The sequence below is a fragment of the Vulpes vulpes genome, chromosome 8 (genome assembly GCF_048418805.1).
Source record: "Vulpes vulpes isolate BD-2025 chromosome 8, VulVul3, whole genome shotgun sequence".
NCBI lineage: Eukaryota > Metazoa > Chordata > Mammalia > Carnivora > Canidae > Vulpes > Vulpes vulpes.
This window is the reverse complement of record NC_132787.1, coordinates 81,783,502-81,855,590: the sequence shown is the minus strand read 5'-3', so window position 1 is coordinate 81,855,590 and position 72,089 is coordinate 81,783,502. Positions and strand designations below refer to the sequence as shown.

Below are 72,089 nucleotides of genomic sequence, written 5' to 3'. Positions count from 1 at the left end.
ACTTAAGAAATTCCAAGGGGTTTAGGAGCTGGGAGCCAGGAACCACAGACAAAGATCAAATATATAAGAAATACATATTTCATTTTATTATTTGAGAATAATGGACATACAGTGTTACATTAGTTTCAGGTGTACGACATAGTGATTCAGCAAGTTTATACATTATACTGTGCTCATCATCTGTCACCATATAACATTACTACAGTATCATTGACTATATTCCCTATGCTGTATCTCTTATTCCTGTGACTTATTCATTCAATAGCTGGAAGCCTATATCTCCCTCCCCTTCACCCGTTTTGCTCAAAACATACCCCCTCCCATCTGGCAATTATCAGTTTGTTCTCTGTATTTGTATGTCTGACTGTGCTTTCTGTTTGTTTATTCATTTGTTGTTGTTGTTTTAGATTCCACTTGTGAGTGAAATCATATGGTATTTGTCTTTCTCTAACTTATTTTACCTAGCATGATAGCCTCTAGGTCTATTCATCTTGTCTCAATGCATGATCTCATTCCTTTTGATGGCTGCATAATATTCCATTGTATGTATGTGCCATATCTTCCTTATCCATTTGTCTATCAATGGAAACTTAGTTTGCTTCCATATCCTGTCTACTGTAAATAATGCTGTTATGAACATAGGAGTGCCTATATATTTTTGAATTCGGATTTTTGTCTTTGAGTAAATATCCAATAATGGAATAACTGGATCATATGGTATTTCTATTTTTAATTTCCTAAGAAACTTCCATACTATTTTCTACAGTGGCTATACCAATTTATATTCCCAATGGTGCACAGGAGTTCCTTTCTCTCCACATCCTCACCAACACTTGTAATGTCTTGTCTTTTTGAGTTTAGCCATTCTAATAGGCATAATGTGATGTTTCATTGTGGTTTGATACGCATTTCTCTGATGATTATTGGCTGAGCATCTTTTCATATGTCTGTTGGCCAACTGTAAGTAGGTCTTTGAAAAAATGTCTACTTGAATCCTCTGCCAATTTTTAAATAGGATTCTTTCTTTATTTTTTTTTTGGTGTTCAATTATAGAAGTTCTTTATATATTTTGGGTATTAATTAATCCCTTATCAGATATATCATTTGCATACATCTCCCATTCAGTAAGTTGTCTTTTCATTTTGTTGATGCATTCCATGTGTTTGTAAATTGTAGGTTTCAAGGAAAAATTTGATTTGTAGTATCTAAAATTCCCAGTTTTATGTTACTGAAGAAAAATGGATGAAAAAAATTTATTTTAAATACATAATAAATCCACACTTAAGAGATATCAGCTCATTTTTATAATTATTGCAGCATAGTTAGGATACAATGTTATATTGGTTTCAAGTGTGTGCAACATAGTGATTAGATAACTATATACATTAGTCAGTGCTCACATGATAAGTATATTCACCATCTGTCACCATACAATGTTATTACAATATTATTGACTATATTCCCTGTGCTGTACTTTTCATCTCTGTGACTTATTTATTTTGTAACTGGAAATTTGCACCTCTTTAATCTCTTTCACCTATATTACCCAACACACCCCTCCCAATCTCTCCTTGGGCAACCACCAGTTTTTTCTCTGTATTTAAGAGTCTGGTTTTTTGTTTATTTGTTTTTTTGGATTCCATATATAAGTGAAATCATATGGTACCAGCTCATTTTGACTCACACATTTCAAAGACAATGTCAGTTTTCAGATGGCAAATAACTCTAGAAAGTTTTTAAAAATAATAGTAATGAAGAGGAATTAAAAAAATTAATTATATACTCACCTATTATTTTCCCCAAGTATATACAATAAAACTGTAAAATAATGAGACAAAAAAAAGTGGCAGGCATACTAAAACCTTACACTAACAAGTTTAGAATGTAGTCATTCTGTTGGTACAATAATAACAGTTAATATTTATTGAATGTGTTTTAAGTGTGGGCAACTTATAAAACTTTTATTGGCATTATCTGAATTAATACTCAGAGCAAGTAGTTGGCAAAGTAAGCCCTATGTGGGCCAAAGCCAGACTACCGTCTGTGTTTGTACAGTCTTATTGAGACCCAGTAATGTCCATTCACTAATGCATTGTCTACGACTACTTTCACACTAGAAAACAAATAATTTCAACAGAGACTGTATGAACTGCCTAAGGAATTATAATCTGTTCCTTTATAGAACAAGTCAGCTGATCCTTGGAAAACAATCCTGTGAAGTAAATACTATTATCCCCATTTTTTTTTTATGATAGTCACACAGAGAGAGAGAGAGAGAGAGGCAGAGACACAGGCAGAGGGAGAAGTAGGCTCCATGCACTGGGAGCCCGACGTGGGATTCGATCCCGGGTCTCCAGGATCGCGCCCTGGGCCAAAGGCAGGTGCCAAACCGCTGCACCACCCAGGGATCCCCTATTATCCCCATTTGACTCCAAGGTCACATACTGGTATTGTCAGGGTGGTGAGTCAAACCCAAATCTGTCTGAATATTACGTTATAATCTTTTTAGATATTTCTACAGCAGAGAACACAGGCCCTAGAGCCAGACTATTTGGATTCAAATGAGACTCCACCACTTAGAAGCTACAAATTGGTCATTTTGTTTAACTGCCCTGTGTTTTAGATTTCTCCACAACTCTTCAGGTTGTTAATAGATGTTGCCGGTCATCATTGACATCAGCACAGCCCTTGGACCCCAGCATGTGTGTTCCAGGCCCTGTACTTCAGGGCCTCCCATGCTTTGGAGTACCTTTCTCAACATTTTCAAAGTTTTCCTCAGGTATCTGGGAAAAACTGGGATGGCTATATTATCTGGTCAGGATCCTAGGATCAATATCCTTATGGATTCTTGTCCCCATTTCTCCCTCTTGGGGGCTTCTTTGATCTTTACTCCCTATACACCATGTGGAATCAACCAGATGCCCCAAAGAGCTCCAGGACTCTTATCTATGGGATCATTCTGGGGCCCTTGCCCTGACCCTAATTCCAGGAGGGTGGCCTGACAAGCAATTGCTACCAGCATAGCCCAGTCTGTCTTTGTTGAGACTTCATGAGATTGAACCACCATACAAGGGCAGACACACTGATTTTGATAACTTTCAAGTAGGAGACACCAGTCCAGGGCTCCAGAGTACCCATGGCATACTGCCAACTCTTGGGCTGCCACATGTTGCGTGTATGTGTCAGCTCTCACTCCTCCATGTTCCAATATATAGCAGCTTCTGGTCTGTAATAATAGTAAACATGGCAGCATACATCCTTAATTTTGCTCACCTCTCATCATAGGCACCAGAATGGTCAAATCCCCTCCCTGAGTGGTCCTCCAGAGGTGGCTATGTCATTCTCTTCTCACAGCTTTTAAGCCATTGCTCTGTAATGGCAGCAGACTCTTCTGATGGATGCCCTCTCTAGGTGCCAATCAATGTGTTGACAATGAAATCTTGTTTTAGCCGTTTTGGTGAGAGACAGATATTCCTTGCACAAATGGGACCACTCTTCTTTGTCTACTCACAACTCCTTCTCCCCCCCTCCCCTCCCACTGGTGGTGGAAAGCAGAGGTGGTGTCCGCATTAAAAGAAATCACATTCTAGGAATTCAGTGATTACCCAAAGGAGTTCAGGAGAAGATGAGATTAGAAAAATGTGCCGTTCTATGTCTATTGTATACAGTTTTAAATAGTGAATTTCACATGATGAGAAAGAAAATTAACATTTGATATTTCCCTTCATACTCCAGGTGAGACTGCCAGAGTATAGTCATTATTCTCAAAGCCAGTTGAGAGTCACTGGGAACTGAGATTCATGTGTGGCAAGATAGATGGGGCATCATGAGTGATGATAGATCAGCATTAAATAAAGGGTCCTAGGGAAATGCAAAGACGAGAAGATCTATGTTGTTTCAATACAAACATATTCTGAAGAACCGTGGTGTGAGTGATAACGATGCTGTTACCCTTTCCTCCCAGTGGGAGAAGTGAAATTAGCACATCTAATGATAAAGAACAGAAATAGATGGTTCTGGCATCTGCACAGGAAACACTGGTACTTAGGCACTATAAATAATCCTCACACACGCTGACTGGACAAGAAACAAATAAGAATAATAATCTGTTATTCTAAATCTCCATTGATAAACCTTATGTGTCACATAGGTCCACCATTTTGTATACATTTTAAAAATCAAATTGTTTGTATACACAGGAGCCCCACAAAAATATATTTATCCAGGGACCCATAGTCTAGGGACAGTCCTGCCTACGATCACCTTATTTTCTTTCCAATTAAGTCACTCTTGATTCCATTTGTAGTTTCTCTTACATCTTTTCAGGTTTGTGCTTTCCTGTATATATTCTGCTCATTTAAGCTGCTCTTTCTTGTCTCCCTTGGAAAAATCAACTTAGGCTTTGTAGTATTGTGTACTCCTTGCTTTCTTTTCAAGCAGACAATTTGCCACCCTGTCCCTCTGTCTCTTTGATCATCTGCCTTTGCCTGTCAGCCGTTCTCTGTCTCTCTCTGTCACACACACTCGCACGCACGCTCTACCCGTACACACCACATCATGCAGGCATGCACACAACTAATGAACATAATGCTTTGATGTGTAGGCAGTGCCATGAACTTACAGTGGTTAGTACTCTGCATTGTGATGTGCAGGCAGCATATTTTTATGGGATTTGTTCTTGCTTTAGGAACTGTGAAACTCATGAAATAAAGGGCTTCTATTTGATACAGGAGAATCCAGGGTTACTTACCCTCATCCTCAGCTCTAGCATTGGGACAATGAGGTCATCCATAGCATGCTAAGAATGCCAAGATGTCAGGATGGCACAAATGGGAATTCTTTTAGATGCCCTGTTGTGTGCTTCAGTCTGTGGTTAGAAGTTGGCTCTGTAAATCTTTACTGGCCTGTGGATCAAGTGTCCTGTGACTTGTGACAGCTGCAGTGTTGGGGGAGATAAGGGATGCTATGTGTAATTCATGGCTGTGTCTACATTTTCACTATAGAAAGCTAGTGAACTAAAATCACATTTTGTGGCATTTAAAGATATTTGGATAGCCCAAGATCCAATTTTTGCTTCTTACTAGAAGACAATACAATCAATTTTACACATTGTTTCTCTTTGTTATTATGGATAATTTATATGTCTTTATTCCTAGCACTCTCTGGCTGTCCTAGAAACAGCCAATGCCACCAATTAGGACATAAAATCAGTTGCTGCTGACTCCCTGTCCTATTATGTGTTCATGCATCAGCAGGGAAGGGCACTTGAAATGCATTTGCTTCAGCACATTTAGATAATGTATGGTAAAGGTGACAGCTTTTTTTTTTTCTTTTTTGCCAACTTGCACATTAGTGTCTCTTAAGTGGCAGATTAAAATTTTCATAAAGCACTAACGCTGATTAAAAATGTTTGTTTAGGCTTGTTCTGGACTGTAAGTGCCCACAGGCTCCAAATCACATTCTTGTCCTTCTTTAAACCAACAACATTTTAAAGCCTTGCTATAATGGTTCTGTCTTATTGTAGCAAACAATAATACATTTTTATAGGGCTATATCCCTTTATACGATAGATAACAAAAATGTGTAAATATGGAAAAACAATCCATTTTTCCACTTGCGGAAACGTTTGCAAGTATATATATTCTTTTAAAAGTCTTAGTTCTGCTAATCTACAGCTCATTTTAATACAATAGAGACATGCATCATACCTTGTTTTCTTTTTCTCAGAAACTCTTTTTCAGAATTTATGGCATGGTTCTCATCTAGTTAAGGTTCCTGATAAGTCTTAACTATCTGTGGAATAATAATAAAAAAATTCTTTGTCAAGCATTGATTTTAGTTGTTTACTTCTTATCCATTTATCCATTTATTCATTCTTTCATCTTTTCCTTCATTGAACAATAGCTCCTGCACCTGGCCAGGGGTCAAGTGTGAGGATGGTATCATCTCTTCATAAAGATGGACTCAGCTAGAATATTGTGGAAGTCCTGCAGAGAGACGCCTGTCCAAAGTGCGATGGGCCAAGAAGGAGAGAGTGGCTGACCGGCAGGGTTTCTCACGAAGGCATCACAGAAAAGGTGCCAATGGGTTTGGAATAGAGGAGGAGCTCCTGCCAAGGCACAGAGGCTGAGAGGTTTGGTATTTGGGGAGGTCTGTGGTAGTTGATATGACAGAAGCCAGGAGTATAAGTGAGGTTGGTTCATCACATCTTCAAAGAGAAGATAGGTGGGTGCCTAAGACCTCAAATCCTGTGCTAGACCCTGTTATCAGTCCCCAGGAAAGGGATATGCTGTTACCTACCATCCAGGGCTTTAGCCCTCACACCAATCTGGCCCCCCATACCTGTGGGATGAGCCTTGTGGGACATGTAAGGACCCCCTGCCTCCTCTAATCTCAAGGCCAGTAGCCGGTGAGAGATGTCCCTGGCTTCTTTCTACTGGACTCGACCTGGTTCCTGATTGACTCTCTCGGACAGGGAAGAAAGATGATGCTTCTCTACAATCATGAGACCCCAGACACGTTTATCCCACCAGCATCTAGGAAGGAAAGAGAAGTGATCTAAATTTTAAGAAAGTTGAACTTCACATTATTTATTTATTTATTTATTTATTTATTTATTTATTTATTTATTTATTTGAAAGAGAAAGAGTACATGAGCAGGGGGGAGGGGCAAAGGGAGGAGACGGAAGAAATTGCAAGCAGATTCTGCGCTGAGTGCAGAGCCCACGAAGGAGCTCGATCTCATTACTCCAAGATCTGGACCTGAGCTAAAACCAAAAGTTGGAGGCTTAACTTACTGAACCACCCAGGTGCTGTAAGGAAGTTGAGCTTTAAAGAAAGAACTTCTGAATGAAGAACTACCCCTCACCCTCAGAAGCCAGGATGTTTGTCTTCTAAACTTAACCCTTAGCAGCATAGATCCAATTTTTACCTCCTTGAATATGGCTTAGGGTGTTGTGGAGGGGGGTAAGCATTAGACTTTGATTTGTGAAATTTGGGTTTTTATGTACAGGTTCGGCTACTCACACAGTGAGTTCACGGAGAGCCTTACATGCCTGCTTAGGAGTTTGGACTTTATATGGTAAGAGGGAGTCTCTGAAGGTTGTTAACTTGCAACTTTACGGGTTTAGATTTTCATTTGAAGAAGTCTAAAAGATTTTTTTAATATTAAAAAAACACTTTGAAAATTCGCCACCAGCAAAATAACATGAAACCATTGACAAGGGTCAATATGAAAACAGGGAAATCGTTAGGAGCTGTTGCTATAACAGAAGCAAGGGAAGATGAGGAACCGAACAAAGTTAGTGGCTATAAGAATGGAGAAAAGGGGTTGGATGTGAGAATTATTAAAAGGGTGGAAGGAGAGGATTGTAGGAAGGAGTCAACTCCCATATTTTTGTCTTGAGCAGCTAGACGCCTGGTGGTATCATTCACTAGGGTGGGAGAAGGGGAGGAAAGCATATTGTTGGTGATGGTGAGCTCCGTGTGTTTGCAGGACAAACAAGTGGAGGTGTGCAGTGCTCAGGTGGGTATTCAGGTATGAAGCCCAACTGGACAGGAGATATAAACCTGGGAGTCATCAATAAGTAGCTGGTAGTTGAAGCTATTCCATAAACAGAGGGACAAAGAGAAGGACAGGATGACCCCAGGGGAACAGTAGCGACAGTGTGACTGATCGATCTAGCACAGCCACTAACTCAGGAAAGGAATGGTGAGCCCTGGCCCTGCTGGGGCGACCTGCTCCTCCTAGGGAATCCCAAGGAGGCTGGACAAATTGAAAGCATAGCTCCTGGCTGGACTCACTAATGCTACTGCCAAACAAACTCAGATAAACTCACTGCAAGAGAAGCCAATAACTCAAGAGGTGAGGGTTTGGAAAGGAGAAAGGGAGAAATTTATTTCAGGTGTCAGCAGCCCTGGGAGGTGGCAGGAGTAAGTTTTAACCACAAATCTCTGCCTGCAAGATGGACACTTCTCTAGAGTTTTATAGGAGAGGTTCAGGGGGGTAATTGCAAAAGAATAGGCAGAGAGTGCTCTAGAGGGCAGTAGGTGTTCAACTCATGATCTTGAGCAGAGAAGCAGACATGTGGTGTGTGGGCTTCTAGGCATTGTGTTGCTTTCAGAACTTTACTGGTCTGGTGGTCAGAATGTTCTGGTCATTGCAAAACATTAATTGTCTCAAGAAAACTCAATGAGAAATAAGCACAGTGACTTTTAGGGCACAAGTGAAGCGGTCTTGTCTATTTCTGGTTTTGGCTGTTGAGCTCTATAGTGCTCACTGAAGACTCACTGAAGAAGGCTCACTGAAGACAGGGCAGGTCACGGAAGAGGGACCAGAAAGGACCCAGAGTGGAATGGAGGGAGTAGGGAAGAGAACAATCAGGGGTCCAGTTGAGTCAAACGCTGCAGAAAAGGAAGGGAGGTGGGAACAGGAAACACCTGTGACTTTAGGAACAGAGTTCATTGGTGACTGGGTTGAAGCTGCTTGGGTGGAGTGTGGTGGTGGAAGCCACAGGAGAGGGCTTCAGTGACCATGAAGTGAGGAATGGAGACAAGAGTGCAAACTACCCTCTTGAGGCTGTGAGAATGCATCACAGGTTTGAGGTGGGGCTGACTGGTTTTCAGAGTGAGAATTTAGCATACTCTCCAACCCACTTTCTCCAGTGGTCAATAACATCGATGAGCTGTTTCGGCCATGGGCAGTCACAGGCAGACTCTGTTCTGCTTCTCCTGTCATCAGATGGAAGGCTTTTTGCTCTTTTGATCTTTTCTTCAACTCACTGTGCTCAACTCCTGGGCTCCCTTTCCTGATATGGCTCCCTGAACCCTGTTATAGGTGAAGGGTTTGTGTGTCCCTACTGCCCCTACCACCACATAGCAGCCAGGCCTCCCTTGATGTGGCATTCAGTTATCTCTCTAGAGCTACCTTTCTCTTTCATCTGCTTGTGCCATACATGGGTCTCAGGTCTTAGAGTCCTATGAAGAGCTCAGGGTGGTCGCATAGTCAGAGGGGCCAGTGGGATGACAAATTCTCTGGGCTGGGACTACCCATAGTGCCACTCTTGGGTGTTCACAGGTTACCAGGGTGTGAGGCATTGAACCCATGGCACCTGTGGTAGGTGGGGCCTGCTCAGCTGTATAGTCCTTTCATTTCCCCAGGATGTCCTTCAAATGCCTCCATCTCCTTTGTGTGCCATGATGTGGGGAGCACTGCGTCAAAGGGCTCCACTTCCAGCACACTGGCTGTCTCTTTGCCAGTGGAGGGTAGTTACCATTCCCTCACGTCACCCCTCGGTTTCAGTGAGCTCTCTGGCCTCTTCCTAGATTTGCTCTCTGCAGACTGGGAAGGTCTATTTAAGTTTGCCTGCATCTGGGTGGGGAGGAAGGAGGAACAAGGAACACGTCTTTGGCAAAGAGCTACTGAAGAGTATGTCCCTATCAACAACTGAGTGCCCCTCTGAGGTCTTCTCTGCTTTCCTTTTGTTGTTGTCTGGATGACAGGGATAATCTGGCCCCTGCCCACATCAAATACTGCCTAGGCTGGAAACAAGCCTCAAAACATGTTTTAAATCCTTCATTTCTCTCCATCTCTCCCAAATCTGCCCACCAAGCATACACTTGACTTACATTACATAGCAACAGTCAATTGTGAGTGACAGTGACCCTCCTGAAGGTAGCAGACTTGGCCCCCATGGGCCCAGGAATCACACCTGTGTCTGATTAGACACTGTGTTACCCATCTAAACATGTGGCACATGAAAGCAGCTTTCTCTCATGCACTTGTAGGGGGATGCTTCCTGGAAATGGTAATGCAGGACCAGACTTTGTTCCTACTGATCTGCCTGGAATGTTCTCTCCTCACCCTTGCTCACTGCCAGCCAGAGCACCACTAAATCAGTATAAAATCCTAGTCTTATGGTGGAGACTGAGGTCCAGGGAGGTGGGGTTATCTTGGCCTTATCCCCTTAAAGAAGCAGTCTTAAATGGTGTCTTCTTTGTTAACTCTCTATTGGTCTGCTTGGACCACCATAACAAAATGCCATATACTGGGTGGCTTAAACAACAGGAAATAATGTTCTCACTGTTCTGGAGACTTAAAAGTCCAGATCAGGGTGCTGGTGGGGTTGTTTTCTCTGGAGGCCTCTCTCCTTGCCTTGCAGATGGTATCTTCTTGTTGTGTCTTCACATGGCCTTTGCCCTGTGTATGTGGGGGGAGAGAGGTGGTGGGGGAACAGATCTTTCTTTCATCCTCTTCTTGTAAATCTTCCAGCCCCAGCAGGCTAGTATCCATCATTATGGCCTCATTTAACCTTAATTATCTAGCCAAGACCCTATTTTTCAAATAGTCACATGGGGGTTAAGACTTCAACATATGAATTTAAGGGGAAACACAACTCAGTCCATAGCATTCTCTGTCTTTAACATACTCCATTTTTCTGTCTTCTGTCCAGTGCTTGGGTATTACATTCATTTCCTACGCTGCTTTAACAAATTACTACCAACTTGGTGGCCTAAACAATGGAAATGTTTTCTCTCACAGTTCTAGAGGCTAGGAATGAAAGTATCCCTGGGCTGAAATCAAACAGTCAGCAGAATCACACTCCTTCTGGATGCTCTAAGGTCTAAGGGAGACTCTGTTCCATGCCTCTTCCAGCTTTTGCTGCCAACTAGCATTCCTTGACTTGTGGCCATACCACCCCAATCTCTGTCTCTGTAGTCACATTGTTTCTTCTTCTTCTGTATGTCAAATTTTCATCTCTTTCTTATAAGGACAATTCTGATTGCATTGAGGGACCACCTGGATAATCCAGGCTAACTCCCCATCTCAAGACCCTTAACTTAATCATATCTGTAAAGATCCCTTTTCCAAATAAGGTAACATTTTCAGGGATTAGGGTTCCAGGGATTAGGACTGGATATCTTTGTGGGAATTATTCAGCCTACCTCAGATATAGTAACATTTGGTGTTTTCGTAGGGGAGTGCATCTAGAGATGAGCCCTTGTTGGAAGGGCAAGAGACCCAATCATGTCTTTCTCGAGCATGTCCAGGAGAGGTCACACCCTACAAAGCATCCTCCAGACAGCTGGCTCTGTCTCCCACGGCATTCTCATAGGATCGAAGGGAGGGCTGGGAACTGGGATCCGGGGGCTGGGGAGTCTCCCTGGAGAGGAAACACTCAGATGATCAGGTGTAGGAAGGAGGGTGTCTTCTCTGCAACCTCATTTCACAACTGCTTAGAAGGGTGGGCTATTTCACTTGTTGCACTTTGTTTACCTCTGGTTCAAGTAATCTCTGAGAGTGAGGTCTCCATCAGGAAGACCCTGCTTCCTCTCCTCTTACACAATAGAGTCTGCCTCCCGCCTCAGTTCTCCTTTCAGGACACAATTTCCCATCTCAATTACCTAAAACACCTGATCAGTTTTCAATGTGCTTATGAAGTCCAGAGAGCCAACTGTGTTGAAAATTAGCAATTTTAATAACAGTGAAGCCACCACTTTATTATTATTTTAAAGAAGGGGATTACTGCAGAGTGAATCTTCACAAACAGTGCTTTATTTGGTCACAGGACCAAATGGTCCGCTATGAAGGTGGGAGAACTTTATTGGTTGCTAATCTAATATCTCAGCTTGTGTTTGTCTGCTTTTCCTTCTGGCCATTTATGGTAAAAAAAAAAAGCTGAGACCAGAACACTATAAATGTTTTCCTTCTTGTTTCTAGTCCCATCCCAATTTCATTTTCATGCAATGAGAGTAGGGGTTAGAAGATAATTAGCAATTTTCTTATCCTGCTTTTAACAACGCCTCTGCTTACTTTACAAAGAGATGTTTGAACATTACTGCTTACTCTGAAAAATTCAATATGTAATTTTAATGTTTCAGGCTTTTCAAAATTTCATGTGTTTCTGGAGCATTGCTAATGGTTTACCTCAGAATGCAGAAAAACTATTATGAAGGAGAGTTTACGAGAAAATCATAATCTCCTTAAGGAAGCCATGCTAAGATGCCAGTGTTTAGGGCAAGAGGGGAAAGGCAGAGGGAAGATCAGACAGTGATTCAGAAATATCAACTCTTGGCATCAAGACATTAATGTCTTGTAGCCTGTAGGGTGAATGGAACCATGTAACTCACTGAGAGCTTTACTTTAATCTCTTCCTGTACTATCTAATTTGTGTTGATTCAAAATTAGATTTAATTGCAGTGATTGCATTTACTCCTCTGGCACCTGGGAGACCAGCCAACTATAACCTTTATTATCTCTTCTGGTGAAGGCCACATTTGGTGAAAGGTTAGTATCTTGGAAAAGCTTATCTCCCCAACCCCCTTTTATTAGATTTCAGGCAAAATTCTGCATTAAGCGAACTCATTCTTCATGCTTTACCAGGTTTCTCTTAACTCTTTGTCTCCCTTGCCCCAGCCCATTTGCTAGAGGCTTGTGTTCCTGGAGTAGATGTCTGATAAGCAAGTTCACATCCCATTGTTAAAGGGTTTAAGATGCTGATTCTCCAGGGAGTATTCTAAGGGGACCCCATGCCTAGCATAATGTCTTATCCAAAAGAACCCATCTCCAATGGTGGATTTTCTGGTGTGGGGTAGCTACATAAAGGAGAAATTGTTTTGATCAGGATTATCTTTCTGGAGCCACTCAAGTTCTTCCTACTTGACTTACAAACAACTCTGGTCATGGGTACAGAGACAACACATCCTTTGGGGATTTGAATTCACATTTCTTGTGACTCAAATTAAAGACAGAATTTTCCATGGAAACACTACCTCAAGGGTGTCTTTGTTCAAGACCCAAATGTAATGCAAAGATCTTCCCACTTCCCACTGGTGGTTATTTGTGGTGTAAATGTTGGGCACTTGATGCTGTGCTTAGATGACCCTTTTCTTGATGTGCCTTGTAGGATAAGGGCTAATCCAATGAGTGGATGCCATCTTTCCTGAGGGGGGAGTGGCCCAGAAGTCACCACTGGGAAGAGACACGTACTCAGGCAGGAAAGCGGAGTCTGGAAGTCCAGGACTCCTGCCCTTCCTGAGCCTCAGTTTGTGAATGTGGACTTCAAGGAATTTGTGAGAACGTCAAGGGCTATTTGCTTCTGCTCCATTGAGCTTGTTTTCCTCTCAGCTGAGACTCTTCAATAGCATTTAGACTTTTCTTTCTATTTTCCAAGGACCTTTATCCCTTAATCTTGGGGATGTTCAATCAGAAATTGCAACCCAGCTGGGAAAAGATGGTTGAGGGGGGGGCTTGAAGAAGCAACCCGGAGGTTCTGCTGGTGGGAGAGCTGCCTAAATTGGTTCAGTCCAGGAAGTGTAATAAAAACTTGCTTCATCTGGTGCTGTTTCAGGAGATTCTTTGCACCTCTCGCTTTTTCTATCATCATGAGTGACTTTTCCTGAATACTCATTGGCTTCACAATTGAAGTGTCCCCAGGCTGGCCTTTGGGTTATAATGTAGACACTGTTAACTGGACATGAACTTTCATCTTTCATAAGATGGTGGCTTATTGTAGATAAATTTTTAACCTTAGGAGCCAACTGTTCGGTAATCTCAGAGTCTTCTTACTGCACTGGGAGACCATTCTCAGGCATGGATGCAATTCTTTCAGGCCTGGACCAGCATTTTCTACTTCAATCCCTGTTCCTGGACTGTTTTGAGTAGAAAACTTCCTAGGATGTTAATGTATTCTTCCTCCTGAGTATTCTTCACCTCCTGAAAAACAAATCTCACTATTTGGGGCCTTCTCTTCCATGAAGCCATCCAGGTCTTTCCCTCCCCAGAACTCAGAGGTCTTTTTTTCCCAATGATCTTTTGGCAGTGAATCACATATATGCCTTATTGACTTACTCTAGTAATTGTTTTATGGCAAGCATAATACTCACTTTACTTATTTTGATGTATGGCAGGCATCTCTGTCTGTGCAAGGAGACTCTGGAATATTAACTGTATTCAGCAAAGTGGCTTCAATTTGGGCAGATGTTTTCATATCTATCACCAGTATTTATCTACTTTCTATAAAAGAAATTTGGCTGAACTTCAAAGTAATTGATCTCTCTTGGAAGCCAATGGAAGTGAATTCACTATCAGATTTTTTTAAAAATACAAATGGGGGACAATTAAATGCAGTACATTATAGTTGTCCCACTTTATCCACAGGGGATACATTTCAAGATCCCCAGCGGATGCCTAAAACCACAGATAGTACCAAACTCTATGTATACTGTTTTCCTGTACATCCATACTTTAGTTTATAAATTAAGCACAGTACAATTAACAACAACAATAATAAAAGAGAGCAATTATAACAATATACTGTAATAAAAGTTATGTGAATGTGGTCTCTCTCAAAATACCTTGTGCTATAGTTACTCTTCTTGGGAGGTTTGGTGGTAAAATGCCTACATAATGAGATGAAGTAAGGTGAGTAGGCATTGTGACACATAGCATTAGGCTACTATTGACCTTCTGGCAATTGGTCAGGAGGATCATCTGCTTCCAGTCCGGATGGCTGTGAGTAACTGAAACCACAGATAATGAGGACTATTGTACTGAAACAGACTTCCCTGTGTTATACATCTCTTCAGAGAACAAGCATGGTTCCCATTCTTCCACGTGACTTTCTTTGCAGCATTTTACCACAAAATGATGACTCCCTTACAACTCAAGTAAGAAATGTTTAGGCCTACTTCTTAATAATCACTTGCTCCAAGAATAAGAATTCCACATTCTCAGATGAAAGACTGGATGGATGAAATTGTGTGCTATCCCAACAAAGCATGCAGCTTTCCAGGTATCATCAGATGAAACAAATATGTCAATCAAGCAACCAATGAGGGAGATCATCTTCTTCCCTAGAAAATAATTCTATTGCTTAGCCATATGTAAGTTAATGTCTGAATATCATTTTGGGTATTGTGACATTTTCAAGTCCCATACAGCCCAATAAACCAGAAGGCTACCTATCTGAGTCAATGCTGGCGTATCATTTAGCATATGGAAACTTCTCTTATTTTGCTGGATCTGGCCCTAAAGTATGGGTGGAGACACAGGGCGATGGCCAATAACCTAATTATGTATATGGCTTATTGACTTGTCCAAAAGAAAATAAGTCAATCATTCATATTAGTCCGGTAAACAAATTCTGAAGTCTGAGGATCTTATTAGAACTGATAAATTAGGTACTAGGTTGGCAATGGTTTCCCAAAGAAAAACTCTTATTGGGGAGAAACCATCATGTCAACTTGTTTTATTGTTTGTATGTTTCATGGCAAAATGATTCAGTCTCACCAGGTTTCACATTAAGGAGTGGAGCCATCCCAGAATGTATACTTAGTTGTCTGCTTAAGAACACTTATCAAGTTAATGGATTCATGACTTCCTCCATTCCATGACTTCAAGTATTTCGTGGGTCAGGAGACTTGAAAAATTTAACTTTGAATAATATAAAAAAGACTGTGATTCTGGAGATCTGAGTTTCTGTTTTACCGGTTTAGTCTACTGTGTTTGTTGACAGTGAGCTAACTCACTGAAATGTGCTAAGTAATGACTTTATATCCATGAAGAGCTAAGTTACCCTGATGTTTTGATTTTTTTAACCAAATAATTTGAGGCAGAAATAATATATTGTATCCTTTGTTAGGTCTCATTGCCCAAGGAAAAGATTACCTTCAAGAATCTTGCCTACAACATGAAGGGTCTCTACTTTGACTAACTGCAAGATCTCTTTTCTGGCTGTTGGATCACAGGTGGCTCCCCATTCTGAGTTTGCAAATAAAGTGCATCTTGATAAGTTAGGTTAAAAGTGGTAGAATGTTTGTAGATGAGAACATCAATTCAGCTCTCAGCAGGTGCAAGTTCAAAGTGCCTTTTTGCTGAAAGCCACCACCAGCTCTGCACCTGCTCCTTGGAGAAGGAACCAAGTATTAGGAGGGTTGCCATGGGAGAAATGACTTAACAAAATCATAAGCCGGATATGGCTGTTTCCTCTCTAGTAGGCGCATGTGTGTGCCCTCTCTGTTAACACCCAACCCAGGAGACTGCATGTGAAAGTTGTCAGAGAAAGAATAAAGGCTAAATATCTGCGAGGATGCACTGTTACTTAGAGTCTATCAGACAAACCCAAGCAGAGGAAATGTGCACAAATTCTGCTTCACCTAATAATCTTTTCCTTGAGGTCATGCTGCAGGTGAAGAGTAAACAGAATAAATCTGACTGATAATGAAATGAGGAAAGTGTTGAAAGGGTCTGGCTGACAGAAAATGAGCACTGGAAAATCACAGGATAGAATTGCAGCTGGGAAGTCAAGGCAGGTACTCTGGCGCTCCAGGGAAACTGGTTTCCTCTTCTACTTGGTCCTGTGTTTCCCTCCAAGTTCAGAGGTTGTTCCAGATGATTGGATGATACAATTGTCCCAAATCAGGTGGGACAATCACTGACGTGTTTGGGTGAGGAAGTAATTTCAGGGATACAGAATTCTAGGAGAAACGAAAGTTATTATGTGCAAGTGTTTGACTTTGAAGGGGGCAGGGGTTGTTGACAGCAGGACAGGAAGTGCTGTGTACATTTCCTGTTCTTGTTTCCTTAGCTGACATCCTTGGGCATCTCTCCTCCTTGGCGAGGTGGCGGGGGAGGGGGGAAGTGTTCTTTACTGCCCTCTTTTTAGTTTTCTTAATCTTGTTTAGGACACCTGCAGCAAGGAAACATCTGTCCAACAGGGATGGGTCTAGGGTTGCAAGAGTGCTATACAGTGTGTTAAAGTAAGGTTAAGAGATTCACAGAAATGAGTTTTGAGAGGCTGGCATCAGTGTTGACTTCAAACAAAAATCTGACCTCACATGTTTATTCTTCCTAACACTGAAGGGCTTCAGGAATCTCACACCTTTGGGAAATAATCAAAATTACAGAGTGGATGGCAATCACCTCTTATTATAAAGGCTCACGTACACTTTAGAAAAGCAATTTTTCTAGTCGTGGACTTAAGGAAAATATTACTATTCTCTTATGTTTTTATTACTATAAACAAGCAATTTCATTTCAACATTTACTCTTTATTGTGTTGCATGAAGTACCTATGTAATGCAAGTATGTACTGTACTAAAATACCTATATTTCCAAATAACATTATATGGTGTAGCCCACAGTCTCTGCAGAAGCATCATGAGTAGCCTGTGCCTTTACACTTTACAATCCATTGCTGGGTGCTGTGAAAAGTATGCTGACAGATGAAGAAAAAGAAATAAAGCTAAGTATGAATACACTTTTCCAAACATATACATACACAGCTTACAATGGAGCCCCAATGGTAACAAGTCATATGACAACATTGGATGTAATATCTATAAAATGTAGACTCTGCAATAAAAAGCCAAAGGCACATAAAAATATATTTTAACTTTAAAAATAACTTAGTTACAGTAATACTTTGCTTGTGTCTTACCAACATGTAGCTGACAGTCAAAATTTCGCGATATAGATATAATATATAGGGATATATAAGAGCTACAAGAAAATCCCCCAAACCCATAAGGTTGTTCAAATGTGAAAACAGAGAGCAGTTTTAACACGGAAGAATTTGCTACTGTGAGCCCAAATAATGTAATATAGAAAAGAGTCTAGAAAAAAAGGCCTAGGCGTTAAATAAATGGACTTCTTCTTGCTCAGAAAATGCTGGAGTACTGCCAAGTTCTTTAATGTGATTTGTGCAGCCCTTCATAGCTAGTGCCAAATCCTGGCCAAGCCAGAGTTCTCACATGTCTGGAAACAAACAACAACAAAAAAAGTGAGCTGAACATATGCAAAACCTGCCGAAAATGGGTTCTGACCCACTCCCTTCCTTTCTGCCAGGATAGTTTGTTGTTGCAAACAGGGCGTTAACAGGTACAAAAAATACTTCATAGGAACATTATTTTAGAAAACCCATCACACACAACTGCAAACATAGCCGGGGAAGCTCTTGTCTTCGACTGCGGTTAGTTTTGTTTTTATTTTTTGATACCTTTTTACCCCACAGGCCAAGAGTTGGCGCTGTTACTTATTTTTATCCATGACATTCAGCACCTCATCCAAAAACGAGGGCCCCAGGTCGAGCTGCAGGGAGAGGAGGGAACCTGTGAGATCAGAGAGGGACTCCTCTGACTTGGTCTTCTTGACGAGCTCGCACGCGGCCGAATGCTCAAACATGTCCTCGGCCGACCAGTCGGGGTACTGTTCCGAGAGGCTGGAGGAGTGGCTGTCCCTGCCCTGGCTGGACTGTGACGCCGACCCGCTGGAACCCCACGAGACGTCGCCCTGGTGGCCCGTCCCATTCTCCAACAGGCTGCTTTTCTCCGGAGCCTTTTCCTCCACGACGGGCTCACAGCTAAGCCGGGGCAGCTTTGCTGGCCCAAAGGACTCCTGTTTGGAATTAAATGTCACTGGCGACAGCAGGGGCAACATGAGTGCTTGGGACCCCCCAATGGTAGGTAGGGAGATGGCGTTCTTGAGCACTGGGGAGGGCGTTTCCGTGAACATGGAGTCGGACGTGCTGTTGGCCCGGAAGAACTCGCTGTGCCCCGGAAACTGACCTGCGCGCGCTTTCTCCTGGTTTCCGGGCAACAGCTCGTAGTTCCCTTGCAGGAAGGAGATGTCACCAAAGACGTCGTGCTGGCCCTCTTTGCCGATGTGGATGGTGTGGCGGAAGTCTCCAAGCGGGGGGCTAATCATGTCAGGGGACAAAATGTCCCTCAGTTTAAATTTCTTGCCTTTTTTGTTATTGGCAGCTTTTAGGTAAATTGGGGTCTTGGCTGGCATTTTGGAATTTGAGGACGTCTACTGTGCCAAAGGGAGAAGGGCCACTTTCTTCACGAATGCTGCGTTTCCAGAATTCCTTTTTTGATAAAATCTGTCACATCATTTTTCTCAAGCAGCTTCCAGAAGTGGCTCTGAAATGACACTGGGGTTTAAGAGGCCTTCCTGATGTTATAGCCGAGTGGGGCGTCCTGGAGAGCCAGGTACATCATCCAACCCCTTCCACGTTGGGGAGAAATCTGGAAAGGAAACCAAAGTGGGTTATAGTTAGCTGGCCAGTCAGGGTTTACCGGGGCCGCCTTTTTCACGAGAGCGTGCAAATAATGGCATGACCAGTTCTATCTAGAGCCAAGCTTTATTATTATTTTTTCCCTCTATTGAGTAGGATAAAAACTTTCATTGTAGGGTCTTTTATGAAGGGTCCACTAATCTTTGTCTTACTTTAGGGGGAGAAAAGAAAAAAAAGGAAAGAAAGAGATTTAAAAACCTCCTATGATGTCAGCACTGTCTAAACATGGCCACGGACACAACTTTCTGCACGTGTCTGAGACTTTTGATTTTTCCTCTATTAGAAGAACTGCTGTCAGCACGTGACCAGATTGATTTCAGCTCCTTACATGCAAGTGGATTTGCTTTAACAATGTGTTTTCGCTTTCGTTTGGCGTTCACACCAGCAAAACTGATAATATTTTGTTGATGAGTTCCATGTCTAAGTAAAATTAATGCAACAGAGTGAACAGTCCTATGGAAAGGGGCTGGAAATATTTACTAAGTGACAGGGGCTAGTATGTGCCAGAGGTCAACAAAATCTTAGTGAACTGCATTCTTACAAATGAGAAAAGAGGGATTCGGAAGTCAGAAAATCACCCTTTCTCAATCACCTATGGCCAGTAACTAGAAGGGCTGCAGCTGGAATCAAGTTGTGGCACAGAGAACTGGGCTGTAAAGGGTTTCAGGACTTGAGGCATTCTGAGATGGAAAGAAAGGAACAAAACGGTTTCTTTGCAAAGAAAGCAAAACAAAACAAAAGAGTGTGATCATCTGTAACAGGTTGGGCTTCACTTAGGAATGCCTTTGGAACTTTTACTGATAAAGCTTGTATCCTCTTCCCTGGGGGAGGCAGAAGCTCAAGGTAACCTCCATGATGTAGCTCCTGAAGTTAACGCCTTTGGGAGCACAACCTGGGACCCACTTCTAAGGTACAGAATATGGCAAAGGATGGGATACCCCCCCCTCCCGCCCTGACTCCTGCCATGGTCAAGTTACATTACAAAAGAAGCCATCTTAGCAGACTGGAGAAAGTCTCCTTTTACTGGCCTTGAAAAGGTAAGCTGCCATGCTGAGGGAGGGCCAACAGAGATGATTCTGCCAACAACCTGAGGGACCCGGAAGTGAATTTTCCCCCCAGCTGAGCCTCTGATGAGACTGCAGCCCTGACAGCTGGCTCACAGCCCAATGAGATCCTGGTGCTAAGCCCTGCCTGGACTCCCACCCCACAGAAACTGGAGGACAGTAACTAGGTGGTTTTATAAGCCACGAAGTTTGTGGTAATGTGTTACCAGCATGGAAAACTCGCACGTGCTACTTATACAATCAGAAGTGCTAAGCTAGGCAGCGTGGGGCTCCAGGTTCTCATCTTATAGATGAGAAACTCTTCTCTTAAAAATAAGCTTCTAGGGGATCCCTGGGTGGCTCAGCGGTTTGGCACCTGCCCTTGGCCCAGGGTGCAATCCTGGAGTCCCGGATCGAGTCCCACGTCGGGCTCCTGGTATGGAGCCTGCTTCTCCCTCCTCCTGTGTCTCTATCACAAATAAATAAATAAATAAATAAATCTTAAAAAAAAAAAAAAAGCTTCTAACACTTCAGTCACATCAGCTGACGTGGGGAAGTTAAAACCTTTCCCGCTGCGGGAATTCCTGAGATGGCTTGACTGAGACCTCTCCCATCGGGCGCTCTCCCACTGGCAGCCGAGCAAATAAATAAATAAATGCTCTGAGGGCTGAGTCGGGTGGCGGCTTGAAGAGAGTCAACCATGTTGGCTCTGTAGCAGCTGGAGGCTGTATGTATTTGTTCCATACTTCTCTCCTGGCGAGAGTTTTAAATTCATCTCCCCATGGCAGGTGGGAAGAACTGTGCCCCGGCACCCACCAAGCCGGTACCAACTAGCTCTGTTTGAGAAGTGGCTTGCACCCAGGCCCGACAAGGAAGAGAACAATGAGCCGGAGGAGAGCTAGAGCTTCGTGTGTGGGGAGGAGGCCCAGGCCGCCTGAGGGAGTTTGCACCCAGAGGGAGCTAACTTTGAAGCTGCCACGCAGGACCACACACTTGCCATCTCTCTTTCTCTTTCGTCCCAGCTAAGGCCCTGGCTCAAACAGGCTCCTTGAGGTGCTGCTGCTGTGGCCGCATAAAGGTGCCCTGAAGTTTTGCTTCCTATGGGAAGTTAGGATCCCACGGCGACATTGTGTTACTAACAGAGATGCTTGATAATGAAGAAGGGGAAATCCTGGTGTAAAGAGCCAGGCCAGTAGGTCCGGATGTTCTCTCAATTTTAACTCAAATTTGGGTCTGGTGGCAGTCACAAGTGTTACAAATCCAAAACCCAGGAGCCCAACATCAGAACTTCCTGTTAAGTGTATAACAGCCAGTTACACCCTTAACCAGCTACTCAGGGTGGCAGGTGCTGCCTTCCTGCGCCTCTGGGCACAGCACAGTGGAGGACAGCCTGCAGGAGACATCAAGACTCGGAGCCCACAGAAGGAGGGACAGCTGCCCTCTGGACTGGTGTCCACAGCACACTCAGCCAGGAGGACAGCTGCCATGGAAAGATACAGTGTGCCCACAGCAGCTCAGGGGCAGGGGAGGGCTGCTCGTGCTCAGCTGGTGGAGCCAGGGTTAGAGGAGGCCAGAAACTGAGGCAGGGCACTTCAAACTATGCAGAAAAAGAAAAATGCCATGAAGATGCAGCCAGAGGCCGGTTCTCTGCCCTGCTGACTGGATCACTCACACACATCGCCCTTCACTTGAACACTGGGTGAGCTGGAGAGAAGGGAGAGGAAGCACTTGCACCCGGAAGGCTCAGGGGAGGAACACCCAGCCCCTCCTCCCTGCCTGCCTGGCCATGGCCACTGCAGGCCCTTCGCCAGAGGCTGGCTTGGCCTGGTTGCCTGGTCAAAGCTGGGTTTTAGGTCAGTGGCATGGACACAAAGGTGGAAAGGAAGTGACAAAAAGTAATGAAAAGGGCTGGTGAGTGAAAGCTCCATAAGCTGCAGGCAGTGAGTCTGGAGTGCAAGAAGAGAGAAGATACCGTAAAAGGCATTTTTCTTTCTCTAAATATTTACATAGTGTTTACTGCCTGACCGGGATGTAGGCTTCTAGGACTTTGCAAATAATAATTTGTATTGAATTTCTACTATGTGCCAGTGCTATGAGCTCCCAAATACTCTAGAAATTTGTTTTTTTTTAAAGGAATTTTGTACAAAAATGTCAGTTTTACAACTTTAGATGAATTGCTATTTGCGATGTAATGCTGGGGAGTGGAGCTCTGACCCCAGGCCTCTATCCTATCTATCCTCTTCCAGCTCAGGGGCAACTGTGCTTGATCTCACAAATAATCTAATAGGGAGGATTTCTTACATTGGCTGCTTCCTCCCCTCCTTTTTAGATATTTTGGGCTCCTGGGCTCATGAGCTGATGTACATCAGTGCCCCTTTCCCTTTCTGGCCTATTCTTTCCACATCTTCTCTCCCATCGTCAGTGCAGAGACCTAATGGGCAGTTTTTCCACTGGTAACAACGTGGCGGGTCCTGGGGAGGGGACATGCATGCTCCTGGGAATCACCACCACTGAATATTACTGAGAGCATCTCTGCCTTCTGGGCCCTGTTCCCACTTGGATGCACAATAGCTCATGCATGAGAACCCACGAGGCTGCTACTATTAAAATCTCCATTTTACAAATGAGTCACTGAGGTACACAAGATGAGCCCTGAGTCACTTTGCCAAGGCTACATGGCTATAAGACACTAAGCTAAGTGTCCGGTCTCCAGAGTCTAAGGTCTCAACACTTAATGAGCACACTGGCCAGAAGTTTGGTCAGCTCCCAAATTAAGAAGGGGGTACATTCCAAAGCCTGTTTGAGATACAAATGTGTGATAACACATGGGGCTGATAAGGGTGGGGTCAGGCTTTGCACATACCAATGGTGGGAGCCCCAACAGACCCCACCCAGGCAGAAGGTGGCTTGGTAAGATCTATCAAAGCTGCAGGGCACCTGCGTGCCTTAACTGATTAAGTGTCTGCCTTTGACTCATGATCCTGGGATCCTGGGATCGAGTCCTGCCTGCACTGAGCTCCTTCTTCTCCTTCAGCAGGGAGCCTTCTTCTCCCTCTCCCTCTGACTGCGGCTCCCCCTGCTTGTGCTCTGTCAAATAAAATCTTTAATTAAAAAAACAAACAAACCCAAACTGCAAATCCTATGCCTTCAACACCGGAATTCCACTTTCAGATTTATCTAACTTACATAGATGGGAAAGAATACATGTACGAGATTGTCAATCTAGGAACTTAAAATAGTCTGGAGTTGGAAACAACCTAATTGTCCACTGACAGAGGACTGGTTACACCAAATTAAGGTGCATCCAGTACAAATGAATATTATACAGGTCTTCAAAAGGATGAAGCAGCTCTTTGTATGCTGATATAGAAAGAACTCAAGATATCTACCTTTAAAGGAAAACCAGAGAGCTGGTGAAGTACATAGATATACTTGTCTCGGCTTGTATGTCTGTAAAATCTCTCTGGAAGCATACACAGGAAACTAATAATGGTGTGGCCCACAGGGAAGAGTGATGGAATATGACAGGCAAGGGCGGGAGATAAACTTCTCGCTATTATGATTTTGGGTTTTTGAACCATGTGAATGAATTAGCAATTAGCTATTTAAAAAAAAATGTGCTGCTTAGGGCTCAGGCTGCACCTTGGAGCTAATCTTATATATATAGGTCCCAAAATGTCTACTGAATCTGAGTTATTGGATCATAATGCAAACACTTCTGTGGAGGTTGTGTCCAAAAGCCAAAATCTAGGGTGGCAGCGTGTGGATGTGACCTCATGAAAGGCCTGACCTTATCTCACCGGAGCGTGGCCAAAGGACAGATCACCTCTTCCTGCAGGGACCAGGCATTCATGTAAGAGGCAGCACACTGGTGTTATCTTGCAGAATGAACAAGATCTCACAAGAGAAGGATTTTTCATCAGAAATGAGAAAAAGCAAGAGGCAAGAGACGTAAGGATGCAGCAAGTGTCCATGTGGAAGGAAGCAAGGGCAAGAAGAGGTACTGGGGCGTACAGCTCCTGTTCAATGGTGGCTAGTGATGCATTGCTCTATGATGGGACGGTCCTACATGCCGAATACGAAATCCTGTTCCTGCTCACCATTTTCGGAAAAGGAGACCTGGGCTCTAGGAGGCTGCTGGCAGTTGACCCATGTGGCAGTAGACGGAGCAAGGATGAATCCCAGTGGGAAAGCCCGAGTTAGGGTGACACCTGAGAGGCTTTGCTTTCTGCCTCAAAGGAAGTGGGATTGCTTGTTGTAGGATGGGGTGGGAGAGAGGAAGGAAGGGCTAATCGGCCAGCTGTGAACTCCTCAACCAGAATCAGTGAGCTGGCCCTCTAGAGTGTCCCACAGGCCAAATGAAGAGAATTGCTAGCCTTTCCCTATCAGTCCCGACCCTCCCAACCACCATGAACACTTAGTACAGAACCACCCACAGGATGCTGCCCACCCACACCTGGGGATTCTCCTGGTATTGCCATCATTCCTCAACTCCCACTGTCTTCCTCAAATCCAAAGACAGAAAGTGAGAGAAAAGGCAGAAAGGCAAGAAGGAAAAAGAGGAAGATGGAAAGAAGTCTTCCCATGTGTAGCCTTTTCACAAAAACCCTCCTCTCGACCCTGAAATCTGAATGTTCCATGATTGATAATCCCTTTCTCTGAGTTCTTGGATCACTCTTTACTCCTCTTCCCCCACCCCACCCCCCTTAGATGACACTTGAGATAATATTCATCTGGGAAATTAGAGCCCTTAGAAAACAAAGGTCCTAGTCCCTGGGCACTGGAAGAGGACAGATTTGCCAACAAAAGAGGTCAAACTTGTCACCTCTATCAAGGTGAGAGAGAATGTCTGGCAGATGTGGAGGCATGGAGTCCAGCTGCAAATGCACAGGCCCCCACTTAAATGGATTTATGAGAGATCCAAGGGTGCCAGGATACAAAAGGACTTGAGGCGAAGTTAAAGTCACGGTCTTGATAAGAATAGCAGAGTGTCAGCCCGTCCTTCCGGCACTAGGCTAGCCCATTCCATTTTCTGGTAACTGAATGAAAAGTGATAGTGATAACAGAAATCATCACAGCAGTGATAATTCAATGAAAAAAAAAACCCCAAACCTGAAGCGGCCCTTTGATTCATTTCCTTACCATCCTTTTGGTAAACAGAATGATGACCAAAAAACCAAAGCAGGGCAGGGGCCAGGAGATGGGGAAAAACAGGGTTCGTTAAGAAGTGACACATGAAAAAATCAGTTCCTGAATCACTTAAGAGTTGACTGGACTGGCAACTCATCTGAAAAGAACAAAGAGATTTAGATTTTTAAAATTCCATTTATTTTAAGAAAGGAATGTTTGGTTTGTCTACTAATTGTTTTTAGAGTAATTCTTAGTGGAGAGAGAGGGTAAAAAAGTTCTTGCATCCTGCAAAAAAGGTTGCAGTGCTAATTTGAAACACACATGTACAAAAACAGGGACAGGTAGGGGGGTGGGGAAGGAAGCTATCCCAAGGGACCTTTGGGCTTTTTCCTTTCTTCTACTTTCGGGAAGTGATTATGTGTGCAGACTTCCCCTTTCTTGCTTAGCTGTCACATCCTTTAAGGACATTCTAGCTTCTGATCACTTTTCGCTTTGCCTCCCTTCTTCCTAGCATTCAGACACAGCACTGCCACACCACCTGGGCCCCAAGCAAAAATATGAAATGGGTCCTCCTTCAAGTCTGAACCATCAGCCCCAGGGACGGATGGTGATTCAGTTAAGAACCTCCCTGCTCCCAACCATCTTTGGGGTATTTCTCTCTGCTGCCAACAAGTAGATAACTCTACTGTAATAAGCCCTGGAAAACTGTATTTGACCTTGGACTCCACACAATATTTATCCATTGATTTTTTAAAAGATTTCTTATTTTAGAGAAAGTTGGGGGGAGGGGCAGAAGGAGAGGGAGAGAAGGTCCCAAGCAGACTCCGCACTGAGTGAGAAGCCCAACACGGGGTTGGGTCTCAGGACCCTGAGATCTCGACCGGAGATGAAACCAAGAGTCAGACACTCAACTGAATGAGCCACCCAGGAGCCCCTGAACTCCACACTTTAGAAGGAAGAAAGGTTACTTGAAACATGTTTCTGTATGTTCTGAGGAGTCCAACATGGAGACAAAGAACTTGATCATGACATGTGAGAAGCTGAAGGAGGGGAGCAGCTGAAAGAAAACTCAGATGGAGGGAAAACAAATCTTTAGGAATCTGAAGGATTCATTTAACTTGTTCTCTGAGGCCCTAGGATTACTGGGCAGAAGCTATAAGGATGTAAATTTTGGCTTCTCCAAAGGAGAAGCGGCTCCACAGTGGCTGTGGGATATGTGACCAAGTCTGAGGACGTGGCAGGGAGCACCCCTGATCCTAAGCTGCCTCTGGGGGCATGGCGGTCGGTATTTTGTCCCTGCTCATTCTCAGTCTCTGAACCAGGAAAACTATCACCGCTCATTTCTTCATGGACTCCTGTCACATTCACCTGTGAAAACGCTTACACACTTTACCTAGAAGACTTTCCATTTGAAGATGGCCATGTTATTACTAATTGAGGGACAACGAGCCAACCTTCTGGATCAGAAACAGTAAAGTTACCACAGTGTAGGCACTCATGCCAGTCCTTTTGCAAACCTCTGTAGGAGAGCTTCTCTGAATCAAAGAATTTGAAATTCATGGAAAAAAATAAAATCATAGCATTAAGAAGTTTCACATTGAACTTCAATCAATATCTATGATGGAAAAAAATGTTACCAGAGAACACCCAATAAACAGCATCCTGAGGGGATGCTTTTCATATTTTTAGTCTATTTACTCCACCCAGGAGAAGATAAGAAGATGCCATTTCTATTTTTAGATTCTTATCCTCTCCCCTATCATCCAAACTGAGGAGGACATAGCTAGATGCTACAAGACTGTGAAACTCTATGAGCTCCACCCCCAGCTGCTCAACTTTCATGAAAATGAACTTATAGCCAGACTGAACAGGCTCTATTTTGTGGACCCACTCAAAAAGTCTAATGCATCTCACCTTCGCTTATTTATAAATGGACTTCTCATTTATGATTCAGCAACAGCTTGTATTTATTTTGCTTTTACGACCTGCTTTGTAGAAACCCACAAAATACCATATGGGAGACTCACTACTAATTTGTGTACACACCTCACATTTATAGGATCTAATTGAACTGGTTGAAAGATTTTTTAGAAGCAAAATTGGAAGACGGCACATCAACCTCACAAGTCTGCACTTTTGAAGATAGGCCATGAAACACCCTTTCTCCCTATTAAACTTGGTTATTGGGGAGGACTCGATATGGGAATGGATTCCTGGCAGTTGGAGCAAGGCAGGAGGACAGGTTCTCTCAAGATGCCTAGCTCACTTATCACTAGTTTTACATGGAGCACAGTGTCAGGCTTCATCCGATGGACCAAAGTAGACACTGTAGTTTGGTGGATGTGAATCAAATGACCCCATTACCATGAACTGCCTGCATGGTTCCATAACTAATGCATCCCACCTGATCTGCGAAGCTCAACGACATTATCAATACTGAAAGAGAACTTGACCCCAGAGTTTCGGCCTCTTGATTACTCTATTTCCCTAACAGCGTGAAAGGACAGATATAGGATTTTCCATGTCATTCTCTCAGCCTGCTCGGACCCTTGATAATCATTCATTTTCACCGGATGGGCTGAAACACGGCTTCTCCACATCATACCAGCACTGGGTGTATTTGGAAGCTGGCAGTGGCCATTCCCTTCTCCACCCACTTCCAAGGCAGGCTCTCCTGTGTTATTTGTACATAAATAGCTGTACACAAATATTTGTTCAATAAATGAATGAACATTCCCCTCCCCCCACCACACCAGATTGAGTGCTCTTTTATGGACACAAATTGGTTCTTCTCTTTTTGCCTCCCACTACACAGAGCACACAGTAAACATTAAGTCAAGAAGTTTTAAAATCCATAACCCCTGCTACCCTTCCCTCATGAATGATGAGGTAGTCTGCTCCCAGGTGCCAACAACCAGTCCAAGCCTATAGGGGCTCCTCTAGGAAGCAGCAAGTTTGAAATGCCTGTTTCTCAAAGGAATTTACACTTGTGATATGAGTGGCTAACCTCTGAGTGTTTGCCATGGACCAGGTAGGTATCAGAACACATCTTTTAGGAAGCAATCTTAGACTACGCCCATATCTCAGGTCCATCAGCTAAAGCCGTGGAGGAGCTAGAATTTTTGCCACCATTGGGCTCCAAAGTCTGTGCTCTTCATTGCTGCTGGTTGGCTAATGTGACGATTTGCACGCAAGTGAGTTTATTTTATTTTTAAAATTTTTATTTATTTATGATAGTCACAGAGAGAGAGAGAGAGAGAGGCAGAGAAGCAGGCAGAGAGAGAAGCAGGCTCCATGCACCAGGAGCCCGACGTGGGATTCGATCCCGGGTCTCCAGGATCGCGCCCTGGGCCAAAGGCAGGCGCCAAACCGCTGTGCCATCCAGGGATCCCTGCAAGTGATTTTAGAATGGGATGGCCACTGCAGGTTACCTGCCTTGAGGTCTGACAGGATGAAGAAGAAATGATACACTGTGATCTCAACACTAACAAGAGGCAGGGATAATAACTTCTTCACCTTGCGGGAGCCAAGAATGAATAAAATGGTCCTAGACAGCAGCCAATAGAATTTTGTCAAAAAGAATCTCAAAAGGAATTTGACTTGATGTAAAAAAAAAAAAACCAAAAGATTAAAATTTTGCAGTAATAAAAGCCCCCTGAGGCTCAGGGAAAAAAACAAACATCCTGTTCTAGAAAATAGTGTTCAGTGCTGTTAATTCTTTTCCCAGAGGAAGCACGTGCACCGGGCCGCACAAAACCACCATGTGGCTTTCACTGGGGACAATGGCTCCCTTCCCTCACTGGGGACACTTCACTTCCCCCGTAGCTTTCTGAAACTAAGAACCCTGTGTTCCTTACATGGAATGTCCTCCCACCTTCTTACCATCAACCCCTACTCATAACATCCCCCAAGGTCCGCTTTTAGTCACTTCCTTCCCAGAGAAATTCTTTAACTCCCCTCACGCAATCCAGGCTCAGTACTGCACTGGCCAAGGTTTTCTTAGGACGCCTATGTTATTATTTTTCTGTTTTCTGGTTTTGTGATTTTATGTCTGTTATCTCCAAGTAGGTGCTAAGCTCAATAAGAATAATATAGACAAAGGTGCTATGAGTAAAAGCTACTGTTGATAAAAATCTCCTCTTTACGACGGATCCCCTACAGAGCCTCCTCCTGGCCTATGAATACCAGAAGGCCTCATATTTTATTGAATAAAAGCCCTTTTAGTACTCCCTCCATCCATCCGCTAGACCCCAGGTCTGCAAATTATAGTCAACGTGCCAAATCCAGACTTTGGCCTGTTTGTGTAAATAAAGTTTTATTAGAACACATGCATGCCAATTCATTTATACATTGTCTATAGTTCAGTAGTTCTCAACTGAGGGTGCTATAACATCCCCCACCCAGGTGTCATTTGGCAAAAACAGAGATATTTTTGATTCTCATGACTAGAGGGTGCTGGTGCTATTGGCATATAATGAGTGGGGCTAGCGGTGATGCTAAACATTCTACAATGCACAGGACAGCCCTCCAAACAATTATATGGCTCTAATTCTCAGTAGTGCTGGGGTTGGGAAACCCTAGCAGAGATGCTTTCAAATGACAAGGTCAGAGTTAAGTAGTTATGACAGACTATGTGACCTTCTAGATCTAAAATATGAACTTACCCCTCAGCGAAAGTCTGAGCCCCTGCCTTAGACATGGCATTTCCACAGGGTTGGATGGTTGTTGTTGATCCCCCCAACCCTCAGCAATTCCCCCTGTAATCATAACCGTGCACGTGGCTTCAACTTTCCCCTCTAACAATAACTTCCACATCAGTGTCTTTAGCCTACATAACTTAACTCTCAAGTTAACTACTCAAGGTAGCTCTGTAGACCAGGGCCAGCCGGTGACAAGATTTTAAAGAAATCAAAAGTGAGCTATTGGAAACCTTTGACAATGCTGTTAACAATCGACACAGCCAGTGGATTTTTCTCCTTGGATAGGCTCCCGACAAGTTTGGGAGCCGTGTAGCATTTGGCTCATAGGGGAGCTGGTTGTGTGCCCAAGGGCTTACTGTGCACACTAGTATCAGTAGACAGTGGACTGGAAATTAGAAAATACATACTAAAAAAAATCCTGCTCCTTCACAAATAGCATCAGGCTTTTCTCCCCCAGTTTTTTTAGACTTCACCTGGCTCCCCCCAGGCACTTCCTGTTCAACCCAGCCCACAGGCTGTACCATCTTTCCTCCTGCCTGCCCTGGTATAGGCCTCCTGTACTGTCCTCTCAATAAAGGGCAGGAAGTCACCTAACTCCAAAACCCGGTTGTCACCCCTACTTCTTCCCCTGCCGTGTTCTTCACATCAAGGCCCACTGATATCTCCCATCGCCAATCCCACTGTCTCAGCCTTTTCTAGGCCTCGAGATCACTCTCCAGCATAAGGGCATTTGCCTCCCCATCTGTTTCCCTGCCTCCAACCTTATCTCCTAGAGTTAACCAGCTACTGTGCCCAAGTGACCTAATCACTCTCAGTCTTCAACCCAGGCCCACCCAACAGCCTGGATATAAAATGACTCCTGTGAGGCTGGGTTTTGCAGTCTGGGTCCTGCCCACCCCTGCAGCTCATATTTTCCACTAGCTCCTCATGGCCTCTCTTATACCTTGCTTATACCTCAAACCCACCAAATGTCACATTATACTGTAATCACTACTGAGTCTCCTACGAGGCTGCCTTCTTTGGGAGAGAGACAACTAGATTTAATTCAGAGTTGGCACTGAACAAATGTTTGTTAAATGAACAAATAGGAGAGTTTGAAAGAGACTGCCTTGACTTCCTTCCCTGCCCAGCCTGCTGAAAATGCATGATGGAGTCTTTCTATGAGTCCTACGGGAAAATAAATAAATAAAATCATTAAACAATGGAGTGGTAGCCTCTTGTGCAAAGGCTTTCTTTCCTTGTTTCTATCTGTAAGACATTTTAACCTTTCTCTATCCATGTAGGCTAAGAATCTCACAGCCTATCACTGCAAGCCCCAGTAATTCTGCAGGCTTTTAGAGATCTTTGGGATTAAGGCAAAGAATATTTGTTATCATGCTGTTTGAGAGGGAAAGGGCTTCTATCCTTGACTGCAATGTGCAAATAGCGTCTCAGAGAAACGGGCAAGACTCAAGAATAAATTGACAATATGTTTCCCTGAATGCAGACTCGCTAGTTATATGGAGGCCCTGGAGAAACTATGAGCTCGCTCTCCTGACCTTTCTTTTCAAAAGGAAATAGGTTAAGGGGGAAAATTTGGATCATTTGGCCCAAGAGGTACAAAGAAACCTGACAAAACTATGATGGACATTCTACAGGAAAGGATTGCTTTAAGTATTAGCTGGGACTAGCACAGAGAGCACATAAGAAAAATACCTATTGAATGAATGAATATCCTGGCAAACAAAACAGCAGACAGGGCTCTCACTGTGGTTCTAGCCTGAGGGGAGAAGACAGCTGGCCTAAAACTTGCAGCCAAGCTTGCATGATCTTTCTAGAACACCAGACACACATGGGTGCCAGCTATCTGCTCTGGAAATTGAGACAATTACTCCAAGCCTGCTTCTCTCACAGGTGCCTACCAGAGCTGAGTGCTGCACAACACAAACCATCATCTTCATACCAAATGAAAAGCCAGAGCATCCCCTGAAATTCAATGAAGGAGGCGAAGCATGCTATTGACAACCAACTTTCATTTTCTCCTTAAATGCTATCTGTAGCAGTCAGCAATAAAATGGTTTGTGTGTCCACCCTGTGAACCATCTCCACCACTGGAAGGGGTCCCCACCACCAGCCTGCTCCGAGGATAATTTCTTCCTCTGATGTGGGGCTGGCCTCTCCTATAAGTGTACAAGCAAGCGTCCTTTCCTCTCCAGGGGCAACTCTCTCTGTCTTGAGAACGAGTGGGGACTTCCTGGAGTTGGGAAAATGTATCAAGCGTTACTGATCAGATAAAGAAAACTGCTCAGGGCCTCTAGCTATTTTCTTTAAATGTCTGGTAAGCTGTCAGGTGAGAGGGAATCTGTAGGGTCCCAAGGAAAGAACAAGGCATGTGATGCAAGTTCATAGCGAGGCCAGGTGGGGCTGTGTCTGAGGAAGAAGTCTAAAACAACTCGAGTTAATCAGCTTGAAGAAAGGGAGAGGCTTTCCCCGCTGAGTCTGAGATCTGGAGTCAGGATTCCAGGGGTGGGGGGGTGGGGAGGCGGGGAGGATGCATTCCTGCCCCGGGGAAGTTAGGGTAGCTGGCCCGGAGGCCACACTCCTAACTTAAAGGAGCCGTCCCTGGCCAGGGTGTGCCAGCTAGGCTGACATACAGGCTGAAACAATCATAGACTTGTGTGTGAGATTTATCTGTCCTCAGTATTACAGATAATGTTCTTTATGACAGGGGTTCTTCACGGCGTAGGGCCAACTTCTACCCCTCCCTTCCTCCTCTTTCAAAAAAAAAAAATCTAAACTCTGTTAATATACCAGGTTTATATTTTCTTTCTTTGCTTTGGGTAGAAAAAAGAAGTTTGAGGGAGACTGGGCCAAGAAGGAGGACTCGTGTTTTCTGTCATTCAACTCTCGGGGCCTGAGTTTTATCTTGTCAGAACGAGAGGGTGGCCTGAAACAAGGACCCCTTCCATCTATGAGATGTTGTTAGGGTCTGTGATTCTATGTCTGCAGAAACATCTGGTGTCCAGGGAATTTTAAGGAAAAAAAATAGTTTTTAAGAAAGTTCACTAAGACTGCCCTTAGAGTCAAAATACTGGTTACCAGCTTATAAAATGTTCATCATCTATTCCCATCCTTCTCGGTACCAAATTAAGGGTGCAAAGCAATGCCAGTAATTTTCTCTGGGAGCCTCAGCTTATCCACACAGTGGGGACAGTAGTAATGTCTTCTCAGGAGGAGAAAACACACGTACCGCTTGACAAAGTGAGCCTTTAGGCTGTGAGCTGGCAAATCAGCAACTATTACTAATTATTCCAAGAAACTAGAGCAAGACACGCTGCAGGTTCACTGTTGGGATGTTTCTCCAATCTTATTTCCTTGGGATCTGGTCATGTATGTAACCTGATTGTTTAAGTAGTGTGAAAGCCCCCCAGATGTGTTGGTTCCAAGCATAATTCCTCATTCTGAGAAAAAAACTGGACTTGGAAAGAAGTCCCAGACCGTCTCCCTCCCCACGCTGCCCCAGGGACTTGCCTGGCAGCATCCACCTGGCTGGCAAGGGAAGCCCCACCTGCCCCCTCAGGGCAGCCCACAGCCAGAGGTTTCCCCACCAGGAAGACAGAACAAAATCCACCCGTGAACAGAAACTTCATACTAAACTTACAGGAAGCCAAAAAAATCAACATTACTGTGGAAGACACTGCACTCTGAAGCCATCTGAGGGCAAGAAAACACTTTGCAGTTTAGTGCTATGACACGCACACACTGGCACAGGTGGCTCGAGCTGACAGACGCAGTGAGAAGTGGGCTTCGGAGAGAGAGGCTGCCTTTGTCCAGCCCCTGGTTGGGATCAGAGGCTCCCACACAAGGACCTTACTCGCCTCAGTCCTGGGCTGACACAGGGCACGAGCAGCCACCGTGGCACACGGGCGCGAGAGAGCTCTGGCACAGGTGGAGCTCCACTGCCGAGAAGACTCACAGGAAGATCTGGTGCCAGCCTGCTTCTCAGAGCACCTTGCATCATCCTCACCACCAGACCAAAGGACCCGAGGTGCCTCTCTGGGGATGTGAACAGTCTGTAGCCTGGGAAAGGGTAACTTGACTAGAGCAGGATTTGAATGTGCTGCTAAGTGAAAATGACTTCTGGCCTGACAACACGAAGAGAAGAGCGTGCCATAGGCAGAATCACGTCACAGGCTACGACGAGACTGTCTGCTTTTCCGTTAGGTCTGCTGGAAGAAGATGAAAGCTGATATAAAAAATAAAATAAAATAAAATAAAATAAAATAAAATAAAGAATAGAAAAGAAAAGAAAAGAAAAGAAAAGAAAAGAAAAGAAAAGAAAAGAAAAGAAAGCTGATATAAACTAAGCTCAGTCCCTACTTTCAAGGAGCCGGCAATAAATGATCTTTTACATGCAGTTAAGTATTAGAATTCAAAATATAAGACACTGTGGAAATGCCTCTGCTACAAGGGGAGAAGGAGTAAGAGACTGACAGCAGTCCAGAGCTAGAGAAGAGTCTGGAAAAAGTCCATCTGCTTCCTCTGCACCCACATCCCTCCCCTTCCCCTGCTTCACAGATGAAGGGGCACAGCCTACCCAGAGAAGGGTCGGGGTGTGCCTTGTGACATAGCCGCTCAGTCAAGGGCTTAGAGCCTTGTCTCCTGCTGTGTTAAAATCAATGTTATGTGTCTGAACAGACCCTTGGCAAAAAAAAAAAAAAAAAAAAAAAAAAAAAAAAAAAAAAGTTAAGAAAGTAAATTAATTAAAAAGGAAAGAAATCAAATATGTTCTGAAATGGCAAAGCCACATTAAGCCAAAAAAGCCTTGTTTTAAAAATGTGTGTAGCCAAAATGATTATAATGAATTTGAACAGAACAGGTCTTTTTCAACTAAACACACAGTGATTTATCATTGGTGTGGTATGTCCACAAATATGACCTTCGAGCTGTCACCAGAACATGACAGATTCCCGAACGTGTAAGCTGTCTAAATAGAGACTTGACTTTGAAGTTCTCTGCCTTGCACACTGGCTCAGGTTGCTTTGCTGCAGATCTGCACTGGTCTGCTTTTTAACCCAGGGTTTTATACTATTAGTAGTTAAGAGTGCTATGCTGATAGATGTCACTGATCTGGGCTCCCTGGATGCTACAGCTAGAGGTGATCTAGCACCAAACGCCTCACTGAAGAGATGAGAGAAAGACCCTAAAGTCCATTACACCTGGATCAGTGCTAAAACCAGAACCTATTGTCTCACATCCAGGACCTTTGTGATGGTTTCCTTCAGTTTTGCATTAATTTAATCAAATACCAAAATGACAGGGGTGCTTACATCTTCTAGTGTGTTTTTGTGGCTGGCTCTAACCCTATGGTTCTCTAATCTCTTCATCCTTGGGTTTCTTCTGCTCTGGAGGGCAGGCTGCAGTGTGTGGCTTCTGTCTCTGGCTCAATTACTCCCAGAGTGTGTTTCCTGCCAGACTAACCCCACCAGCTGCTCTGTGGGCTAATGATTTGAGAGACTCTGGACATCGTCTCCCTGTGGAGATTCACTGAACACAGTGACATATTAAATGGTCTGAAAAGTCCTGCAGAAAGGGACCTTAATCAAACTAGTTTCCCATAGAATCCTTTTCTGATGCTATTCCTACCTCAGGGTATGAGTTAGGTGATGCTATACTAGCTCACTGCAGATGTATTACCACTGCAACAGGGTTTAACAAAGAACCAAAAGCTAAAAGGTGAATAATGACTTTTTCATATGCAAACAAAACCCAAATACTGAAAGCAAGTTCTTCTGATCTCAAATTTGAGACTCAAGGATTCTACTATTAATCCATGACTTGGGTGAACAATAAGGATTCATCAAATACTAATTTGGAACTCACTAGCTTTCAAATTCACCAGTTTGCTTGGCTATTCAGAAACAGAACTATTAAACTATCAAGATTCATATTATAAAACTGTGGTTTCATTTTAAAAATGGCTTTTCCACCAGAGGTACTGTCGAACTCAGCCCATCATCATGAGACACTGGTGAACTTGGCATTGAAGAAATGTATCAAGGCCAAGGAAGGCATTCTTTTCTTTCTTTTTTTTTTTTTTTTTAAAGAAAAGAAACATACCAGACTATTGCTGTAAAACTATTTGGCTATTTATATTATTTATTCTGGTTTGTGGGGTACTGTTTTGTTTTGTAACCTTTAAACAGGGCAGGAGAAGGGCAGATTCCAAATGGAGGCGGACAGCTCAAAGGCTACTGCTCTTGGTTTTGAGTTAACCTGAGTTATTCTGGGCCACACTTTCCAGAACCCCTACTTCGGTCTGAGCAGCCTCCCCCAGCTAATCACAATCCCACAAGTCCAAGACAGCAGAGGCCAGGCCAGCCCCCACGGGTTATCCAGGGCACCTCTGGTAGGTTTCCCAGGCCTCCTTGCTCTATCTGTCATACCAGAAGCTTATCTGGCAGGACCCTGGGCATGTGCAGTGGAACTGTAATGAGGCCTGACTTCCACCACGGACAGAACCTTCCTGCCCAGCTTATTGGCGGCTCCTGCCACTTGCTTAGCACCTCCTGAAGCAGTGTCATTATGAAACATGAATTAAAGTCCACTAGTGCCAGGGGATGACAGGACCAGGCCCTGTGGGTGTGGTCACTGGCCTGAAGGAGGTGAGCATCCAGCCTGGTTACGGGACACCTGCAAGCCCTGGTTCTTCAAAACTTGAATGCAAGGATGTGGTCCACACTGCACTCCACTTCATCCCTGGCCCCGGAAATTCTCTGCTCCTGGATGTTGCAGGGTTCTTTTTTTCCTCTTCATTTCTTAGTCCTACATTTTCGTGTAGAAAATCTCTTCATTTATGGTATAAATGAAACGCTCAGGTTAATTCTAGCAGCTTGAAGCTGGATCCACTGCAGGAGAAGACTGTTGCTATACCTGTGAGATTAAACTATTTTCAAAAATGAAACCATTCACATGGTATTCCCCTGGGCTGGCAATTACTGCCATCTTCCTTTGAATAGAGAGTACTATGAAATGAGTTCTCTTCCAGGAGCCAAAAACCCTCAGAAGAGTCAGATTTAAGAGCCTCCTTGCCCCTTCTCCCTAGTGGTGGGGGTGTGGTATTTAGTACAAGGTCAATTAGACCTGAATTCAAACCTAATTCTGCTACTTACTCAGCTGTGTGGCCTTGGCCAAGTCACTAAACATTTCTGAGGCTGCGTTCTCATCCTGAACATAACAATACTATCTACCTCAAAGAGTAGTTATGGATATTAAGCAAGAGAGCCAGTATTAAGCACCTAGGAAAAAAATGAAAGCATCAACCTTTTTTGTGCTTATTCTGGACCGGGTACTTGTCAGTGCATTACATTTTTTTTTTTTATTCATTTCACTCTCATTGTAATATTATTACCTCTATTTTATAATTGTTAAACTGAGGTATGCAATAAGTAATTTGCTCCAAGTTGCACAGGTATTAAGTGCCAGAGACAGGCTATAAGCTCAGGGCAGCCTGACTCAGTGAGGCTTCTTAACCTCAGGGTTTTCTCCTCATCTCCCTACCCTAAAGAGGTGCTGACATTCATGCAGGATTAGCCACTCCTGCATGCCAATTAAATTGCATATGCATATTTAGGTAGGTTCCTTTTAGTGTAATTTTGGTCTAGTACAAAACAGGTCTGCCCTCAGCTTCCACATCTATAAAAAGAGGATATTAACAGTTTTCCTTTACAGCATGATTGCTAGAAATAGATGAGTTAAATCGAGGTAAAGGGCTGAACAGAGTGCTTGGCATTTACAACAGGCTCCATGTAGGAAGTGCCTTTATCATCCAAAGTCCTGAACAATGCGATGTAATAGCAGAATTCACTTGGTAAAGGAGATTTTGTACCTGGCTATCCTTGTTCTCTGGCAAATGTATGGCATTTAAAAATAGACCGAAGTTCTTATTTAATCAATAAGTAATCAGGTCCACAGGATTCTGGTTAGAAAGAAATTAGGCCAGGCTGAAATGAAATTAGACCAAAAATAAGAATTTTAATAATTAAAAGGAAAACATCAGGGCAGTCTTTTTGGAGGGTGCCTTCAGATTATGAATTGTACTGTACCCATTGGACAAATGCTATGGCTACTGGGCACGGAGCTTGTGAAAAATTTATGGCCTGGTAAAAATCTTTGGGTGATATAGGTTAAAACAACTTTATCCCCACTGCCATTGAATACCATGAATTCTAGAAGCAAAAAAGGGCAGCTTTTGTGAACATGTTGGACATAAAACAATACACCACATTAAAGGAAAAGCTGGACAGCAGATAGACAAACTAGCTCATGTGAGCACTCCAGCAATGATTTTTAGGGCTTTGTATTTACGTCTCTTGCACATTTAGCTTTGCAATGAAAAGCAAAAGAAAGAAAGAAAGAGCAACACTCCTTACTTTAGCTGTCTTTACATGTTACATTCAGATAGAAAACAGAATTTCACTGCTCAGATTTGGAGGGAAGGGGGAGCTCATCTTATTTCACGTCTGTAGCTGCTGCCACAGCCACAGCACCATGTTCCAATCATGGAATTCATAATGTAAATCTCTTGCAGATGATACCACTGGAAAACAGAAACTGCCATGGATCCAGAAACACATCCAAATTTCTGTAAAGTTCTTATCTGAGAGCCCAGAGGCTGGTACTCCGTGTTTTTCGTTCAGTGAGTGAGGCCCATTGGGAAATCTACATTCTTTGGGAGACTTAAGAAGAACTTTCAACCATTCTTTGACTATACAAATACATGCTATCCCTTCTTCCACATGTGACAATGCTGAACATTTCACAACTGCCCCAACTTATCTCTTGAACGTTTAAATCTATACTGAAAAGGGTTTGTGTCACACATGTACAGTCTAGCTATTCCTTAACTGTCAATCAGAGCCCATACAAATTACAGGTGGTGTCAAAGAGAAGACCTCTAGAACCGTCCAGAAAAAAAGGAGAAGTTGCATTTCTTGGTTGTTAGACACAAGAATTTCCTAAGTTAGAACATTATAGGAAATCTTTTAAATCACCTTAGGGATACCCCTGGGGCATCATCACAGCTTCACGTTGAGCCTTTTGTCTCCCTGTGATGTGAGGGGGGGAAGTCTCCAAGATTGGCTTTGCTATTCAAATACAGACATCTGCTGCACTCCTAATTTCTCCTTCTCTTTAAAAGGCAGCACCCCCAAGAAACTCTTGAATATTGTGAGGCCTAAAAGTTGGGGGTGGGGAGGAAATCTTTGTCTCCCTAACACATTCATCAATTCCCTCCTCCTTCCCAGCACCTCCCTCCCCAGAAACCCCTACACCCTCAGGACACACAAGCAGCGACTCCCCCAAATACACAAGGGCTGGAAAGATTCATGTTGCAATACCCTCCTGACATTCCTCTTCCCGCCCTCATTTTAATTCACTCACTTTTCTTTCTTTTTTTTTTTTAAACAAAATGTAATTACTTGACTGTCAGCCTGGGCTGCACTCTGGGGCTTTTACTCTTTTCAACACAGCTGCGCTTCGGGCTTTGATGCTGCTGTCCACGCAGCTTGTCCCAGCCACAGCCTGGCTCTCGGTAATTCAACATTCAAGTGCATATTTATTTTTAAACTGACCTCTCCTAGACTGTACAGTATAAAGGAGGTCCTGCCAAAAAATATGCTACTTTCTATTTATAAGATGAAACACATGCCTCCCAAAGTCGAGAGGAGGATGGAGTACAATAATTCATAACAAAAAAATGACTGGCCAGATCCATTCGTCCTCACATGTCTGATACTTGTCTGTGTCAAGACAGTTTCAAGGAGAGAAAAAAAAATCTTGAAAACGGTTCAGCTGTTCAGAACCCACACACACACACACACACACACACACACACACACATTAAACGGCCAGAGCTGCGGTTGGATGGAGCTCCAGCCACAGGGCCCCCGTGCCAAGGCGGGCGAGGGCACCCGGCGGGCACTGCCACGGCAGATCGGCACGGGGCACCCATGTGCGGCCCTGGTGCCCACCCACGACGGGAGGGGAGCGGCAGCCATGTGCGGTTTGTTCTCCGATGGAAAAACGCAATCGGCGCCCAGAATGGCTGTCAATAGCTCGGCGGGTGCAGCGGAGCCGGGCAGCCCCACCCTGGAAAGTGGTGCCACGGATGGTGGAGCCCCGCGCCTCGGCCGTGCCACCCGAGCCCCTCCCGGTTGGCTTCAGGTCCCCTGGGGTCCCTGAGACACCCGCCGGGAAGGCGACGCTCGCGGAGTCCCCGCCGTCCGCGCGGTTCCAAGCCGAGCGCCCCGCGCACGCCGGAAGCGGCCCCCACGGCGGATCCGAGCCGCTCTCGGGCAAAGAGGAAGGCGGCCCGGGCAGGCAGCAACTCACCGGCCACCCCGACGATCCCAGCCGCGGCCCCACAGCGGGGCCGCCCGCGCCGACGCCTCCCGAGGGCACGCGCAGTCCCGGCCCGCGGACCCGGCCGCACCTCGCAGCACGGGGCACGGGGAGTGGGCGTGAGGGCGCCCGAGGCGGCGGGCGTCCAGGCTCTGCCCCCGCTGCAGCCCCGCCGCCCGCCTCCGAGCCCACGCCGGGGCCGCCGCCGCCGCCGCCGCCGCCGCCAGGGAAGGTGCGAGCCCGACTGTGCGCGCGGCGACCCGCCGCGGAGCTGAACCTGCGAAGGGCGGGGCGCTCGGGGCGGGGCCGGCGGCGCGGGGGGCGGGCCGGGGCGGGCCGGGCCGGGCTGGAGGGCGCGCGCGGCCGCGGTACCTGCGCGGGAGCCGGGCGGGGCGCGCGGGGGCCGGGCGGGGGGCGCGGGGTCGGGGGCCGGGCGGGGCGCGGGGTCGGCCGCCGCACGCCCGCGCGCCCCGGAGTACAATGGGCGCCCATTGTTACCGCGCTGGCGCCGCCCGCAGGGGGCCGCTAGGTCCCGAGCGGCGGTGCCCAGCTCCCTTGGCACAAAGGGAGGTCGCGGGACGCTTGCTTCAAAGAGCGACCCCGGGGTGCTGGCTCCCGGTGCCCGAGGACAAAGGGACGCCGCCCGCGCCCGGACACCTGCACTACACCTCGCGCCCCCCTCCCGGTCCGCACAAGCCAGTCGGGCGCGGCGGGCGGGGGACCCTGGAGGAGGCGCGGCCACCCCACCGCGCGGACCCTGCCAGCCCCGGGGCCCCGCCGCCCGGGCCCCCGGCTCCAGGGGCAGGTCGGGTTTTGTCGGTTTCTCGCTCGCTCCCTTTGGAGCTGCTGCCAAAACCCGGAGAGTGGATTGGGCGTCCTGGCGACGCCCGGGGCTGCCCGCTGGGCGAGGGGCCTGCGAACCGCCGACGCTGCAGGTTTTTCCAGCCCGGGGGGAGGGGCTTCCTCTCCCGCGGGGTCCCTAAAGTCACCGGCCTGAAGCGGGGGCCGGCGGGTGGCGGCTGTCCCCGACGCGCGGCGCAAGGGGCGCAGCTGCCGGCCCGGGAGCCTAGAATTGGGCCCCGGGAGGCACCTGCGCCCGCCGGTCATCCCGGCGCCCGCCGCGGCACGCCCCGCCCCTGCGCCCGCAGGCTCGCCCTGGACCCGGTTAATTAATTTTCTTAATCCGTCTCCGTCTCTTCCTTCTCGAGTCCTCCGCCTGGGTTAATGAGTAGGCGACAGGAAAGGGCGGTGTTTTCCGGCTGCGAGGTCCCAGCCCGCACGGTCGGCCTGGGGAGGCGGCTGGAGCCCCCCGGGGTGGAGGGGGGTTGGAGGGGAGTCGGGCGCTCGGGGCCTGGCCCGGGCCCTGGGACTCTCGGGTTGGACGGAAATCCTGGCACAAAGCAGATACCCTGCAGAGGCCCTTGACTTTCCCGAGCGCGGTCAGCTTCAGGTCCTCGCGGCGACGCGCACCCCCACCCCCACCCCCCGCCCCGCGCACCCCCACCCCCTCGGGTCTGCAACCTTAGAGGATGCACCGTGAGCCGGCGTTGGAAGCCCTGGGCTGACGTGAAGGTGAAGGGAAAAGGGAAAAGGAAAGGCAAACTGCTCTGGAAAGCAGAAGGCTTGGGTGGAGTGGTAAAGCCCTCAAAGAAAATAATAGTTGGCAGGTCAAATGGCCGTGAGGCTGGAAGTCAAATACAAAACTCAGCTGAAGAGATGTTAGAAATCTGACCAGCAAAACAGTCGTGGAAGATAAGAGACCCAGCGTTGTTTCTTTTCTTCAAATGACAACTACTCCAAAGTTTCCTTTGGCAGATACCTGGATTTTACTCCAGATTCCTCGGAGTTTTACTTGGTTCATATTTCAAAATATATGTTCCATTTGGCACTAATGTATATATTTTATGTATGGATTTATTGAAAAATATTAAATGTTACTGGCCTACTTAGATAAAGGGATTTTTATAAATATTTATGCATAGCTTTCATTGCATGTGGTATTTTTATAAGTACAAATAATATGTGTATATATTTATTAAGTACCACATGAAAAATTCCTTTTGCACACACAAAGGCATTCTTTACACATATGTCTTACGTGTAAAATTTCTTTTTCATTCGCTCTATAGTTGGCTGCTGGTAAAAACACTTTATTTCCACATGACTAAGTAAATAGCTTCTTTTACAGCTTGTGCAAATATAGAACGGCAGGTTGTTTGGGATAGCTATTTCATTCCAAAACCCCATTTTCACTTTTCTACATCATTCCTCACCTTCTAGAAACTTTCCCTCTCTGCTCTTCCTAAGACGTCATTTCTGAGCTCTAAACAATTTATCCAGAACCTGCCCCTTCTAGGGCTGGTGGTGCTGATTTGATTTATCTTGGTCTCTTTGATGCTTCTCATTATTTATTTGTACCAGCCGTCTTCCTGATACTGAACATCCTCAGGGTGAGTCCCCTTAGATATACAGTGAATTATTCTTCCAAATGAGTGCATTTCATATACTAACTCTGAAGGCTTTTAGGTTTGGTGGATTTTTATTTCATTTATGGGGAGAGAAGAAGTCTGAGGAAGATTTTAGAGGTTCTAGAATTCTGCTCTGCATTACGGAAAAGTTTAGCCTTGAAAACTTGAGGGAATATCCTTAGAAGCCTAAGAGACTAAGAAAGTGGACATACAGAAGATGTTCTAATCAGGCTAAATTAATGCACTCATATCTGTAGCGCAAGCATCTGGCAGGCCCGATGGTGGGTATTTTTCTTAGTCCCAACCGTAGGAGAAGAGCCAAGAACTGTCAGCAGTACCCTTGCTGTCCAGAAACCTGCAGTCTACTTGAGGGGCAGAGCAACATGCCATTGTATGCAGGCAAGTGCTGGCTAGAATTATTCTAGCATTTTGCCACCAAGTGTGGCCGTGGGACCCTGGGAAGAGCAGCACCAAGCCTCAGTCCAGGGCTACTGAACTGTAGTCTTCATTGTAATGAAACGTAGAGGGTTCGTGTGCACATTTGATGTTTGAGAAGCACTGGGCAAGAGTAGTCGTTCTCAATCTTTTAAAATCAGAGATCCATTTAAAAATCTCATGGGACTTAGGAATACCCTTGTCCGAGAAACACATGCACTTCCCTACACACCGGTGCTTCAGCATTCAACTTCCTAGTTCCTCTGAAAATCAGTCTATGCGTGGTGAGGAAGCCCTCTGTAAAAGCCTCCTGTCACAGACCCAGAAGAGCCTGTCACCTTCAGCATCCTTACAGGAAGCAGAGCTTAAATTACGCTTTGGAATATGGGAGAAATTAAATAGGGAGAGGAATCACGAAGGGCATTTCAGGCAGGAGAAACGTAGAGAGAAATGGGCCCAAGCCATAAAAGACTAAACATGCATTTTTTTTCTATGCAATAAGGTGAAATTTAATGAGACTGTTCGGTAGCCATCTCTCCTTGCAATTTATTTTCATTGTTTGAACCTCCAGAAAATGAAACTGGCCTCAGTGGCCCTTTCACTTCGGGAACACCAGGAACGCTATGACATATGGTTTCCTGTAAGACCTCATTTCCGATTACTAGCCATCCCTCTCACTCACTGCACATGGCCTTCAGGCTTTTACAGGAACTCCAGCAGTGCCTGGGGCACTCCATCTGCTTGGACACTTCTTCCCCAGGTAACCAAATGATCCATTAAGGTCTTTATTCAAATGAGATTTCAGGGGAGAGATTTTTTCACTAAAACAGCAGCTCTACCACATTCTCATCCTGGGCTTAAAGCAAGAAGAATTTCATTACCTGACATTACATTATATTTATTTACAGAGTCATTTATGGCCTGTGTCCTCTGATGTGTGGACTTTGTTCTTGCATCTCTCATACCTAAAACGGGACCTGGCACATAGTAGGTACTCAACAAATATTTACTGAATAAATGAGTACAACCAGTAATGAATGTAAAAGCCATGTTCACAAACTCCATAGCTCCAGAAATAACAATATATTAAACATTCCTGAAATATGCCACACATATGTTGAGACCAAATTTTTGACCACTTTTCTTTAGTATAGCTGAACAAGAAATACTAAACACATGGAACATTTTAAGATCTAAAATTCAAACACTGAAAAGTAAGGCTTACAAAAAATGTCTTTATAGTCCATGTATAATGCATAACTATTTCTCTTCTAGCAAAGCTGAAACACACTCTTGTGTACTCAGCTGGGGCTTTCCTCCAAAATGCCACATTCAGACTGAATTTGTGTGTGTATGTTCTCGATTATCCCCCTAAGTTCGAGTTAAGGCAAAACGTAAGAGAAGTTGGAAGGTTAGAACATTCTGAATAAGAATGTCCCTGTGGCTGAAGGATTCCCCTCCTTGTTCCCCAATTAGAATTTCACCAGTCCTGGAAATAAAGCTAACCAAGGCTAATGAATTTGGTTGAACAATTGGTGAAAGTTAAGGGATTTGCAAGCCAGTGATTTCCTTGTAAATAAAGAACCTCAGGTCACATCATTTCGCCTAATCAAATGCAGCAGGAAATGGTATATGGGGAGACTACATCAGCATGCAGACCGCAGGCCTAGTATGTAGCTCTGGGCAGGTTAGACAGTCACTCACAGACACTGCCAAATCCTAGGACTGTCTTGGCATTTGAATTAGTTTTTAAACTCAGACAGCACCAATTTTATTTGTGGATAAGGCCTTCAAATATAGATGCATATTTGATTGTTGCCTGGAAACCTGTGGCCAATAAACAGCCTTAACCTTACATTAATATCGCCTTCCTCGCTTTACAAAACCCTTTATGTTCATCTGGTTTCTTCCTCTTCTTTGGTTGTTTTGTTCACGTTGGGTAGGGAAAGGCCCTTATGGTTAACTCACATTTAGCCTGGTCCCAGAAGGGACTAGAGGCAATTTAAAAGGCTCATGTATATAATGAGTCATTCCTGTTGTACTCTTTGGGATGTTCTCTTTCTCCAGATAGCTGTATGCCTCCCTCCTTAGCTTTTATCAGGCCTCTGCTCAGATGGCAGCTTCCTGGACATTCCATATCAAATGTCACCTGTGGGCCTTTTTATCTCTTTCCTGCCTTTATTCTTCATGGCACTTATCATTTAACATATTGTGTATTTATTTGTGGTTGTCTCCTTCGCCCCATGCCCAACATACCATATATTTATTTGTTGATTACCTCCTCCACCCTGCACCACTCTACCTACTATCAGCTCCATGAAGGCAGAAAGTTTGCCTAATTTACTCACTGCTTCATCCCAACAATCTGATTAGTGCTTGGCACATGGTAGAGACTTACTCAATATTTGTTGAACAAATGAATGATTGACTCCTCAGTGCTTAGTACAGATACGTGGCACCCAAAGAATATTGGATAAAACAGTATTTTCATGAATGAATTAGAGGTAGATCTGTGATTCATTCAAGGTCATGCAAATCGTGATACTTTGATTTATAAAGATTTTAATCCCAACTAATTCTTTCTCTGCAGCTTCCTCATTTGCATACCTGCTAGCAAGTCCCAACTCTGTATTGTCAAAGTTTCTTTGTTCATCCAATTTTTACTTGCCCAAATGAACATTACAGAGCTATTTCAGTAATTATAAGATGAGCAGGAAATGCAGTTGATCATTTAAGTTAATGTTTTGGGTTAGCGAGAAACAAGATGAACACACACAGGGGAAGAGAGAGGTCCACAGTGACATCCCCCCATTTCTCCTGCTCCCCCAAGTGATTCATACATGGGCATGGAACCACATGTACCCATGTACCCCTCCCCAACCCATGAATCAAACTTACACCTACCTGACAGGTGCAAAATGTCTTCACTGTCTCTCCTTGTCTCACGTTACTCAGTGTTACAAGTCCCTGTGCACAACAGATAGACTATCTTCTGAGGGGCTTACCACAGGTTACTGAATTTGGAGTCTCACAACAAAAACCAGGAAATGTGCAGTGGGGGAAACACCTGGGATTGTCCTTACATTTACTTCACAGAGAATGTTCCACAGGGCTGTTTGAAAACCAAATCTGACAATAGTCTCCTACTCTCAGGTCCTCAAAGTCACTTGGGCTCAGGGCCAGGGTCTTTTGCTGCAGCCCCCCCTGCTGAGGAGTATATCAGACTCTCGAGGACACCTCTCCCTCCTCCTCCGGGGATGTTCTCCTTAGCCTATGTCATCAACTCTCTAGAAACAATGGTTGCGGTATTTTCCTCAAGAAAGATAAGAGATAGGCAGGCGCTGGCCTTGAGAGTGCTTTAAGTAGCCTGAATTCTGACTGAACAGGTTGGAGCAGGAGGGGAGGGGGGCCATTTCACACATTCAACACATTTATTAGGTACCACTCTGTGCCAAGGAATCAGGCCAATAATGCTGGCACTCCTCTCAGGCTGACCTATATTTCTCTCTTCTTTCCAAACCTGCTTGACTAATGTGGAAACTGTATTCCAGAGTCCTTCATCATAATCCTCCAGGGACATCTAGGGGGCCCTGACTGTGGTCAGGTCATTTGTCTGAGCAGAAGGCCATATTAGGCAAATTAGGCACCCACCTCAGAGTTAACACTTGGTGATACCATGCTTTGCACCTTAACCCAGAAACACTGAGATTTACATAAACAAGAGCCCAAAGGTAGGTATCCCATTCATGGCACAATATTAATATCTGTGTTCCTGCTGTGGCCTAAGACTTCTTTTTGGGTTTGTAAGGTTTTGTAAGGTCCTATCTTCAAGTTGCTTCTGTGTGTCTGTCTATAAAGCAAAGATAAGTTTTTAGCACATTCATTCCATAAATCTGCTTGCTAGTAAATATGATCTGACATTCTTATTGTCATTCAACTTGTATTTGTTGAACACCAGAGTGTAAGGCACAGGGACATGTACTGTAAAGGATGCAAAGAAGAATATGCTTCCTTCATGTAAGCTGTTTAAAATTTATAGGGATGATAAAACAAGTGCACAAGTAACTATAATACAGATAAGACATGATAAATTTCATCAACTCCCTGATATTTTCCAAATGCCAAAGGAGGACACATACTCTGATATGTTATCTGAAATAGGACAACATGTATCTCAAGTGAGACCATCTGGGTTATCTGGGATGGATGACCAAGTAAGATTGATTTCACTGTACATATGTGGTTTCAAAGTTTCTCCCTTTTTAAAAGGACCCTGATGTTTCTGACAGGTGAAAATGCAGCTGTTCTGGAACCCTTCTCTGGGCCTTCCACCCTCTCATCAAGGAACTTCTTGAAATTCCTTCCCAACTCTCCTGGGCTCCAAGAAACACATTAGATACCATGGAAAGATGATAAGTAAGTAGAGAGATTGCTTCTGGTCGGAGTGATTAGGATGTCCTGGTGGAGGAGGCATTTGAAATAGGCGTTAGGATAGGGTGATCATTGGACTTTCCATTATGTAGGGCTCGGGCATGAGGTTTGACTACAGCTGTATGGGTGCAGAGATCTTTACCACCCAGTAAATGACCTCTGCAGAGGATGTCAGTGAGGATCCAACACTTGATTTGTGAGTTTCGTGGTGGTGAATATCTGAGGTTCACCTCTGGCCTCCTCTGGCCTTCTGTTCTTCATTCTTTGTCATCCTTCTTTCTAACCCACTATAAGAGACTTTCTGTTGTCCCTTTGTAAGCTTAGAGCCCCAGCTCTTCTGGATATTTATTCTTTGCCAGCAGGAACACTGGCAGTAGATTCTAGCATTTTTTCCTTTAGCAATGGACTCCAGCAGCACATACCCAGGTCACTGTAATGATGGGTGAACACTGACATCCTTAGAGACTGCAACACTTTCTTCCAAGGAGGGCAGGCTTGGGAGGGAGAATTTTCTCAGAAGCCATAGAACCAATGAACTAGAATCCTAATCCTTTAGTGCGGCATTTTGGCTAATCAAAGTTTTAAACCACCTTGGAGTATAGTTAACATTGCTTGGGAGGTGAGCTGCTTCCTGTGAGATTCATGCTGTCCTGAAATACCTAAAAATTAGGATTAACATGGAGGAATGACCAAGTCAGAGACATCATTCTCTTCCTTCATTGCTTTATTATTCCTTGTCAGGTGAATGACCTGGTTAGTTGTAAAAGAAAACAGAGTTTATGGAAGACCCAAAGATGGAGCTCACGTTCAGATTTACAAATGTGTGAGGGTTGCGCTGGAAATTCAATTCAATTAAGACATGTATTTGTTGAGTTATTTCCTTTATTTTCTAGTCTTCGTGGGACAGCAAAATTGAGCAGAAAGTACAGAGTTTCCATATACTCTCTGCCTCCACACACACAACAGCCTGCCCCACTACGAACATCCTGGATCAGAGTGCTACGTTTGTTACAATCAAAGAACCTATATTGACAGTTATTATCACCCAAAGCTCATAGTTTATATTAGGGTTCATCCCTGATGTTGTACATCCTATGAGTGTGGACAAATGCATTGCCTTGCTTCTGTTTTAACCCTGGTGTGAGCACACAATTCTTTCAATACACTGAGTCTGCAACACTGAAAGACATGTTTTTTTTTTTAAAGATTTTATGTATTTATTCATGAGAAGACACACAGAGAGAGGCAGAGACACAGACAGAGGAAGAAGCTGGCTCCCTGCGAGGAATCTGATATGGAACTTGATCCCAGAACCCAGGGATCACGACCTGAGCCAAAGGCAGATGCTAAGACACTGAGCTACCCAGGTGCCCCTAAAAGACCTATTTTAACAGAAAAGCCACCTAAGAAGATTTTGAAACATTTCCTGTCACCAGGTGACCAGGAAAAGCTTTCCTTCTCCCATTTGTCTCAACCTCAAAGCAAACAGTTCTCCAAAAGGGTGCTGCAGAAGTGTCTGGTTGATTAAAAGAACATCAGAATTTCATGAGACTTTAGACAATCACTAGTCCTGCCCTCCCATTTTATAGCAGAGGAAATGGAAGACAAGAAAAAGTTAGTGATTTTCTCAAGATCATCCAGTTAGTTAGTGGCAGAGATTGCTAGTCTAGAAAGGTTTTTGTTTGTTTGTTTACTTGTTTCTAAATAATTTTGCTTCTTTTTTGAAAAAGATGCTCATCCCTGCACAGATTAGAATGGGAAAGTGCCCTGAATTATGTCTCTGGGAGGGAGGGCCATGGCATCAAGGTGAAAAGTATGTGTTCTGAAGTCAGACAACTAGGTCCCCTGCTGTCCATTAGCTAGCTAGCTGTGGGACCTTGGGGCCAAGGCTTGCACTTTCCAAGTCTTTGTTCTTTATCTGTAAGAATGGTGGGTGGGTGGGGAGGTCATCCTAGAGCACATCTTGAGAGTAGGTATGAAGATTAATTGAAATAGTTCTTACGAATGTGATTGGCACATTCTCAAATCTCAAAAATGTGTTCAGATCTATTCTACCTATCAGGTAGGAGGATTGTCTCTGTGTCCCTGGGACCTGGCACAATTCCTATAACAGAATCTGGGTGCAACAAGTGTGTGTTGAGTGAATGAAGCATCAGCAGTGGCCTAGGAGAAACAATAGCACAAAAAGCTGGGAAAAGAAAAAGAAACATAGGAGTAAATATATGGATTAGGGATATCTGTAAATGTTTAGATTCTTAGATACAGATACAGATACAGATATCTGTAAATGTTTAGATTCTTAGGCAAGTTTAGATTCTTAGGAAAGATTTGAAAAATGTTAAATGGCAGTAAAAGAACCAGAAGAATTCCCCACCTCCAGGGTCACAAGCACCCACACAACAGGTGTACTTGACATGCCTTGCAAAGCATGAAGTTTGAAACAGGTGTGCAGGGATCATCACTGCCAAAAGCAACCTCATCTTACTAGGATCTGAAGAGGGAAAGGCTGCCCTAAACATCCAGAGAGGCTTATACTGCTCAGCCCTCAGGAACCAGGGAGGTCAAGGGGGAGGGGGTGAGAGTCTCAGGCAGTGGGGGTGAAAATAGACCTAACAATAAAGACTCTGCAAGATGGGGTGTATTAAGCATGCCTTTTTATTCTTGTCAACACTTTTCAGCACACAGAGTGAACCTTAATTATGCAAATTTAAAAATCATTTAGGAGGTTATAGGATCCCAGGATGGAATGCAAAATATGACAAAAGAATGTAACTGTGTTATAAATGCATGGACCATCAGGAAAGAGAGGGTGGGGGAAGTGCTGACCTAAGTAACTTTGGAAATAAATGGAGTTAGAAAAAAAAAAGGCAAAAGGAATTGTACATAAACACTCTGGTTTATAAAATTATGTTCTACTGAAGTTAAGGGCTAATAATGATGTAAACATAGTACACTAGAATTGAGCAATTAGGTAATGGATAGATGATGGTGAGAGCCAGGTTTCTCATTGGAAGGGAGAGGATGCAGATGGGCAAGGGAAGAAGGCTAGAATGATCCATGTGGTACTAGGTTGCAGTTGGAGACATCAGTCTGACCCATATTTAGCTTAATATAGATATAGAGAGTTACCTATAGAAATATTTACAGGTATATACGTGTATACGTGGGTCGCACACACGCATATTCTTCAGTCAGCCAGGAGGGCCTAAAAGCAATAACACATCCAGCACATCCAGATCATGATCTCCAACACCATTCTCCAATAAAAGAACCAGAGCTCCTTGGAGCCATGCCTGATTCTAGGATGGGAGCAGGAAATATACAAGATAAGCCTGGAGCACCTAGTAGTTCCAAAAGTAAAGATGTACACGGTAGAACACAGGGACCCAGGAGTCAACCAAAGGAACTCTCAATGGCCAAAGCTGGAACAATCTAAGCAACAACAACATCAAAAAGGTAATACTGGGGTTTAACTCAAAGGGTAAAATAAACATCCATGAATCCATACTGATGTAGATAAATGATTGAATAAATAAATGGGGTACAATAGATAGATGGCCCCTGCAGAATTCCAAATAATTTATATAAATTTTTTTCTGTCAATGAGGTAGAGCATTAACTCTCCACTCCTTAATTGTGGGCTGCACAGAGTGATTTCTTTTAAAGAATACAATATACAAGGGTCGGGGGAAAGTAACTACGATGGAGAAACCTGACAAACACTACCTTAGCCAGGAGGTCAAGGTCAACATCAAGAGTCACAGAATCATGTTGACAATATGCAGCCTTGATATGATGTGATGAGAACGGTACTTCACCTCTGTGGTCTTCCTCCCCAAAAACTCATAGTCAGAGTCAAATTATGAGAAAAACATAAGACAATTCCTAATTGAGGGATATTTTACAAAATATCTGACCAGTATTTCTTGAAAATGTCAGGGTCAAAAACAAGGAATGATTTAGAAACTGTAAAAAGAGCCTAGGAAACATGACAACTAAATGCAATGTGTTGTGCTGGATGGAATCCTAGAACAGAAAAAAAAAAATACTAGGTAAAAAGTAAAGAAATCTGAGTATTTTATTCAGACTTGAGTTAAAAATATTATGTATAGATATTGGTTCATGGACTGTCACAAATGTCCCATATTCATGGAAGACATTAACAGGGAAATGGTATATGGAAACTCTGTATGATCCTTGCAATTTCTCTGTAAGTCTAGAACTATTTTAAAATTAAAAGGTTTATTTTTTAAAAAGTTCTAGGAGGAGGATCTGGGCATAATCATTTTGCTTAAAGTTGGTTTCTGTCTTTCACTTATTATTCTTTAATTTAGAGCTTAGAAATTTAACTTTTGAAATAATAAAATGAATAAATTTTAATTCATTATACCGATCTGAAAATCTTTCAGAAAATTGGAAGTAAACAAACCAGTATAAGCAGGAGTTTATATGTGTAAAAAAGTATAAAACTCTGTATTTTTTCTGGACTGTTGATAAGTTCATCATTGCACTATTGATGTGCATTATTGAAATGAATATATAAAAGTGAATTTTACATTCAGCTATACTCCATATTGGTATTGCCTTAGGTATACAAAATACTGCTGACTTTGGAACACGGCTTAGAAATGGATGTCTTGAGAGAATCCTGGTGAACATGAATACTTAGGTATCAATAAATAGGTGAGTGGATATCTTGAAACTTTGACAAGAAACTCCTGTTCACTTTTTGAACACTGGCAAATGTATCTCTGCCAGTTTTTGGAATCTCCTAGAAATTGTATAGACTCTACTGCCCATCATGTCTAAGATGGGCAGCTCAGACATTCTGAAGTCTTTGAAGGTCTCTGGTGGCCCTAACTGTCTGAAAGAAGGGCAGAATGGCAGAGAAATTAACCTCTCCGCACAGCAAGTAGCTGAAGGATTTCTCTTGTAAGTACTAACCCTAGCACCACCTCTTTCCTAGCCATTCCCAAACACAAATTCTGTGTTTTCTGTTAATTCAACATACATTTAGAGAACAGTATGTGTGAGGACAGTGCCAGAAAGTGTGAATAGTACAAAGTTGCATTAAACATGAATCTCTCTGGTCTTCCCTCAAGGAACAGAAAATCCAATAGAGGAGATAACATTTGCATAAATAGTGAAACAAGAGGGGTGCCGAGGTGGCTCAGTTGGTTAAGCGTCTGCCTTCGGCTCACATCATAATTTCCAGGTCCTGGGATTTAGCCCTGCATCAGGCTTCCTGCTCAGCAGGGTGTCTACTCTCTCTCTCTCTCTCTCCCCCTCTCCCCCTCCCCACCCCTCATTCTCTCTTTCTTTCTCCAATAAATAAAAATCTTTAAAAAAATGAAACAAAATAGACAGTGAGCAATGCAAAATATTATTACTGAATAGATAGAATTATTCCATTTTTTTTCCCTCCTGCCTAGTAAAACCTGTGGATTCCTATAAGACTATTTACTTCTCAGCTATACTTCTGGTTTAAGCCCTCATCGCATCTCACTTGGAGCTTTCATCTGAGCCCTCTCTCCAGATTCAATTAGTCTCCAGGTCAAATAGATTGGACCACCTCATGCAGCTTCTCATAGTCAGAAGGATAAAATACAAAGTACTTAGATGGCTAAAAAACACTTCTGTCATGCACTGGTCCTTGCCTTCTTCTCCAACCTCCTCTTCGAAACTATTCCCAGGTTCCAAACATACGGACTTACTTGTATTCAGAACTGCTGTCTTCCTTCACCTCTCTGGGCCATTGCTTCTTTCTGGAATGCCCTTCCCTCTGCCTTCCATCTGAAGAGCACCTCCATAGTCTTGGAGGCTCACTTCCTCTGTCAAATGCTCTCGAGTCCTATCGTCTGGACTATTGTCCCTCCTCTGTGTTACTATAGATCCTTGCCCATGGCTCTCTCTCATTTCTAATCTCCTGCAATATTCCTCCCTACCCATATACTCTTACTCATTCTTCTAAACTCTTCTTTGGTAGCCCTTCTCCCAGAACTAATCTCCCTTTGCTCCAGTGACTCATTCAGGTTTTATCCCTCTATTATGGTACTGAGTTGCATCTGATATGCATTTCAGCAGACGTTCCCTTATCAATGGGGTATACATCCCAAGACCCCTAATGGATGCCTGAAACCATGCATAGTTTTAAGCCCTATCTATACTATATTTTTTCCTGTACATACATACCTATGATAAAGTTTAATTTACAGATTAGACATAGTAGGAGATTAGCAACAATAACTAATAATAAATAGAACAACTACAACAATATACTATAATAAAAGTTGTGCAAATATGGTCTCTCTCAAAATATGTCACTCTACTGTACCCACCCTTCTTCTTGTGATGATGTGAGATGATAACATGCCCACATGGTGAAATGAAGTGAGGTGAATGGTGTAGGCATTGTGATGTAGCATTAGGCTACTGTTGACCTTCTGACCATATGTCAGAAGGAGGATCATCTGCTCCCAAAGTGCGGTCAACCAAGAGTATTTAAATTCAGAAAGTGGACCCTCAACTAAGAGGGACTACTGTAGTCACTGGCATGTTTGGTCTGGCTTCTCCACCTGATTGCTAACCATTTCAGAATAGGCAGTTCTTCTTCATCTTTTAGTTTAGCACAATGCCTGGCACAACACCTATTTATTAAGTTAATCACCCTTTCTGTGGTTACTGGGGCCTCTAGGCAACCAAGCATCTCAAGGCTGATGCAGAGGCTACCCTAGTTGGCCACATTTCTGGATATTCTGAGACGTAGGCTATGCCAGTTTTTATACAACTTAACGAGCCTCCAACAACCTGGAAATGGAAATTACAGCCTGTTTATGTGTCTTCTCTAGATACCTGTTCTGCAGCCATGACCAAACAGGAATAAATCCAAACCAGAGTCTGAAACGTAAAAAGGCTACTTGTCAACTCCAGCATTGTTTTCTGCTGGAGCTAGCAGAGCAGCCTCGGCTGCACATTCCTGGGACATGAATAATATCAGTTGTGATTACACTTCAGTATCTCATCCATCACCAGCCTCTGAATGCTGAATATAACCTAATTAGGAAATGTGAAGGTCCGTTTGCTGGGGATGAGTGCTGGGGAAACAGGTCCACATACCTCTCCCCAAGATGGGGCTCCTCAAGGCTTACACATAGGTTTTGATCCTGCAGGGCTCAAGGGCCGACCTCACCCATATATCCACATTCCTCACATAATCGCCAGTAAGCTAAGATCGTGACACCTTGGATTTCACCCTCTATTACACTCCTCCTTAAATGCATTGCAGAGGGCATATATCAGGACTGATAAATCAGTCACCTTCAAGTGGATAGTAAGATGTTAACTAAGTAATTAACTCTCTCTGCCTAACAAATTTTTTTGTATATTACTTTTGCCTGGGCTCCAATAGGAGCTCTGAATTTGTTGACCACTGACTTCTCATCTTTTTTTTTTTTTTAAGATTTTATTTATTCATGAGAGATACACAGAGGGAGGCAGAGACATAGGCAAAGGGAGAAGCAGACTCCCAGCAGGGTGCCTGATTCCGGACTCAATCCCAGGATCCCTGGATCACGACCAACTGCTAAGCCACCCAGGTGCCCCTCAACTTCTTGTCTTTAATTGGATTATTTGAAGTGGGTCTGTCTTCCTCTACACAGCTTTTAAAATGCACGCAGAGGACTGCCTTCTCTCTTCCAAAGTTCCAAGAGCAGAGGACTGAGGATGTCTGCAGGCTTAATTGTGAAGGATGAGACACCATCCTTAAAATTCCTTTGCATATGAGAAAAAGCACAGGCTCTTCTTTGCACAAAAAGCGGCAGCATCTGAATTCCCACTTGGTATGCGTAGACTTTAACTTGTATTCAGTATTCAATCCTCTGTCCACACACTCATCTGCTACTCCTTGAGCATCTGCTGTGGTGCCAGTCTGCCTTACCCCCATGGTGCCCTGGCACTCAGCATTTACAAGGTAACTGACAGGAGCAAAGAAAAGGCCTGTGGCCACAAGGCAGCGAGACGGATTCACCTGCTCTGAGAGTGAGTGCCCAGCCAAACACACAGAACCTCAGCTGACTCAACTATGGGATAAGTCAGCCTTCATTCTACTGGAAAATGTTTTTTCCTCTGCCAACTCAATGCACATTCCTATAGCCAATACCTAGCCCTGGTAATGTGTGAGCTTCAATGTCATGCACCAAGGTTCTTTTGTTGCTGGGCATGGGGTCTCAGAGATGACCTCTAGAATTCTTTATTTGCCTTGAATCATGGTTAAACCACTCTAGAATGTCATGATAGTTTGCTACCTCTTTCCAAGTGTCCCCTGGCGCCCCCTCATTTCATATAACTGGACTTCTCTTAGATTCCTGTTCTGGGTTTCTAGTCTACCTTCCTATAAGGTTGAATACTAGGTTCTCTTCCCAAAGGATTTAACCTGGCTTTGGTAAAGACCTCCAGGAAATACTGAGATGGTGATTACCACACACTCAATTTTGCTCACCGGGCTTTGACCACAAGGCAGGACAGCCTGTTCCTTTCGCCTTCTGACCAGACGGTTGCCTGAATCATGTCTGGGCATTGCTTAATTCCCTTGGTTGCCTTGTCCTACTGACTTGTTTGAATTTCTGTAGTCACCATAGTCCCCACTTGTCTCAGCAACTCCACTCTTGCTCACAACTTGTCCTGTTGCCATGCCTTCTGAGGAATCATGAAACTCGATAGGCAATATATTGTTATTGTTACTGCTCTTGCTTTAATGTTAGGGAAACCGGGGCTCACATGGATTAAGTGACTTAGCCAACTAGATGTCTAATACATAGTAAAGCCAGACCTTAACCTAGTCCTCTGTCTCTAAATAGTTTGCTCTTTGCCCAAATCCGTGCTATTTGCTCTTAAAATCTTGAGTTATTTTGAAAATTAGATGTGATAAAAAGGTACAGATATATAGAAATAAATATTTTATTGTTCCTTTCATCAGCAAATGGGCTTCCTCCAGTTTTAGCAATGCATTTTTGGGAGGGGGGGGTCTTTAAAACAGAAAAGATGCTGCTTCCTGGATCAGATATCCAGTGCAAGTAGAAGGGAAATCACCATAATGTTTATAGGTGCCAGGTGTGTGCCAGTCACATTCCAAAAATTCATTTCTGGTTATTTAGAATGGAGGCCTCATTTTCCCAAACTGATAACATTATAAATGGTGGTTAGATTCTTGGGTTATCCCACAAAGGCTGTTTCATTAGTAATGCAGCTGGGGTACATTTCTAGTTCATAAGGTAGCTGAAGTAATGCATATATTATGTCATTGCCACACTATCGACAAAGCCCTGTTTAATCAAGTCATGTTTATTTTGAGCCCTGTAGAACTGTCTACTGACAGCAGTACTGATTCTGTCACCATTGGCTCTGCAGTGGTTGGGAAATTTCCTGAATTTTAATAGCTGAGAGAGCTGGTGTGTCAGGTGAGAAGTGAGAAGGTATTCTAGAGAGGTCAGGTGGCTTGAAAACAATGTGCAGCTATGGAAGAGAGAAAGGGCAGGAAAAGAGGAATTCTAGGAACAAAAAAAGATGTGAGCAGAGTAGTTGGAAGAAATCAGAGTTATGTGAGGATGGGAAGTAAAATCTGACACAGAAATGGGAACTAATAAAAGGACTCAGAATGTGGATTTAGGAAGTGAAGGATTTATTTATTTAAAAAGATTTTATTTGTTTACTTGACAGAGAGAGAGAGAGAGAGCACAAGCAGGGGGAGCAGCATTGAGGCAGAGAGAGAGAAGCAAGCTCCCTGCTGAACAGGAAACCTACCAGCAGGACCCTGGGATCATGACCTGAGCCAAAGGCAGACACTTAACCTACTGAACCACCCAGGCACCCCAGGAGGTGAGGGATTTAAAATGTAAGAAACAGAAGATGTTTGGGCAGAAGATGGTTCTAAATGGCTTTGGATAGCATCAGCTCAGATTTAGAGAAATCTTTTAAAGAGAAGCTATACTGACAAAACTCACTTAACTTGACTCTAACTAGGCATCACTAGTGGGTTACTAGATTAGCCATGGATTGTCACTGTGGGGGGACAGGGTACAACCCAGGAAGGACACGAGGTCTGAGAACTGATGGGAAAGAGCCTTGCAGTGAAGTTAAATGTTACTTTACACCAGTAAATAGAAAAAAGAAAAAAGCAATCCTGTAGAGAGGAAGCAGATGGTTTTGGTGGAATATGCATCTCTATGTTCATTTTTACCCTATTTCCAATACTAGCATGGGAGGAAATCTTGACTAGAATAGGATTTGGTACAAAGTAAAGAAAAACTATGGAGTAGCTATTAAGTTGATGACTTGCTTATTCTCAAAGATGCTATAATGGGCTCCTTGGTTGGTTGGTTGGTTGGTTGATTGGTTTGCAAAGGGAAAAGCCTAGAAAAGGTCTGGAAGCAGGAGAATAGAAACAGGGGATTGATAACTCTTTATCAATAATGTAAAAATGCACTTCCTTTGTGACCTAGGGCAAGTGGTTCAGATCCTGTTGCATTTATAGAAATGTTTTTCTCCTTTAAAATGGGTTTTGACAACATTTATTCTGTCAGTGTGCATGTTGTTTGACTGGAGGTGGAAAGTGTTGCTCCACATTGAATAACTCAAACTTTGGGGGCAGAGACTGATGTGACTATGATGTCTCATGGATTGCCCTTATTGGACTGGAAGAACATATTCTAGGATGAAACTGACCTTCTTCTTCTTATTTTTGTTATTTATTCATGAGAGACACAGAAAGAAGGCAGAGACATAGGTAGAGGGAGAAGCAGGCTCCTCACAGGGAGCCTGATGTGAGGCTTGATCCTGGAACTCCGGGATCATACCCTGGGCCCAAGGCAGACGCTCAACTAATGAGCCACCCAGGCATCCCAGGACTGACCTTCTAAAGTAGAGGGATAAGTTTTCATAGAGGAAGGTAGAGGTTTGCAACATGATGGGTTTAAGAATTTTCTTTCTCAAATAAAAAAATCTTTTAAAAAAGGAGGGGGGGCAGCTCACGTGGCTCAGTGGTTTAGCGCCGCCTTCAGCCCAGGATGTGATCCTGGAGACCCAAATGGAGTCCCACCTCTGGCTCCCTGCGTGGAGCCTGCTTCTCCCTATGCCTGTGTCTCTGCTTCTTTCTGTCTCTGTGTCTCCCATGAATAAGTAAATTAAAAATCTTAAAAAAAAAAAAAAAAAGAATTTTCTTTCTCTATTTCTGGGGGAAGAAAAGGGAACCAAGGCTAGGAATTAGGGAACCCAAGGAGAGGATCTGTGTAAAGGATTTAATTTGAGTTTTAATATTTTTTTTCCATAGACCATGGGAACAATGATGTTCCTGGTCATTTTTAATATAAAAATGATAATTATCTCCATCTCCAAACCCCTGATCAAGTCCAACAGCCTTGTGTTGTTAATGGAATGGCATGAATTAAAGAATGTGATTGTAGAGGAAATTGCAACATTTTGCTGAGGTCAATGTAATGGCATCAGAGTTCTAGGGAGGAGACAGTGCCTCAGAGGTCTAAGTGGTGAACTATCAGTGAGTATGTAGAGGCTCAAGGTGTAGCTGACAGAGGCAGCTAGACTATTTCAAGAGCAGGTAAAAATTCGAATGAACTTTAATGGGGGCAGTGCCCGCTGGGATTTACACAAATCAAAAAATGGAGGGTTTTCCATCTCCCCTTCCATTAAGATGTTGATAGGGCAGATTCCTCAGGATCTCAGATGACTGAGTGCCTATGCAGCTGAGGATTTCCCAGAAATACTCTGCGTGTATTCTAGAAGGGTTGAAGATGAATGGAGAAAATAGTATCCAGGAGGGATCCACCAGAGGAAACCTAACAGAAGCCAGTGGGGAAGCCAAGTCAGGAAATTGTTTCACCTCATTGGTCACTGGGATAAGATAGAAAAATGCAGTCACAAAGATGTAGGATTTTGGTAGGACTAGGAATTACCATTCCTATCTGCTATTTAGGGATACTATTTATTGCTTCCTATTAATTAAACTTGTATTAAAATAATCTTGTGGTGACACTGTTGGAAAGAGAAACACCTGTTCTTTAAGCCAATTCTAAGCAGATTGGGGTTATTGGTAGAATATTCCAGTAAAAGCAGTATTCTGTGAAACTAGAGAACATGTGGGAGAATGTCTGTGGTGGGTGTTACACTTAGATGAGGAATTTTTCAGGAGCCTGGAGGTCCCAAAGGATTTATTTTTGAGATAGGATAGCTGCAGAAATAATAGTTAACAGTTTCGGGTGTGGGAAGAGGAAACAGAGCCTGAGGTAGTGTTGTCACTGCAAAATTAGAACGAGGTTTTGGCAGTGCTTCCAGCCATATCACATCATCAGGCAGGAGGAGACCTGGGGAAGGGAACAACTGGGAATTGTGCCTCAATTGTATCACATTTGAAAGTTGATTTCAATTCCTGTTTGGATTTTGCTCCATTTGTTCTTCCAGCCTTTGAAAATGGAGTAATTTATCTACACTCAGGACTTCAGCCCCATCAAAATCTCTTCTTGTTCTGTCTGGGGACTGGAACCTAATCCAGTCCTGGATGCCTTAGTTGAGATGCTGGTTCATTGCCTTGGGGGCTTTTCCTCATCTCTAGCTCCCACAAATGCCACTGTTTAAAGGGCTCTTATTTCATGTTCCTTCTAGAATCCCACATCCCAATTTTTCTGCAAAATACTGTCATTTAAAGTCTTTACACAATGTATTTAATGTATTAAATAAACTCCTATAGTTTTGTTCTAATACTCACCTTTCATAGTTTGTCTTCATTATTGCCAAGAGAACCACTTGGCTTTTCCTGGTACCCTAAACAAAAACTTGGAGCTTATTGATGTCTAATATCCAATCCCTTATTAATTTTGCTAATTCCTTTTTACATAAAGTTCTACAGATTTAGCCCCTTTAATTAGACTTTAACAAAGACCTAGATACTTTGTATGTTTCCATCTCAGTCTTGTATATTATATCTTACAATCAGCAGTTAGCTGAACCTTGAAACAAGATGTTCCAGTTTCCAGTTTCTACATGCCTCTGGCTTCAGTTCATTCATCCATTCCATTTTTTTCCTCAATATTGTTGACCTACTTATGCCAGCCTGGTCACTTGGAAATAAAGAAATATGATCTCTTATAACAACGTGTGTCTGTAAAGCAAATCATCTAATACATGACCAGTAAATAGAAGAATAATATCAGAATAAGGCAGAAATCATGTTGGTTTATGTACTTTCCATAGAGTAACATTTGGCCATTCATTGATTGTCTTTACACGAAGGAGAAACGTTACCTTCTGCAGCCAGCTCTCATCAAATTCATCCCGTTCTGACTCTTTTCCCTGCTCTTTCCACATTCTCTAGACATGTAGGTATTCGGTTTGTATCTTATTAATTTACAATTGTAGAAAGGTTTTCTTTTACAAACTATGTATTGCCAAATATTACAGATGTGTATCATCAGATCAGATTGTAAACCCATGGGGACATAGGCTTATAGGCTATCTTAGTTTTGCCTCTTCCCAGATCACCTAGGCCAGTTATTTTGTATAAGCCAGAGTACTCACGTGAGAGAGTGATTCTACATGAAAGTGAATTTGAGGCATTTCAAGAAGTTGCAGCATATCTAAACAGCAGAGGTCAAGAATGCTAGGTAAATAGGATATAAATATTTAGTAGGCATTTTATTGCTGAATGAGTAAGTGAATGCCTACATGCATGAAGGCCACTGGGACTTGGCAAATTCTTTTTCAGTGGAAATTATTTTGGTGCATCAAATATTTATTAAGCACCTAATATGTTCCTGTCACTTTGCTAGATCCACAGATGGAAACGTAAAAATAAAATGTATTAAAAAATGTAAAAAATGCAGAGCTTTGACCTGCAGGAAAATAGATACAGGAGAAAGATGCATGCACACTCACATGGCTAATACAAACCAGGCAGAGGATGCTGGGAGAGCACAGGGAGGGTTATGAGCGGGCATGATCTCTCAGGAAATGGTTCCTGGGTAAGATGAAACCAATCAAAGCTTAGTGTGTAAGAGACAACGAGGCAAAGTAGAGGGTAGAGTGAGGAAGGGCATTTGAAGCTAGGGGAACCACAGGAAGAAAAGCACAGGATTATATTAGCATGGTAAGTGCAGCAAAGCACAAGTCATTTAGAGCACAAAACAGGAGGGAGCAATTTAGGGGAGGTAGGAATGAAGAGGTAGGCAGGGACAGATCAAGGAGGGCCTATTTTCCCTGAGAGGTAGCTCAGCTTGGGAGTCACTGCACCAGTATAGACAAAGAAGTAACATGGTCAGCTCTCTGGCAGCTGGGGTGGAGGATGGTCTTGGGTGAAATAAAAACAGGAAAGAAATATGACCATCTAGGCGGGAGATGACGCCTTAAACTAGACTTTAGAGTAAATAAACAAAAGGAATAGGTTAGAGAACTAGTTAGCAGGAAAAGTGGTCAGGGCTTGGTGAACAATAGAATGTGGAAGATAAAAGAGAACAGTGAGTCTGGTGGATCCCCAGGTTCCTGGCTTGGGTGACGGGGTAACTGCTGTGTCATTGTGTCATGGAGGTGTGGGGAAGAGAATGGATAATACAGGGAAAATGACAGGTTCAACTTTGTCTTTGTTGAGTTTGAGGTATCCAATGGGATATTCAGGAGGTTATAGGGCTCTTTCAACAGGAGGATATAGGGGCTATGTCCTCAAGGGAGAGCCCAGTTTCAGTTAAGATCAGGAAGTGGAGGAGCATCTGTGAAGAGTCTGAAGACACAGGATGGTTGAGTTATCATGAAATGGAATTCCAGAGGGCACTGTTGAAAGCTATAGGGCAGGAGGCAGAGAGGAGTGGTGGGACATACACAGGAGGCTTAGAGTTCCATGAGATGAGTGTGTGAGAAGGTTAAGGGAGCATCCATGGCATTTTGTTTGGTGACCAAAGATGACATAATATTCAGGCTTGGTGGAGTCAGCTGGCCTTAGGAATCCTCCATGGAATTTGGGATTTAAGGCAGGGCAATGTTTGGGTTTGGCCTCAGGCAGCCCCAATCAGGGGTGATGAATAGTGGTGGTGATTTTAGCTTCATGTAACAGTGATGCCACTGTAGTCTGTGACGGTGGCCTCCAGAGTACAGCCTTCATGAACTTTACAAGCCCTGTGGTGAGTAGAAGCCAGACTGGCAAAAGATGACTCCAGCATATCTATTTATGCAATTTTATCTAGAAGTATACATCAACCAGGAATTTAGCCAGAAGATACTCATTTAATAGTCAGAATATTTCAAATTTTCTTCTATGTCAGTAATGGGGAAAAGTGGGGAAAAATAAAGAGGTTAAAAAAACATATAATACTAAGAACCATGTAAATTAAACCATCTCAACTCCTGCTTTGTTACTCAGAAATGTTTTCAGTTATTTGCAAGAGTAAAATGAGTTTCCTCATACATTCCAACTTCTAGTGACCTCTCAGGCCTTCTGATTTTTGCATGTGTGCTCCTAATATGGATATTGCGGATGGATATTTGACTAACTACAAGCTACAACAACAGATAAATGTTCCAAAATAGACATTTTAGCACAGGAGTAACGTGTTAGTAGGGGCCACAGCATCAGGAATTTAAGAGGTGAATCTTCTGGAATGTTCCACGGCTTTGTCCTGCATGTAATGTCTTTCAATGGCCTCCCATAGTCCCCTGTATCAAAGTCTTAGCATTTCTTCCAGTCTTTCAGAGCCTGCGATAATCTGGCTTTAATCTCATCCATCAAGTGGGAATAATAACAGCTGCCCTATTTATCCCATAGGTTTTTGATCAAAATAAAGGAAACAATACATGTGAAAGTGATTTGAAAGATGTAAAAGCTGTATGTGTTTAAAAGGTAGTTTCTTTATGACTATGTTTTTTGCGTTATTCTCCTTCTTTTAGTACCAGGATTTCCTGTCCTTAAACCACAGGCTCCCCAATACCTGGTGCAATATTTCTCTAATGCCCAACCTCACTCAACCTCTACTGCTGACCAGCACCACCACCGCTTGAACCTTCTATCTTGGACTTCAAAACAATGGTTCTTAATGACCAGCATATCCTTGCCCTCAAGGATTGGCTTGTCTACTTCAGACTCATCTTCAGTCTCCTTCCCCATGTTTCTGAACCTACAGTAATAAATCTGCAACTTCCTAAAACAAAAAAAAAACCCAAAACCAAAATCAAACAAACCAAACAAGCAATGATCTCCTCTGGCCTCTGCTATCTCAGCATATTCTGCTTCCACCCAAGTTGTGAATCTGAACTATTCTGTTTTGTGAAACAAGCGTTGTTAGTGTGAATACTGGGGGTCTGAGCCTAACAAAGAAACCATCTCCCCCAAAGGTACTGGAATCATCAAGTCCTGCGCAAGAGTTAAAGTCTAAGAAGAAGCAGGGACTAGTGAAAGGCAGCCATCTCAATAGATGAAGAGAATCAACATCTATTGAGAGCTGGGCTATGGAGGCTAGATTCAGAAGGCTCTGGAGGCCAGGGTGAGGAACAGAGGGTGCACCACTGCCTGGGACAGGCATTGTTGGTGAGCTGGCTCTGGCATATTCTTTGACGTGGTGCTAGGGTACACTGCTGGCTGCATGACAAAGGCCAGGGCTGGGCACACACCTGGCTTGAGAATCACTGTCCCCTAGTCAGCAACAGCTTCACTGTCTATGGAGAAAGTCCTTAACCTGGTGTGAGTGTTGTTTCAGGTATCACGAGCTTGGGGATTGAAATGTTCACATTTCCTTTAATGGTTGATTTTTATGACGATATGGTTGATGGCAGGCAGTTGCGCTGGCCCCCAAGTCCTCTGCCCCTTGGAGCCAAGCGCCTCCTTCTCAACCTCAGCCCTACTCTTCAAATTCTTTTCTGTCTCTCATCTTCTCAGAAGGAATCATGGGAGAATGGCCTCAAAAGATACAGTCATGCTTTCTCCTGGATTCAGTTTCATTCCAGGGATGCTTTACATTACAGTTTAGCTTCAATTTGGCCATGGAGCGAAACATGTTATGTCCATAGTTTCTGGCTCTCTCAGCCATTTCTTTAAACCTGCTCATAATCATAGACCCTTAGACTGGAAAGCACCTTGGAGATCATTGAGTCAGACTTACCTGGTATTTTTAAATAAAGAGAAAGGTTCAGCGACTCTCCTAAATGACACTGACTTAGGGATAGTTAGTATTGGTGTTCAGGTTTCCTGGTTTCCAGCTCAAAATGCCTTCCCTATACTACCCAGTGTCTTCTTAATTAGGTAGCAGGTAATTTAAAAGGATTTATTGAAAAATGCAAAATTTAGTTTTATGAAGTAACAGTCCTTTCATTTGTCTGTTTTGTAAGATTTCATTTTCATATATTAGGCTCCTAATGATAAGATACCTACATATCTGATTGAGATAAAATGTTTTGCTTTTGAATGATCTCAAAGGAATATAGTTCTTTTGGCTCCGCTCTCTACTGTCTAAGTATGAGTCTCAAAGACTACGAGAGCAGACTTTAGAGTTACTCCAGAGTAGAATTGTGGGGTCACAGGCTGGGAGGCAAGAGCTGTGGGTGAGAAGGTTTACTTTCTTGCATGTGCCCCCTCCACTGACCTAAGGGTCACACAAAGCAGGTGCTCTGTCCCGGTCTCCCCCATGTTGCCCACGGCTCACACAGTGCCCAGGTCAGAACAACGGCTTGAGAAGTGCATGCTGGACAAAGAGGAATGAGGGAAAGAAAGTTTCTTTTTCCTCAACCAATGATGTTTCTGAAAATGAACATAAAAGATGGTCAAGGATAACTGAGTTGGTGAGTGGAGAGACGAGGATGAAGAAAGGAGATACTTCATGTTTTAGTTCTCTATTACTGGGTAACAAACTACCTCAAAACTTAGTAGCTCCATACAACAATAATTTATTATTTCTCATTATGCTGTGGTTTGATTGGGCTCAGTTGGGAGGTCCTTCTGCTACATATGGCATCGGCTAGGGTCACTCACAAGGTTGCACTCAGTGGGGAGTTCTACCCAAGAAGGCCTTTCATCCTCTGGGAGCATCCCATCCTCTTTTGGTGGAGCCTTGTATCATTCAATACTCAAGTCTGAGTTTCTTAAGTAGTGGCTGGAACCAGGAGGGCAAGGGTAGAACTGCCAGCTCTTGAGGCCCAAGCCTAGAAATGGCAAGGTGTCACTTCCAGTACATGGTATGGATCAAAGCAGGTCACAAGGTCAGCCCAGCTCAGCAGGGGGGAAAACAAAGTCCACTCCTTAATTGAAGTGGTGGCATGCACAGACAGGAACAGAATTGTTGCAGCAAACTACACCAGGAAAGGAGAAAAGCTGTCAATACTCAGTGCCTTGGCTGGCTAAGGCACCCAGAGATGTGTGTAATGCACACCCCCAGACAAGAGTCCATCTTGAAGGCAAATGTAGCTGTCCAAGGCTATGAAAGAGGCACAAAAATTGAAATAGGATTTGCTCAGATTACTGATAAGGCTGCTATGTATGCTTTATCACCTGAAGTCTCTGACTTAAGAAATGCCTTACCCTGAAATCACAAATCACATATCTGAGAGGTGATTAATAGAATCACTGTATAGAACATACTGTTGTCTACACCCAATGGGGTTTTTTTTTTTCAAGATGTGAGCTCTGAGGGCAAGAGTCTAATAAAGATATTCAGCTACTGCAACTTTTCTTCAGAGCGTGCTTAGGGCTTTAAATGAAAGCAGTAAATTTTCTTCTTCAGCAATAATAAGAAAGCCTCGAACCATTTATGTAACATAATTCAGAAGTTATAGGATGGTTTACAGTGAAGCATTTTTATGAGCAATCAAACGCAGCAGTCAAACGATTTTTCCTTATTCCAGCTTGAAAATGCTAAGACTTCCAGCCACACTGTGAACCAAGGTCAAAAGGAAAGGAAACGGAACACACAGGGAGGGAATCGAGAGGCAAAGTCTGCTCTTCACTAGCTTGTGGCCAGGGCCACTTACCCATCTGCTCCCTGCCTCTGTTTCTATATTTTTCAAGTGGGGATGATAAAGTGGACTTTGCCTTGCCTGGTCCTGCCCCTGTGGGCCACAGCCCTGCCATAATAGATGTGAATAGTCTGAGTACTGAGAAGTGTTCTGAATCTTGCTATTTGGTCTCAGGAAAAGACTGGATAGATACAGAGTATCTGTCAATATCTAAGGTGAATATTGTTGGTTTTTTTGGTAGAGGCTTTATTACTATTATCATCTCTAATTATGAAAGTTATCCATGAACGTGGGCTAATTGCAAGAAGTTCAGACCCATATAAGGCAAAAACAAAGACAAAACCAAAAACAAAACCAACCAATAACCCAAAACACCTTTTCTTTACATCCCACCTTTCACCCCACCCTGTCTCCCCAGAGCTAACCACAGTTATACTTGATGTGCATCTTCTAGATCATTTGCATACTTAAAAAAATCCATAAACAGGTATGCAATTTGACGTAAATAGTATCAATTATTACGAACTCCCATAACATTTGCACACAGCTTCTTCAGAAGTCAATGAAATCTTTTCCATCTTTCCGAATTAAAATCTTGACCAAAAGCTTCACACCGAGTCACTGCAGACTCTTTGTAAACCTCATGCATACACATTGCTTTTCTCACTTTCATTACTTCCTGGAATACATTTTATTTTACTGTATCGTATGCCTCTTTGTAAGAGTGCTTAAAAACCTCAGGTATCAAGATTTGAAATACAAAAAGAACTTGTCAAATGTTGGTTGCTTCTGCTTCTTCTTCCCTTTCCTTGATCACTTTGCCTTTTTTCTAAACAAACCCTCAAGCTGATAGGAACAAGAGACTTCCCTCTCCACTTGCGTCCACTGTTTCCCTGGGTCATTCCAAGTTCAGGGAGTGACTTTTACCTCAGATAACCCCTTTCTCACACACAGATCCACATCTACCTTTGCATTCCTCCAGCATTCTTTCAGAGTTACCTCAGGAAAATCTCCACTCTTCGCCCCTCCCTGATTCACTCACTTGGGCTGAAACTGAAAAACGCAGCCCTGCATTGGGGTTGTGCTAGTGACTTGTCTACAGGGATACAAACATGTGTTTGCTCATTTACTTGTGCTAAAATATTTCTCACATGCCTACACTATGCCAGATACCATGGATCACCCATGTATGCAAACATGGACCTAAGGGCCTGACCTGGTTTAAGGGATCCATAGGTGGCTTCTCTGAAAGAAGAAGGGGGCCTCAACCGGGAATCTGAGAGATGAAGTGTAGGAGGAGGTAACTAGGCCACAGTGTGGGTAGAGGGGGAGTGGGGGTGCAGGTGGGGTGGGAGTGTAGGGGGTACATTGCATTTTGAAACAATACCTCTGACTTGTGGGGAAAACAAGTTGAAGACCTGCAAACGTGTTTCATGGAAAACAGTTTCAAAAGACTCAAGTAAGAATAGTGTTTTATGAGGATTAGCAAGATTCTGGTAATCTTGAAACAACACAGATGTTCCCTTTAAAATCTTAAAAAATGTTCATTTATCACCTAATCCTCTGACGATTAAATCCATTTCAAGCATTTAAGTGTTATTTAAGATAAAAATCGGAAGAACCTTCTTCTCAATGATGACGATTCATATTACACCCAGAAAGTTTCTACTGTATTGTGTATAACTTCTGATGGTCCTGCCACCGTCCTTCTCTGGAAGGTGGAGGGAAAGAAGGTCCAGGTGAGGCCTGGCAAGGAGGAGGTTCCCAGAGGACCTCCAGGAGGCACCCAGTGCAGCTTACCTCAGCATACCTACCTGGGCCAGGATGTAGTTTAGGTCTTCAAGTCCCCAAACTTGATTCATTACCTTCCTGCCCTTACTGCTCTAGTTTCTCCCAATTTTGTTTAAAATAATTTATTCATGATCCAGATTTTCACATGATCATACTTATCAATAATTTCTCAGGAACCATTTGTTGAGGAGGCAGTAATCAAAATATATCAATGCAGTATGAGCCAGAATCCTCAAAGCACCCGCTTTGGCAGTGTCAGAGGCATAAAAAATCAGGAACATATTTCATTCTTGTCCTCACCAAAAGGCTCGACAGAGCAATATTAGCAATCATGGAGACAAACAGACGCTTGCAAACATAGATCAGCTCTTGGCATTTAAGGATTGTCTCTGAGGACAGGATTCTGCATTCTAAAAATTTCATGATTCTGATTTAATCCACACATTTAAAAATATTTTAAACCCCACCGAAGAATATTGAGAATGGGTGCTGTCCAGGTAGCTTCGTTAAAATATATCTTCACTCATCTTTGTTTTATTGGATACTGATTTCTATTTTATTCAAGTTTTAAACTATGGCTTAATGTATTTCTACCCCTTTCTTTCCTTTGCTGTGGTATTTCTGGACTTCACCTTCCAGGATGCTTGGATAATTTGTGATGGGTTATTTGAAAATTTCAAAAATAAAGGAAAGAGTTTAGGTGAGTGAATTGTTCTGCTTGGAAATGCATTCTTGGTTGAATTTGGAAAACGATAAGGAGAAAGAAAAACAGTGAAGATGGTAAAGCAAGAAAGGTAACAAGACACTATGGATAAGCAACAAACAGTTTCATTTACAGAGAGAAACAGATAACTTGTGTCCTTTCTGTAGATGGCCACCAACTGGAAATTAATCCATTTCTAGTTTTTTTTTAAGATTTTATTTATTTATTCATGAGAGACCAGAGAGAGAGAGAGAGAGAGAGAGAGAGGCAGAGACACAGGGAGAGGGAGAAGTGGGCTCCATGCAGGGATCCCAATATGGGACTTGGCCCCGGGTCTCCAGGATCACACCCTGGGCTGAAGGCAGCACTAAACCGCTGAGCCACCCAGGCTGCCTATTTCTAGTCTTTCCACTGATATGGCTAGTCCAAACTGGAGACAAAAATTAGATTGAAGCCATTACACATAAGAAATCATAGTCTGAGTGTCTCATTGAAACATGGAACAGGGGATCCCTGGGTGGCTCAGCAGTTTATCGCCTGCCTTCTGTCCAGGGCATGATCCTGGGGTGCGAGGATCGAGTCCCACATTGGGTTCCCTGCATGGAGCCTGCTTCTCCCTCTGCCTGTGTGTGTCTCTGCCTCACTCTCTTTCTGTGTTTCTTGTAAATAAATAAATAAAATCTTTAAAAAAATAAAAAAAAGAAAGAAACATGGAACAGAAATGAGAGACAGTGGGGTTAAGCAACATTGGCTTAGGAGCTTTAGATCAATAGATGATTATATAATATACCTATAGATGTGCGCATATATATATGAATATGTGTATATGTACATACAATCATCTATCAGCCTAAATGTATACATATATATGTATGTAAAATTATCTCTGTCTCCACATCTATACTTACATCACATAGTAAACATTCAATGGCTAGATCCTTTTGTTATTCCCATGGTTCTTGAGGTAAGATTGTATTGGAGTTGTTGAGTACTGTTGAATAATGATCCCTCGAAGATGCACATGTCCTAATCCTTGGAGCCTGTGCATGTTACATTCTATGGCCAAAGAGGCTTTGCAGACATGATCAAATTAAAGATGTTGAGATATGGAGATGATCCTGAATTACCAAGAGGTTTGATATAAACACAAGGGTCGTTATAAGAGGGTTGTAGAAGGGGTCAGTGTCAGAGAGAAGGTGATATGACTGAAGCTAAAGGACAGAGAGAGATTTGAAGATGCCAGCTTCAAAGTTGGAGAAAGGGGGCCATGAGCCAAAAGATGTTGGCCACCTTTGAAAACTGGAAGGGCCAGGAAACAGATTCTCTCCTGGGGCCTTCAGAAGGAACATAGCCTTGTGGATCCATTGTAGGCTTATTACCTCCAGAACTGTAAGATAATATGTGTTTTAAACCACTAAGTTTGTGATAATTTGTTATGTCAGCAATAGAAAACAAATGCAGTTGTGGTTGGAAAGGACCTACTGGAGCTTCCCCCAGTCACCTACCTCTGGGTGGCCCATCTGTGGTGAGTCACTGTCCCAGTTCTACAGGAGCTAGAGCTTTGAGGGGACACCTGAAGGCAGTCAGAGACAGGTTTCCCAGGTCTGTTCTCAGAGATTTTCAGACAAGTATTTTGCCCTCTACATCACCTGCAAACTGTACAAACAAACTGTACCTGGTCCTAAACTCCCTTTTCAGCAGACCTGGGCTTTGGTAGGAGCTCAGGGGAGCCAAAGAGACGGAGAAGCAAGAGTCCGCCCACACACATTGCAAATGGTGAATTGCTGGCTGTGGTTTCCCTGGAAGGCTCTTAAATGGCTTTCAGAGCATTCTTTGTTGAGCCCCTACATTCTTTGGCAGCACTGTTTTGACCTATGGGGTGTGGCCAACAAGCCACATCCTCTCGGGTGTTTTGTGGGCTGCTTTGCCGCGTGGCATAGGGACCCTGGCTTGACAGACCTGCTTCCCCCTAAACCTATTTCTCAAGAAATGTTTGGCCCTTTTCTGTTTATCCTTGAGATGAACAAATCTCTCCAATCTTCCACTATGAAAAGGAGTTTGTCTTAAGTTTTAGGAAATGTTATTTTGATTTCTTACACCTGCTAAATATCACCCCAAGCCCCAAAGGCCAAAAGTAAAAGGCAACATCCCTCTCTCCTCAAGCAATGATTTAGCCACTGTGTTCAGACAAGAGACCATTATCCTATTCCATAATGTCTTGCTCACTCTTATCCACAGCCTTAGTCAGTGTGTTATTAAAGCACTTGTTCCAACATTCTGGAATCTTTGACTCCCTCTCCTCCAAATCCATGTGTTCTTCAGTGCTGGGAGCATGTCTAACAGTATCTGTTATGCCTAAAGATTAGCATGATACTTGGCACATAATAAGTTGTTGATAATGTTTGTTGAATGGATGAACTTCATCCTGTGTAGTTATTTATGTACATGTTACCCACCAGATGTAGTCACTTTTTTAAAAATTAAGGTATAGTTTTTATATGTAATCCACCAAAAAATATTAAATATTCTCTTCAGTGATTTTGACAATTGAGTACATCATGACAATTGAACTCACCAAGCAAAAGATAGTGATTGTTTAGGTATTTTTTTTTCTCACTGTGGATGAATTTTGCTTATTTTGGACTTCATATAAATGGAATCATATTATATATATATATATATATATATATATATATATATATATCTTTTCGGTTAGCTTCTTTTGCTTAGCATAGCCAGAAGTCTTAAGATTCGTCAACCTGTTGTATCATCAGTGTTTGTTGTTGTTATTTTATTCTGGTTACAATTCCAGCTTATGAAATTATCACATTATGTTTATCTATTTCCCTATATTTAAAAAAAATGTATTTATTTATTCACGAGAGACAGAGAGAGAGAGAGAGAGGCAGAGACACAGGCAGAGGGAGAAACAGGCTCCATGC

At 43.5% G+C, this 72,089-nt stretch overlaps 1 protein-coding gene across 3 annotated transcripts; it reads right to left on the bottom strand.

The window, feature by feature from the left end:
• Nucleotides 1–17,028: 17,028 nt before the first annotated feature.
• CDC42EP3 (CDC42 effector protein 3) lies at nt 17,029–40,550 on the bottom strand. 3 transcript variants are annotated; one of them, XM_072767281.1, is made up of 3 exons: nt 20,496–24,001; nt 19,669–19,756; nt 17,029–19,026 (listed from the first exon to the last, which is right to left on the bottom strand). In XM_072767281.1, exon 3 carries the CDS (start codon nt 18,788–18,790, stop codon nt 18,029–18,031), a length of 762 nt encoding a protein of 253 aa, XP_072623382.1. In that variant the 5' UTR covers nt 18,791–19,026; nt 19,669–19,756; nt 20,496–24,001; the 3' UTR covers nt 17,029–18,028. The 3 variants fall into 3 exon arrangements, with proteins under 3 accessions (XP_072623382.1, XP_072623381.1, XP_025874733.1); XM_072767280.1 differs by lacking the exons at nt 19,669–19,756; nt 20,496–24,001 and adding an exon at nt 40,421–40,550; XM_026018948.2 differs by lacking the exons at nt 19,669–19,756; nt 20,496–24,001 and adding an exon at nt 40,321–40,459.
• Between the last annotated feature and the right edge of the window lie 31,539 nt (nt 40,551–72,089).

Excerpts from the sequence above, each read along its gene's own strand:
- CDC42EP3 (XM_072767280.1), bottom strand. The coding sequence starts at position 18,790 with ATGCCAGCCAAGACCCCAATTTACCTAAAAGCTGCCAATAACAAAAAA.